This window comes from Echiichthys vipera (assembly GCF_963691815.1).
Source record: "Echiichthys vipera genome assembly, chromosome: 2".
NCBI classification, from domain to species: domain Eukaryota; kingdom Metazoa; phylum Chordata; class Actinopteri; order Perciformes; family Trachinidae; genus Echiichthys; species Echiichthys vipera.
The window spans coordinates 8,078,465-8,150,338 of record NC_139827.1 but is presented as its reverse complement, the minus strand read 5'-3'; the positions used below and the strand labels follow the sequence as shown (position 1 = coordinate 8,150,338).

The 71,874-nt window shown below is 41.8% G+C and overlaps 4 protein-coding genes across 5 annotated transcripts in view; 3 read left to right on the top strand and 1 right to left on the bottom strand.

The window, feature by feature from the left end:
- Positions 1-2,296, top strand: part of eif3ba (eukaryotic translation initiation factor 3, subunit Ba) — an 8,503-nt gene extending 6,207 nt beyond the window's left edge. Inside the window, exons 17-19 of the mRNA XM_083933366.1 lie at positions 68-176; positions 1,074-1,186; positions 1,723-2,296. Of these exons, the coding sequence (XP_083789492.1) occupies positions 68-176; positions 1,074-1,174 (210 nt within the window). The 3' untranslated portion in view covers positions 1,175-1,186; positions 1,723-2,296. The remainder of the gene's footprint in view (positions 1-67; positions 177-1,073; positions 1,187-1,722) is intronic.
- A 6,838-nt stretch (positions 2,297-9,134) lies between these two features.
- LOC310956914 (carbohydrate sulfotransferase 12-like) lies at positions 9,135-19,598 on the top strand. Its single transcript, XM_083927292.1, has 6 exons — positions 9,135-9,175; positions 14,278-14,933; positions 15,062-15,204; positions 17,231-17,359; positions 17,454-17,646; positions 18,982-19,598. The coding sequence occupies exons 2-6, from the start codon at positions 14,391-14,393 to the stop codon at positions 19,252-19,254; spliced, it is 1,281 nt and encodes a 426-aa protein (XP_083783418.1). The 5' UTR covers positions 9,135-9,175; positions 14,278-14,390; the 3' UTR covers positions 19,255-19,598.
- Positions 19,599-22,937: 3,339 nt separating this feature from the next.
- Positions 22,938-34,856, top strand: ern2 (endoplasmic reticulum to nucleus signaling 2). Of its 2 annotated transcripts, none has more exons than XM_083937165.1 (24): positions 22,938-23,252; positions 23,792-23,909; positions 24,061-24,094; positions 24,435-24,507; positions 24,607-24,679; positions 24,937-25,059; positions 25,163-25,264; positions 25,535-25,594; positions 25,700-25,916; positions 27,213-27,291; positions 27,865-28,015; positions 28,761-28,885; positions 29,137-29,325; positions 29,730-29,907; positions 30,098-30,202; positions 30,301-30,388; positions 30,996-31,185; positions 31,303-31,399; positions 31,509-31,708; positions 32,482-32,629; positions 32,903-33,030; positions 33,230-33,353; positions 33,466-33,533; positions 34,584-34,856. In XM_083937165.1, exons 1-24 carry the CDS (start codon positions 23,163-23,165, stop codon positions 34,764-34,766), a joined length of 2,943 nt encoding a protein of 980 aa, XP_083793291.1. In that variant the 5' UTR covers positions 22,938-23,162; the 3' UTR covers positions 34,767-34,856. The 2 variants fall into 2 exon arrangements, with proteins under 2 accessions (XP_083793291.1, XP_083793290.1); XM_083937164.1 differs by having other exon boundaries at positions 30,298-30,388.
- Positions 34,857-42,605: 7,749 nt separating this feature from the next.
- Positions 42,606-71,061, bottom strand: gna12a (guanine nucleotide binding protein (G protein) alpha 12a). Its single transcript, XM_083933799.1, has 6 exons — positions 70,351-71,061; positions 62,765-62,983; positions 48,461-48,511; positions 48,168-48,368; positions 47,680-47,886; positions 42,606-46,770 (listed from the first exon to the last, which is right to left on the bottom strand). The coding sequence occupies exons 1-6, from the start codon at positions 70,666-70,668 to the stop codon at positions 46,609-46,611; spliced, it is 1,158 nt and encodes a 385-aa protein (XP_083789925.1). The 5' UTR covers positions 70,669-71,061; the 3' UTR covers positions 42,606-46,608.
- Positions 71,062-71,874: the final 813 nt, after the last annotated feature.

Genomic DNA, 71,874 nt, shown 5'->3' with positions numbered 1-71,874 from the left:
CATGTTTACAATTTACGACATTATTCTGTTTGATGAATCTGACTGTTGTGTCTTTGTCTGTGAGTAGGAGCTGGTGGACAAGCGCAGGTCCATGATGGATGACTACCGTCGCTACAGAGAGACAGCGCAGCAGACCTACCAGGAGCAGAAGAGCATTCGCCTCGAGCTCAGAGGAGGTAGGGCCGCTCATGTTTTGTTCCTCTGAACTTTAGCCTTGTTTCCAACGAGCCGGCCGGTTCAGTTCAGTGTGTTACACATTAGAACAGTTATTTTATGCGTTTCCATCGTCAAAAGTTGAGGATTGTACCAATAGAACCGCTCTGTTCCATCCTGTTTTATTCGCTCCCCTGCTGTTGAGGCGCCGAGCACACTGATACTAAGGGAAGGGCTTAGAAACACTTTGTTGTTTGGTGCAGATATTCCTCTGCATCGTCACTGAAGAGGAAATGCAGCGAGAACTGGATGGAGCAGTGAGGAATGAAAAAGGTTTTCAGCTTGTTTCTCAGTTCATGGTTATTAATAACTCCGCCCATATTTAGGGGAACACTTACACTTGGCCCAGATGCGTGAGGCGTGATTGTCTCCCCTCCCTATTCCCTGCGGCCCAGGCCCGCTTGCACTCAAATTACTTGAAATGATCCGAGCCTCTGCATCAGACCACCGCAAAATGTTTGGCGGCATCTTTTTAAATGTCCATCACGGGGAATAGTCGTATCAAAATACGCATCAGGATCACCTTGCAGTTGTGCTCGCGCATGTAGGCGCTGTTTATGTGCAGCCGTGCTTTACAAAAGTCCACCTCTCTCAACCGGGCCGCAGCAGCCTGTGCCTGGGAACAGTTTTACTCACACTGGTTTAACGAAGTAGAATTTAGCCGTGACGGGTGCTTGGTACCATCTTGAGTACCATCTGCGCTGAAACCGCAACACTAATATAGTGTTTAGGTACATGACCATATGGGCTAGGTAGGTACTAAAGGTACTATACAGAAGCTTTTTTACTTTCCTCCCTCTACGGTCTTTCGATCTTTAATTATTAAGAATATCACTGATGTTTCTTTGTTTGTCTTCCAGGAGTGGACAGCGACGAGCTGGACAGCAATGTGGAAGACTGGGAGGAGGAGACCATTGAGTTTTTTATCAACGAAGAAATCATTCCCCTTGGCGATCTGTAGTCCCCTACGCAGGTAACACTCGCACACAGACCGTTTGACATTTCCGATACATAATTAAGGTTTATTGAATAAAACTTAGTGTCTTTGTAGAGAGCTTCAGTTATATTTGCTCTTGAGATGAAAAACCTTTCCAGTACAATGAAGGTGAATGTTCTTTGCTGCTCAAAGCACTGAGCAACTTTACCTTTCAGTGAAAATGTCTGTTTATTCACTGGAAAACAGCTGCATTCACTAACGCTGTGTACAAACTCATTTATTCTTTGTACAGCTGCTGGATTTGATGAATGGAAGTATTTCTTGTTCTGTGTACTCAAACAAAAACGCAATTATTCAAAAACATCGGGGGGGAAGTTAGTCAGATTCCAGCATCTGCCTTCCATAATGAGCCTTTATGATTAACAGCCACTGTCGGTGTATTCCCTCTTCCCATGTTTATGTAAATGACCTGAAATGGAAATACACACTGATTTACTCTCGATCTGTGTTTACCTTGTTCTCTCTCTCTCTCTCTCTCTCTCTCGCTCTCTCTCTCTCTCTCTCTCTCTCAGTCCATCCGTTTTTGTGTGGAAGGAGGAGAGAGGAACTGCGTCATTGATTGGAGAAGGACGACGACCACGCAGTGAATTTTGGGGTTCACGATCACCAGCCTCAACATTCAACTTTAGTGACATCATCAAAGCACGCCTTGCGGATCAGCGGCCACATCGGGTGACAAGAGCGGATACTTTGTATTTAATATTTTCTCTTTGTCTCTCACCATCATCCGCCCCGTTTTTTTTTTCTCTGTGGGACTTGATATTCAGTAATCTGACTCCTTTTTTCTATTCATAAATCGGAGTCACTCACTCTCTAATCTGAGCCCCGCGGCTTACCGGACCTTCTTTTTCCAGGGGTTGTTTTATGAACTAGCCTCACCATGCTAGTGTGTTATCACGCGGCAGCACAGAGTGCCATACCAGTGGGGGGTGACGGTTTTGTGACTAAACAAGTAGCCTTCTGTATAAATGTGCTGATGTGGCGCTATAGTGGCCTGTATCCTCCTCCATTCAGACTAGGCTTTCACACAGGGAGGGGGTGCGCAGTGGGAATAACTTTAAATAAACATTCAAACACAACACCGCCTGACTGTCTCAGTGTTTGCTTCTTTATTGTCGAGGGAATCATCTGTTCACTCGTCCTGTTCAGACATCACACTGAAATCCGACATCACACTGTTTGGCGATACATTTTCTAATTGTTCATCAAAAAAAGTCTCATGCTGTTTTCACACTCCCCGCGCAGCAACCGCCTTTTCAACAACGGCTCCTGTCGCCATGTGCCCGAAGCGCAGCACAGTGAACTCTGGGTAGGGTGTGTTCACGTGGACAGTAACTGCTTCATATCCCTGACGCTGTGTTCAACAGTTGCAGAGTTGCAGCGCGGCGGTGTGGAAGCAGCTTGACAGTGTTTCTAGCATCTCAAATTTAAGGACTTTTACCATTTTTCTCACTTTTTATGAACTATCTTTGGACTGTTCTTTAAAAAAAATACAAGCGTTTTAAAGACGTCACCTGCAGCTCTAAAACTGATGGGTATTTTATAGACTCGATTATTTTCATGTTAGATAAATTAGAGACTAATTTGCAGCAAAAATATTTGTTAGTTGCAGCCCTACAGATCTGAACACACCCATGACCAGTGCTCCCCTTCTGCTATCTATTTATTACACCGATGCCTCATCCAGGGCTTAGCACCAGCCAAGACGGTTGTGATTGATTTGAAGAAAAACACAATAAACAAACACATCATTTTTTTTCCTGATACCAGAATTCGATCGCTGACACAGCCCTGTGGAGATGGTAAACATTCAATAACTGCTGCATTGACTGATTAGATAAACATGTCTTGGATAAATGATTACATTTGTTTCATACATAAGCGGCAAAATTCTCCGGGTTCTCGGGTTTCCTCCCACAGTCCAAAGACGTGCAGGTGTTAGGTTAATTGATGACTCTAAAATTGCCCGTAGGTGTGGATGGTTGTGTGTCCCTGTTTGTCTCTGTGTCCTGTGATAGACTGATGTCCTGTCCAGGGTGTACCCCGCCTCACGCCCAACATCAGCTGGGATTGGCTCCAGCGACCCTCTTAAACAAAGGCATCAATCAAGGCTTTCTCTATTTATATAGCAAAAAAAAGTCCATCTAACCGCTTGATGAAAATTAGCTTTAACATCTAGAGCAGTGGTTCTCAAACTCACCAACTCAGAGCAACAGGCTGTCTCAAGTACCAGCACTAAGACCAATGTTAAAATACAGTATTTTGTTTTTCAAACCACTCATTTTCTCTCGGCTTACTCTCTCCATCACAGTTTAACTCGTAACTCATGCACTTGACTACGCAGCAGGCTGATTTTTAAACAAAAATAAGACAGGAAATACTGAACTTATTTTAAATGACATTTCATGGATCTTAAAACTTTGACTATTTTCTAAGTATTATATTAATTTGTTTGTTTTTGGGGTTTTTTTTGTATTTTGGAGATTCCTTCTCGTACCACCAGAGAGAGCTCCAGTACCACGGTTTGAGAACCAGTAATGTAGAGAAAACAAGTTTGGTGGGTAGAAGTCAAGCTCGATGTTTGCACATTTTCTGTTGAAGGAGCATGTTCACGCTGCTCACTGCAGACTAGTTCATTATTATCAGTCAGCATGTTTAGAAACTGAAGCTTTTGTTCTGTCTTTCGCTCATCAGCACAGGGTTTTTACTGGTGCTGGAAAAACCTAATCTTTACTGTGGAGTTTTCAAGGTTTGAGAAATGCTTTGACTCTATACAGGCTCTATAGGATGCCACGTCTACTGTCACATGCTGTCACAACACAAAATATTGTTGGTTTACAACACAAAAACATCTGACTTAATGTAATGAAAATGACTTTATATGAATATGTAATCCCCCACAGGTGTGGGGTACTGGAAAAGCATGAAGATGCACCTTGAAATGCTTGAAAAGAGCTTGAATTTGACTTTGGAAGAGGTGTAGGAATTCTGTCTGCAGTTGATAATTTAAGATAAGTGTAAATCTTTAAGAGCTCAGCTGCCACTAGAAGTCTCTGTATCTGAGGCTGGAAACGTTTAACTGAGATCTTTTCATGCTTGTAAATGTACTTTCTGCTCAGATGATTTTAATACTCCTCTCTTTTACCACCGATGAAAATATTTGCGCGTCAAAGCTTCTCACTGCTTCATAACTGTGGTGTATTTCGTGGCGGCTCAGATCACAGGGTTCTCTTTATTCTCCTGGATCGCTGACCTGTCATTGAGGTGAAAGTCTTCCTCATCAAAGCATCACAACTGTGACTCACAAGTCATTCAATCTGCCTGTGGAAAGTAAAATACAGTATCATTTCTGAAATGAAATGTTCTGAAGACGTCTGTTAGGACGTTTTCTAGCAGGTTAGTTTGACGTAATGTAGAAGAAGAAGCAGAATTCCTTTATTCGTCCCACAACGGGGAAATTCAATTTTTTCACTCTATTATTGTTATACGTGTTACACACACACACAGGCCTGAAATACACACACATGCACAGACAGGACCTATATACATGCAATTAATAGAGAGATGTTAGAGCAGTCGGGGGTTAGGCGCCTTGCACCCCAGCAGTGCCCAGGAGATGAACTGGCACCTCTCCAGCCACCAGTCCACGCTGGACTGAGCTACAGTACAGATGTGCGTTCTATATCCACTATATTGCATCACTGTTGTCGTGACAAAGCAAATCTGCAGCACACAGGACAGTTAGTTCAGGATGTGGCAGCAGCTTTTAGGTTCATTAGTTACTCCCTCATGGAAAATGCATCGTTCCACTCCAGGTATTGACTCTATACGCTGCAGGGATCTTTTACCTCATTAACCTGATGGACTGATGTATGTACAGAGTTCCTCCGTGATGTTCGTCACCTAACATCATTCATAGAAGACGTTACCTAACAGGTGTAAAGGTTTTGTCCCCTAACGTTCCTTCATAGTTACCATCTGGACCGTGACTTTGGTGAGACATTATAACATTTAATCAAAACCACATTCATTTGAGATATCCAAAAACATAATTCTGACTATTATAAACTGCATTTTAAGATGTCAACTTTATTTCCCCTATTACACTCAATTCAAAATATATCAAATTTATAATAAATACCTTTAAATCCTTCAAAAGTGGCTATGTTTATTGCATCTATTCGCATTTCAATTCTTCCTTCAAAGGGAACATTTCAGATATCTGCAGTGACAGTCATCCTGGGACATATGACGTCACTTTTACCATTCATTTGATCTGTGCTTTCTAGATATAGTACATTTTTGATATCCAGAATGAACGTTACATTTTGGATATCAATAGTAGTAACAATAATAGTAACAATTGAATTGCAGATATCCTTAATGTTTATTCCTGATGTCAAAAATGTACTGCATCTCATCTTCATCCACTTATCCGGGGTCGGGTCGTGGGGGCAGCAGCTTTAGCAGGGGACCCCAAACTTCCCTTTCCCGGGCCACATTAACCAGCTCTAACTGGGGGATCCTGAGGCGTTCCCATGCCAGTGTGGAGATATAATCTCTCCACCTAGTCCTGGGTCTTCCCAAGGCCTCCTCCCAGCTGGACGTGCCTGGAACACCTCCCTAGGGAGGCGCCCAGGGGGCATCCTTACCAGATGCCCGAACCACCTCAACTGGCTCCTTTTAACGCAAAGGAGCAGCGGCTCTACTCCGAGTTCCTCACGGATGCTGAACTTCTCACCCTCTCTCTAAGGGAGACTCCAGCCACCCTCCTACTTGGTTGTCTGAAATGGTAATGAATGCTAAATATATATCTGAGATGTTATTTTTCTCTAGGAAGAACTGAACTACGTCCATCTGCAATAAATATCCCGTCTTGTTATTAAATGTTACAAAGAGAATTTTAGATGCTGCAACATTTCGACTCCACCTCAAATCTAGAACGGGCTTTTTATTTGGATTAAAGAGAAGTTATAAATCTGTGTGGGATGTCACCAGTGGTGGAAGAAGTACACTGAGGTCCTTTTACTTAGTGAAGTCTAAAAACACATCATTACAAGTAAAAGTCCTGAATTTAAAATGTTACTTGAGTAAAAGCACTCATCTTGCAGAATCATTTCAGAGCAATACATTAACGCAGAATATTCTTTTTTTTAACAAATACATGTTACAAATATTCTCGTGTTGTAGCCTGACAGTTTTAGAGTAGTACTTATTGTACTGCATCAGACAGTATGTGCAAGTGTTGTGGAGTAAAAGTGTAACATTTCCCTCTGAAATGTTTTTTTTAATCTGTATTGAACATGTTAAAAACAAACTAATACAAACTAAATAAAGAGAATGAGCAGTGAAAAGGAAAGCAGCTAAGAAGAAGACAAGCAAATGGGATCCTCTGAATCCTCAGTGATAGATCCATGACTCAAATAATATAGTTCATGTTCAACAGGTATTAGAAGAAGTTAAAAACCTTTCTGGTCCTCCCCCCTCTTATTGATATTCATTCATCTTCAACCGCTTGTCAGGGACATAGAGACGGGCAATCATTCACACCTACGGGCAACTTAGAGTCATCAATTAACCAAACACGTGCATGTCTTTGGGAGGAAACCGGAGAACCCGGAGAAAACCCACGCAGACATAAGGAGAACATGCAAACGCCACACAGAAGGGCCCCAGCCGGGATTCAAACCAGGAACCCTCTCACTGTGAGGCGACAGTGCTGACCACCACACCACTTTATGTATATATTTAAAATGATTAATCATAAACAAAGTAAAAATTCAGTTTGAATCAGTCGTCATCTGATATTTGACTTGTGGGTTAAAACAAATCACAGCAAAACAACGACAAAGAGAGAAACAAGAGATAGAGAAGAAAACCGTCACTAACAACAACAACAACAACAACAACAGCAAACAAAGCAAACAAACAGAAGTTCAGGGCTCCAGCTCATAAGTGTAGTAGAAGAATGGAAACACTCAAGTAAAGTACATGTATGTTAAAATTGTCAGTAATAATTAACCAGTAACCAGTAACCAATAGTAATCCCAGTTTACCCGTGCAGTATGGACTTGTACTTGCCTTTCCAGTCTTCTGACTACTCAAGGTGCTTTCAGTGTTTGTCACATTCACCCATTCACACAGACATTCACACTGATGGCAGTGAACATCTACAGACCATCTAATCTAACCATTCACACCACATTTACACACCCATGCGCAGCACGGGGAGCAATTTGGGGTTCAGTGTCTTGCCCCAGGACACTTCGACATGTAGACTGGGGGAGGTGGGGATCGAACTGCCAATCTCCCGAATGGAGGACAACCCACTCTCCACTGAGCCAGTATGTCATCGTTAAACATAAACATAAACATAAACATAAACAGCTTAATAAAGAGGAGCTGGCAGTGACTCATCCAAATATCGATCCACCTGGTCCTCCGTCAGTCAAACTGTAAATGTGATGCACTTGTTGGGTCAGATTTTCTCCTTTCTGGTGCGAAACGCCTTCACTGAGATGTCTTTCTCTCTTTTATTTTAGTAACAGGATGTGTGTGGTCTCGACTCTGTGCGCTGCAGCTGAGCCGCCGGGTCCTTTTGATGTGGAGACAGCAGGCAAACCTGTCATTTCCCCATCAGCTCGCAGATGTTATAAATACTCATTAAGGGACAGCTCTTCATTCATTTAGGCTTCCACAGCTGACAGAGTAAGTTCAGGAAAGAGGAGAGCGTGCATATATACAGAGGAATACAGAAACACCTGTACAGTTTAATGCAATACACATCTCCTTACTCCCTCATACCACTTCAGTTGACTCAGCTTTAGTCGTGCTGCACTTTATGGTGTTGTGTATATTGAAAAGGGTTATTATTAGTTTGTACGCTTCATCCTATGGAGGAGCTGAGGAGCAAAATAGTAGAAACACCTTAAAATGACATTGTAACATCACAAAAACGACAAATAAGTTCAATCAACTAATCATCTAACTCCCTGACATTTTCCTACATGGTAGCTGTTGTACAGTAGAATATAAACAGTATATTTTCTATGTTTTATGTGCTGTTTGTATGTTCATAACGTATAAGTTATACTCACATTACTTTAGATGTTACTTTTGTGGTTGCTTGCATCTCTGGAAGTGTCTCTCTCTCTCGCTCTGTCCATCTGTCTGTCTTTTCTCTTTCTCCTTTCCCTCCACAGCGCTGGGTCTGTTGTTCCTGTTGTTAAAGGGAAGATTGTCGTTGCCACTGTGTGCTCAAGGGGGAATTGTTGGGTCTATTTAAATCATAAATAAGTCACAGTGTGTGGCTTTTAACCTACTCCATATGTAAAGTGTCCTTAGATAACTTTTGCTGTGAATTGGAACAGTAAATAAAATTAAATCATATTGAAATGGACCTTTCTGCATAATGAGTATTTTTACTTTTTGAACTCTAAGTACATTTTGATGCTGATACTTTTGCACTTTTACTAATTCACATTTTGAATGCAGGACTTTTAATCAGTATTTCAGTATTTCTACAGTGTGTTATTATTACTTCTACTGAAGCAAATGGTCTGAGTACTTCCTTTACCATTGCAAGTAGCCTAATTAGTCATCTACCTACTCTAACTTTGACCTACCATGAGTATTTTTATTTGTGATATGGATAACTTTCCATCCTCTGAGGCCGCCTGTGTGTCCCAGGACCTTACTTTAGGAGCCGGTGTGGGTTCAAACCCTAATTCCGTGCAGCATGTGTGTTGTGTAGTGTGTCAAACGGGAGTGTGTGTGAAAGAGGAGACCGCTGCATGGATAATTCCTTCAAAAAAAAATATCGCGAGACTTTGCTTCGCTCTGTGGACAGACCTCCACACAGTCCCGTCGTGCCCACCCGGTCTCATCCCCGGGCTGACGGACCAGACAGACGGCGAGCAGGCGACGAAGGGCTGACCCACCGCCACCATGGAGCCCCTTCACCGGGTAAGATGAAAACACAACATCCAGGTCATTTCCCGGTGTTTTTTCCCGCACAGACAGATTCATGTTCACACGGGTTTAATTGTTACCGTGATGCTCCTGCTGTGAAGGGCATAAAGGGAACACACCCGGGCTTTTCTGGCACCTCAAAGGGGAGCGCGATGAGGGGGTGCATGCGGGAGAAAAGGCACGGGAAAACGGGTTACAGTGTTTCGGTCGTCGGCTGCTGCAAAGCGGAGTCACAGAGAAGTCAAAGGGAAGTGTCCGCCTGCATGAGAGAGAGACAGTGTCCGGTGAGGCCGGTGAAAGGCGGCATTGTAACCTGTGTACTGTATAAATTAAGGTTGTTTTCCGCCCGGGGGTTGGGAGGAGGTGATGGTGTCCTCTGTGCAAAAAGACAAATATGAACTGAAGCATGAACAGTGTGAGGCTCCCTTCATTCACAGCCGGGAAGAAATAACCAAGGAGTCTTAAAAAGTCCCACGTTTAAAGTTCACATATTATTATTTAATGTTTTCCTTTTGCGCGTTTGTGCGCACGCAAGTGTGTGTGTGTATAGGCTCAGCGCGTGCCAAGACGCACGCGAGTGTGTGGATGTTGAATGCTCAAAATAGGCCCCTCCAGGCAACGTGGAGTTTAGATTTAAAACCAAGTGGAAAGAAAACAGCAGAGAAAAACCATAATCTTGTGAGGATAAGAGCCCCGGGACGCTTCCGCTCGACTCTTCTCCTGTCTGGAGGTTTTTCTGTCTTTCACCAGGACTCTCATTTTTTCCACTATTTTCCACAGCAGCTGTTTTTATGGGTCAGACAATAAGGGGTGTAAACCCTCCAGCAGGCTCTGGACTGAGGCGCTTCCACCCCCACAGACACGTTTGTTCACATCTCTGTGACAGCTGAGCGCCCCGGGCGGAGCCTGAGGTTCCCACGGCCCCTGGGCAGAGCACCGGTCAGAAACATTTATAGCACATACTCTAAGAATGTGTCTGGACAAGATTATGGCTTAAGTCCATCACCAGTTGAGTCAATAACTTATTTATTTGCCCACATTCTTTTGAGATACTAATCAGTAATACCACTCCAGTCCAAGTGGAAGTACTGTATAATATTAAATATAGTTAGTGTAAAAAATAGGTATTTTAACGCCAACGTGGACTATTTACACGTATATTCCTGCAGTGAATGTCTTGTGTTTTATGTTTTTACTTTGTTTTTTTTAAAGGAAAACTACTGGAGCTTTCACATCCTATGGAAAATATGTTAAATACCAAAAACCGACATGAAAATTGCACATGAATACCCCCTGGTGTGGTCATTTCCACTGGGGAGCTCCAGGATATTGATAGATGAGTGGCAGAGATAAGATAACCTTTGACCTTTTCAACATGGCGGAGCACAAAGCAAGAGTCGACTTTATTATAACAACACTGATGTTGAGCCTGTTGGGAAGATTGTGTGCTTCAGATTAGTGTAGACCGAGCTTATGCAGCTAAAACAGAGATATTAGCTTTCTCTTTTGTCCTACGCTTCATTATCTATTGAAAATACAGTTTATTGTTTAATGTTTGTGTTTTGGTGAATCCTCTTCTCGCTGTAGCTGATGAATAAGCCGGTTTAAATGGTTTTCCCCAAGTAACAGGTCAGGATCTGTGGGTCCGCCATGTTTCATTTTACTATGACAACGAAAGCACTTGAACACAATGCGCTGGTAATTTTTCCAGTTCACAAGTGGAACTTTTCCACAGTACGTGAAGGCAGCATACCTCTTTAATATATTTTTATATTGACTTTTAGGAGCTCATTTCATATGTAATTATTTATTTCACCTGCTTTGCACCTGCAAATGACTGCATTCAGTTTTGTTGTACATGTACATGACAATATGTTGCATTAAAACGCTCTACTCCCCCATTGGCCTGTGGGTGGTAAAAAGCGATTCGGATGTGCCTGACACCCCTGCTGGCAAGAAAGTCAGAGAGGTCCACAGATGTCATCTGTGGGCCATTATCTGTCGTTATGGCCCGAGGCACACCCCAGCGGGCAAAGAGGCCATCGCCAAATGTTGATGATGACTGACACGCACAGACGTTTTGCTTCAGAACATCAACTGCCTTTTAACTTCAGCCTAATGTCTACATACATGACTTCCTTGTTTACCGTTTTCACGTGCCTCTCGCGTCACGTAACATCCCATAATACTCAGTCTCTTAAAGGTCCCTTAACCCCTATTTAACAACATATTATTCTATACTATTCTATTCTATTTAGATAGTCTTAATTGTTGTAATTGTATAAAGTAACAATGCTTGTAATCAGTGGTAGAGGTTTTTAAGATACCCTCCCCTCGATTAGTTGTCCATTGTGCTTTAAATGTGTAAAACAAAAGCTTTTTTATGAATGAATGAGAAGAATTATGGAACAATAACTTAATAAGATCATGTCATCATGATGAAATACTGCAGAAAAGCCTATATGGCATTAAATATTGAATAATTGCCCAGCCCTACATGGGTTTTTCTACAGTACGCTGAACTCAAAGCCTGCGGATGAAGTGTGTTAATGTTAATGTGAGGCAGTAACAGTAACACACTTTACCACTGTGTCAGCGTGTGTAAACACCGACCCCTCACTAATTCATTTTGTGTTTACAGAGCACCTGTCACATAAACGGTAGCCGCTGTGCCTTAAGACATTAAATAGCAGCCAGCTTATATTGTTTGTCATGTTTGTTTGTCGCTGGTGTGTAAACATGTCACTATGGGCTGCTGCATACTCCCGTCGGCGTTCTGCACCGCCCGTTATTAAATCACAAGATGAGGCGATGCCTGAATGGTTGTTTTGTCAAATTCACCTGAGGAAACGTGATTTAATGTCGGTATTTTATTCCATTTTCTAGCTTATTTTTATTGGTTTAACGTAAATCATCAGATTTAAGACAATTACTGCCACTGCACGCTGTTGCCGTGGTAACCAGGCAGCTCATGGACTCTTACACTACATCACAAAAAACATGGAGGCTATTTTTATAGTTTATTTTATAGTTTATTTATTGTTATAGAATATAATCCTGAATTAAAATAACTGTTGGTTGTTTAAAAAGGATTTATACTTGTACATTTTTATATCCAACTTTATTTCTTATGCACTTTAAAACAACCAATGTTGACAAAAGTGCTGCACAGGAGAATAAATAAGTCATAAATAAAAGACAAAATAGCTCACATGAGGCACAAACATTACATATAAAATGCGACATAAATGAAAAGATATAAGACATAAGTAAAATATGCATTTATACATGAGTATTTGCTCATTAAATCACATTTATAATTCATGCATTTCTGCATTATTACCAAATAGAAAGCGTAAATTCCAGCCAAAGGGATTTTTTTTGTTAACCCAGAACTTGTTCTTATTAATGGTCTCTAACTGATTAATAAAGCACTGGTAAATAATTCAATAACCATTAATAAAGTTCATAGTGACTAATTATACATCTTTTTTTAAGGGTGCCTTATTAGAAAGTGCTACCTAATAGCAGGAAAAACACTTTTTTAATACCTATTAATCACTTTCTAGAATCATTATTGTTCTAAATAAATGAACCTGCTTCTATCAGAATACTTGATTTTGAGCAAATATTGGAAACATCAGCGTTAGAGGAAGTTTTAAAAACTTAGCACTAAAAAGACTCCATTAAGTAAAAGTCCTGTGTTCATGATTTGACTTGTGTTTAAAGTAAAAGCATCAAAAATGAAAAGTTCTAATTAGGAAACAAAACGGCCGTTAAGTGTTATATGAACAAGTTATTGTTTCTGAGGTGTTTTAATGAGTCTAATGTAACTTTAACTGAACAATGGCCACAACTGGAATTAACAGGATTTTATTAGTAAATGCTAAAATTAAATGAAAACCTTCACTTTGTTTGTAAACAGACTCAGGGACGTCATCTACAGTTAAACATCAGCCACTGTGAGTGTGTTTTGACTTATCATGAATTTAACTTTTAATCTGTAAGAGTAACACTGTGTTATTTCTTCTCTCAGAAGTTAAATAGACTTAATTAAAAAAACATTTTGATGTTGAATTTGGTCAAAATAGAATTATTTTTTTAATTTATTATTAAAAATGGGCGGAAGTAGCTCAGTCCATCTGTGACTTGGCTGGGAACTGGAGGGTCGCTGGTTTGAGTCCCTGTATGGACCATGAATGGAGCATGGACTGGTGGCTGGAGAGGTGCCAGTTCACCTCCTGGGCACTGCCGAGGTGCTGTTGAGCAAGGCACCGAACCCCCAACTGCTCGGGGCGCCGGTCACTGGCAGCCCCCTCGCTCTAACATCTCTCCATAATTGCATGTATAGGTCCTGTTTGTGCATGTGTGTGTATTTCGGGCCTGTGTGTGTGTGTGTAACATGAATAACAATAACAGAGTGAAAAAAATAAAGTTTCCCCGTTGTGGGACTAATTAAGGGACTTTAATCTTTAACAATTTATCATTTATCTTAATCTTTACTTTATTGTCTACAATATGGGAATTTGTCTTTGGCTCCACCACATAAAAAAACACATAAAATCAGACAATAACAGACATTTAATAGATAACATGCTGTCAATACACAAAGTAAGAAAGCGTAAAAAGGTGACGTACATAGCTTTAAAATGTCCTGTAATGTGTTAATGAATTTAATACTTTAATTGCCTTCTGTATGAATGTTTTGGCAGCTCTATAGCGCCAGCCTGAGGGGAGTTTTTAAATTCATTGGCCAGGGGGTGACTGGGATCAGCAATATCCTAAAAGAAGGGTAATGTAGATTATTTTATGCCAAATCTTAATCTAGGAATATTCTCTCTGAAATGTAGCAGAAGTACAAAGTAGCGTCTTATACAAAAGCATTACTCAAGTTACTGTACTCGGTTATATTTGACCTGTACGTGTTTTGTGAGGTTGATCTCGTGTGTTAGAATAAATCTGGTATCTCACTGCTTTTGTCTACAACTTCCACTTCTTGTATTTTATCATCAGTTTGAAGTTGCGTCATAATTTTTGCTTCGTTTAGTCTGTAAAGGAAGAAGAGGGGTCTCAGCTACACTTCCTGTTTCTTTCAGTTGCAGCAGGCGAGCAGGAAGTGTGTCCTTCCGCAATAGATGGCCACCATGGAGCTGAGATAACCTCTTCCTCTTGTGTTCACCGATAACGGCTCTGGAGTGAGTATATAACCATGGGAATATGGCGAGGTCTACGAGTGGCGTTCATCCTGGGCTCTTTGTTTATGATCCTGCTGATCATCGTCTACTGGGATGACGTCGGGGGCTTCAACCTCTACCCGCTGCAGGAGCCCAAACAAGAGTCACTCCACCCGCGGACGACTTCTGGGCCCTCGCTCTCTACATACACCACCAGAGCCCAGACCCGTTCTCCCTCCACCGCCCCCACTACTGCTCCCACAACAACACGGGTGACTGAGAAGATGGGAGGAGTAGTTGAGGTACGCACGGAGGAGGAGGAAGAGGAGGTGGGGAAGGAAAAACAAGAGCAGAGAGGGGAGGAAACAAGGGAGGAAGAGGAGAAGGAGAGGAGTCGTGCTGCTGCGGACAATAGGGAACAGGAGGCGAGGAAGCAGCGGGTCATGGATGTGTGTTCAGGAAAGGACGCCATCGAATTTCCCGGAAGGACTCGGGCGTTTGAGCAGATCCCAAACAGGGAACTGGATCACCTGATAGTGGACGACACTCACCAGATTATCTACTGCTACGTTCCCAAGGTACAGCTGCCGTGTGTCTGTATCTGTGTGAGCATGTGGGTGGTGAGTGACACACACACGTGTATTCGTAGTCCCTCTTGTCTTTCTGAACACCTTGTCTTTCCTTTCTCCTTCCCTCCGTCGTTCAGGTGGCGTGCACCAACTGGAAGAGAGTGATGGTGGTCCTGTCTCAGTCGCTGATCTCGCCCTCCTCAGGAAAACCTTACACTGACCCAGAGGCCGTACCTCCCGACCTCGTACACAACTCCTCTCTCCACCTCACTTTTGCCAAGTACGAAACACACGCACACTAAGATATGCACCGAAGTAAGAGTTTGACTAGCCACCTAAAAAAACACAAGTTATTTTAGGTGGCTTTTGAATGTTTTTGTGATTGTTTTGCATCTATTTCTAGACAGCTTGCATTGTTTTGTGGTGATTTTGCATCTATTTATAGGCATTTTACTTCTGTTTTTAATTGTTTTGAATGTTTCTGTGATTGTTTTGCATCTATTTATAGTTTTGTTTCTCTCTATCGTCATTTTACATCTATTTTGCATCTATTCCTAGACATTTTGCATCTTTTTGTGGTGGTTTTGCATCTATTTTTAGTCATTTTCCGTGTCTGTGGTCAATTTGTGTCTTGTGTTTTGTGTATTTTCATTCATTTAGCATCTCTTCGTGTTCATTTTGCGTCCCTATAGTCATTTTTGTCTCTTTGTGGTCATTTTTTGGGGGGTTTTTCAGCAACATTTTCAGGTCCCCTGACTTTATGGGTAGGCCCTTTCAGTAAACCACCTTTGCTTCACACTTCACAAACATATTCACTTACTTTTATTGATATTTTCTTCAGACTCAGCCGTGTAATTGCAGACTGACCTTGGTACCAGTTTTTCCTTCTTTGAAATTGAGTTTCTTATTAGTTGTACTCATCGCTTTTACGTTATAGTGATATCACCTTAAATGCTTCCTCCAGGCAAGCATCAACTAATGAAGACAAAATAGGAAACATATCACAAATGTTTCTGTTTATCTGGGTGCTACTACTTAAAAACGCAGGTGATGGCCTATGGTAATCAAACAAGTGACAAATCTCTCTTATGTACCATAAATCTATTATACTGTATGTGGTTGTCTAATGAAGAAGAGCACTTCATGTTGTATTTAGTATGTTAGAGCGAAAATATCTGCCTATGCCATGAAAGGATTATGTATACTATTGGTAAATGGACTAAGACTAAATACTTATATAGCGCCTTTCTAGTCTTCTGACTACTAAAGGCACTTTCACAGTGTTTGTCACATTCACACAGACATTCACATTGATGGCAGTGGACATCTACAGACCATCTAATCTAACCATTCACATCACATTTACACACCCATGCGCAGCACGGGGAGTAATTCAGGGCTCAGTGTCTTGCCCAAGGACACTTCGACATGTGGACCGGGGAAGGTGGGGATCGAACCGCCAATCTCCCGAATGGAGGACAACCCACTCTGTCACTGAGCCACAGTCACCCTATTACTGCATAAAAGAAGAAAACATCCACAGAAACCAAATTTCTACGCAGACAAAACCGAGCCACCTCTATAATTTCTTTAACAAGTCAGTAAAAAATGTCTCCAACACGTTAACACTGAAAACAAGGAGACTGAAATGTGCGCCTGAACAAAACTGGAGTGCCAAACGAACCACACACCTCTAAGCCACAATGACAACAACGGAAAATCAACCGAAATATCCAAGTGTCAAAAACCAGAACTGGAAAAACTTAAGGAAACTGTGTTTGTAGGGTTGCTCTCTTTAGCTGTTCTTTCCACACCTTCTGAATATGCTGTTAATGAATGAAAAGACACACGGTGTTCCCTTTTTAGACAGTGAACACTTACAGATATTCAGTTTTCATAGTGAAACTGTGTTTGAGAAACTCTCCGTGAGCTCAGGGACTCATTTATTGCGTTGACACTTGGAAGAGGAGAGTGGAAACGACAGGCGGGGAGTTGGCTCTGCGGCACAGACAGACCTTTCTCTCTCTCTCTCTCTCTCTCTCTCTCTCTCTCTCTCTCTCTCTCTCAGGAGTCTCTCTGTGTTTGGATATGATTATCCGAACATGTGTTTTTCTATCTGCACTGATGTACCAGACACATCTTTTCCACCTTAAGGACTGATCTGGATTTGTTTTCAAGTCGTCTTTCAACATACCTGTACCAAATGTTTTCGGCATTGTGTGAGACTGCAGCTATAAATCAAAAGCATGACTTTAAGAAGGACGACACTAAAGATCTGCTCTTGTGCTGTTTGTGTCATTTAACAGGTTTTGGCGCCATTATGGTTCTCTGTCCCGCCACCTGATGGCACTCAAGTTGCAGCACTACACCAAGTTCCTGTTTGTACGAGACCCCTTTGTTCGCCTTATCTCCGCTTTCAGGAACAAGTTTGGAAGGTGTGTGATGGTTAGACAGAGAGCGGGTGTGTGAGCGTGTAAGTGTTTGAGCTGAGGCTTCACAAAGTGTGTGCATTTGTGTGTGTTTACTAAGGCCCAACGAGGACTTCTACAAGCAGTTTGGCTCTGTCATGCTGCGTCGTTATGGTAACGTGTCGAGCAGTTTGCCAGAGACGGCGGCTGAGGCGTTTGCAGCTGGAATCAAACCGACTTTTCAGCAGTTTGTCAAATACCTGCTGGATCCAGAGACCGAGAGCGAGAGCATCTTCAACGAACACTGGCGGCAGGTAATTGTCTCACACAGCCCTGTAAGGCAACACGTGATACAGTTTGTTATTATTTATGAGATGACTGGATTTTATGAGATCACCATATGAGTAATCTCCCATATGACACTTCCACGTCTGTTTTTAAAAGGCATGGACTTCTTGCCATTACCCAAGATCATCCCTGTCACCTGTGCGTGTTCTGGTTTTATACAATTTACTACAGTGATTCTATGTTGTTTATATGGTGTGCTAATGTTGACGTTGCACTGTTTTGGCAGAAGTTAATGCTCATTTTTTGCAAATGAGAAATGATATAATCGCAACTGCAGGGTTCCCATGTGTCCTGGAAAACACATGGAAAATGAGAGAAAATGTAAAATTACCTGGAAAATCTTGTGTTGTCCTGTAAAAATGATTTCAACATTCTCATCTTTTCCTTTAGCCGAATGAACTAACGATCCGAGCTCCTCAAAACAGATCACATTGTCATCTGAAAGGGTCACAAAGTCACGCTCAGGGTCATGTTAACGGGACATTGTTGTTAATGATATGAATGATGAGTGAATAGGCTGTTATGTTGTGGAAACCTGCTGTGTAGGCTGCTGTCATAGAGCAGATTAGGGGAAAACAGCAGCTCTTGAGTGACAGCTGCTGCTGGCCCTCACTTCTCCTCAGAGGTAAACGTCAGCCAGATGGACGTATCTCCTTCCCCCCCAACTTCACATCAATGCCTTTTTTTGTTAGGAGGAAATGAGGGGGAATCAACGTCTGACATGATGGCGAACTCCCGTAGGCGAGTGCGATTGGGTCAAATTGAGAGAGCGGACCCGACGGAGAGGCTACGTCCATTTTTTTATACCGTCTTTGGTGGAAATGAGTGGGAACCCTGATGACTGCATCTTTGGAGCATGCCAATTCCAAATATTTCACAAATTACAATAAAATTATATCTCTACCGATCTATTTCTTTATTTGTTTTATCAGCTGTTGTAGTTTTTTTCTCTGCAGCAACTGCGTTTGAGTCTGCATGTTGGTATGTGGGCCGCACAATTGTCTCAGCTCAGCTCTTTATTTATTTATTTTATTTTAACATAGTCATGTTTTATTCTCTCTTGTGCTCTTAAGTTTCCACCTCTGCTGTTTATATGATCATTGCAGAGGGCAGTGCATCATTTGTGTCACAGAACAGGACTAAAGTTGTGTGACCTGTTTTTCATGTACGATAATAAAAGTTTTTACACACACAGTAGAAACAGCAATGGGTCAAAAACAGAAATTACAAACAAAGTCACAAACAGATGCACAAACTGATACAGTTTTTAACCTGTAGCCTGATTTCTGTGTATTTTCCAGGTGTACCGCCTGTGTCATCCATGTCAGGTGAAGTACGACTTCATTGGACGACTGGAAACCCTGGAAACGGACGCGGAGCACCTGCTGAAGCTTATGGAGGTGGATCATCTGCTGCGCTTCCCTTCGGGGGCTCGAAACCGAACCGCAGCCAGCTGGGAAAGGGACTGGTTTGCACAGATTCCCGTAACAATCAGGAGAGAACTGTACAAGCTGTACGAACCAGACTTTGAGCTGTTTGGCTATCCCAAACCTGACAGCACACTCCACCGGTAGACCCCACCGAGCCAAAGGCCCACTCCTCAACTACCTGCGCACAGCCAGAAAATGCCTTCAAAGACCAGTCTACGATGCTGTTTGTTCCATTTGTTTTGTGCATACCTCAAATGACAGAAGTGCCTGCCAGTATTATTTTTTAATTTTGCTATCATTTCATATCTGAAGCACACCTGCTTACAAACAACGTTATCCCAGTCAGTTTTCCCCATGTAAAGGCACTTTGAAGAGTAATTTGTGAATAGTATTTTGGTAAGTCATAGGGAAAGAGCTGGGGTTAACTGTGTGCCCGCATCTCTGAAGGGAAATATGTTGCAGAGAAATAAAGCGTTTTTGTAAATGTTTGACTTTCTTTTTATAATTTTACTGTGTATGTGAAAGAATGATGCAGGCATTCAGACACACAGCCATACCACAGTTTAAAACTAATCCACTGGAGGTAAAAGTTCTCCATTTAAATGTGTGTTATTAAAGGGCTACTCCACAGATTTTAGATTTTTCCTTTGAAAACTGTGGATTCGACTTAACTAGAATATTCCTAAAAAGCCTTCCTACTTAATCTGAAGTAAAGGTTAAACAAACTGAGGGCATACAGTTTGAAAGATGTGTGTTTACCAGACAAAAAGGGCCCAGCAAAAAGATGCTACTGCTACATTGTGGGAAATGTAGAATCCAGCATTTTTGGACCCATATTAGAGGCTTAAAGTCAGGATATCTTCTCCTCTACTGCTTTGATTTTGACCTTTCCTCCTTGAATCTATCTCATGTAAAGTCCTAATCCTTTAAGATGTATTAGTAGAGTACATGTTAAAGTAAGTTCATGTACGCATCTGACCAGGCTGTGCAGGGCCGGAGTGGTACTCATTTTCAGCCCTGGAGTTTCATACCTCAGACCGGCCCACTTTAGATCACGACCTATTATATTAAAATAATGTAATTATAACTTTACATGTTAAGCAAACAATAGCGCACTGTTCTCTAAAGCCTTGTAATTCCTACTGTAATTCTTACTATTACTAATGATCAAAAGTATAACGGGCCACTACTATCAGTGGGGCAAAGAAAGTGGTTTTATTGGAACTGATGCTTGCTTGTTCACACACTAGCTCACCTGTTTCTTCCTCACCACTGGCTCCTGGCTCTGCCTCTGACTCTAAATCATAAAAATGTTCATAAATCTCGTCACAAATCTCCCCTTTTTCAAGTCAAAAATTCAAGTCAGTTTCATTATTGTAGTGCTGAATCCTCTATCATCATCAATTGCAATCTGGGTCCAATCAGCTCTCGTTTACATCTTCATGCAGTGTTTGTTTACAGCCTGCGCGCAACGTATCCTGGATCAGGTCTCAGGGGCAGCAGCTTTAGCAGGGGACCCCAAACTTCCCTTTCCCGGGCCACATAAACCAGCTCTAACTGGGGGATCCTGAGGTGTTCCCAGGCCAGTGTGGAGATCTAATCTCTCCACCTGGTCCTGGGTCTTCCCAGAGGCCTCCTCCCAGCTGGACGTGCCTGGAACACCTCCCTAGGGAGGCGCCCAGGGTTCATCCTTACCAGATGATCCTGAACCACCTCAATATTCACTTAATGAGCAATCCTACCTGCACACTCTGGACCTGTGGGCTGATGGCTGGTGCTTGGTGATGCATCTTGTATCTGAAGGGCTACAAATCCCCTAAAGTTTGTGGCCAGTTATGTGGCGTTGCATCATAATATTATTTAAATTATGTAACGTTAGGTTAGACAGGCTATAAGAAATTATTATGCCAATTATTAGTAACATTCAGGGTTGCCGCGGTATGCGGTATTACCAGTGGTTGAGGCCAACACCGAGTTATTTTGTATTATTTTTTTCCAGTAATAAAAAAAAATCCGGTCTTGTGTGGAACGCGGAAGACCGGTTCCACACAGCAACGCCGGTAAACAAACCCCGGGAAGCCCAATCCCTACGAGAGCTCCTCGTGCTACGGCCTCCGGAGGCGCACAGAGCTTTTGGCCGTGATATTATATATAAAATTATATTATACTATTATATGATCGTTATAAGACGCTGTCACCGAGAATTTGCGCGCTGCCAGGCGCTGTCACCGAGTGTGAGAGGAGAGTTGCCGATTTTTGCACATTTGGCTGCATCTGTCTCCAGGGCTTTTCTCTTTTTAATCCTCGCTTTTTCTGCGCCACCCTTGCTCTTTTTATTTTCCATTTTGGTTTATTATTTTCCTTGTACATCTGTGGTTGGAGCTAGGCAAACACCACTGAAGTGTGCGGACTAGTGCACGACACGTACGTTACATCAGGCTGCGTCTGCGTCTGTGTCTTGTTGGTGGGCGTGCCCTTAACCTGCGTCCGCGTCCCAGTTTCATTGGCATGATCTAACAGACCGCCAGCTCCCTGATATGACCAGCGACAGCGGTAACAGCATACACGTGATCCCCACTCCACTCAGTGCCATGACTGAACACCGGCACAAAATAAATAAAAATAATAATTGAACACCGGCCCTCGCGGCCCAAAAGTCAGACCGGCCCACCGGGAATTGTCCCGGTCCTCCCGATTAGCCACTCCGGGCCTGAGGCTGTGACTGGTCAGAGCGTACATGAACTGATGAAGCCTCTCGGGTGAGAGGTAAAACGTTTACCTAAAAAATAACCAGTCCAGTTGCTTTTGACTGAAATTGCTTTGGGGATAACGATGACCTGGATAAATGAGAACATTCACAGGCTTATGGAGAATGAGCAGAACACCGCCATCTAGTGTCTCAAGATCGTAGTCACAACAACAAAATATAATAAAAAGCAGTTGGGTTGCCAGGTTGGTCAGTCTACAGGAGACCGGAGTCTATTTGAGCCTGTTTGAACCCATCCCCTCCAGCAAATCGCTCCATAAAAACAAGTATTGCAGAGGAGTTTGACTGACAGTTACCGTTAGCGGTTACAGCTAAGTAAACATGTAAGCTAGCTTACTGATCAAGGAGAAACGTAGCCATTTGGGCATGTGTTTTAATGCCATTGAACTCCTTTATCTCAGCCCATCGAGTGAATGCTTGGCCTATACTGTTTTTGCCCGTCTCCAGTCACTCAGCTGCTTTCGCTGAGGCTCCGAAGCAGTTGCAGGATTGGCAAACTACATTGCCCAGTGTTAGCCCACAGTAGCTGCACCAAACAACAGACAAACCTGGCAACCTGCCCAACACTATTGGCTGGTACAATGTAAACAGAACATGACAGAAAGTCATTGTCAAACCCGTCAAAAAAAAAAGTAAAATATTAATTCAGACTAAATATATATAATTTTTATGGAAAAGCAAAACTTTCATTCTGTACCCCTCAAAACGCCCCGTGGGTGTATTATCATTTTTAAATGTAGCTTTTAATAAAGCTTCTACATATTCCACCTTTAAGTGCAGTACTTGAGTAGATGTGGGTAGGTGAGTTGTAGAAATCGAGTGAACAAACACACAATGACGCCCTCCACCACTTTCTATTGCACACAAAGTCTCTCTGTTGCCTCACAGCTGTCCTGCTGTCTGTTTCCACGTGTTCCAGCCGTTTCTACAGCCCCGCCCCCCTCTGCTCCAAACCTCTCCGCCCATTGGCTGGAGCCGCCTGTCACTCAGCGTAGACCCCGCCCCCTCTCCGTTTGACAGTCCGCTCCTGACGTCACCGGTTCCGTCCCAACACGGAAATATGGAAAAGTGACTGATCGGCTCCGTCGCTGTTATTATGGATCTAAAGCGGTGCTGCTGGCTGAGCTTCCCCCGTGTTTGTTGACTCCCCGCGGGGCTTTTTTTTAGCGACGTTCACCCTCCCGGTGCTCACTCTCTGACACATGGACGCTCACGCTGGAAGTGGAGAGAGAGTTCGACCTCTGTTGTTAGTTCAAAAGCTTTAGTCCTGCGTTTGTTCACAGCCATGAAACAAAGTGTGCTGGGGGTCATGGGGGCTCTGGGGCGCCTGCTGCTGTCTCTCCTGCTGCTGTCCTGGGACGGGAAGCTATTTCAGGTATAAAGTCTGTAACATTAATCTGTGTATAGTGTTGTTGTTGTTGTTGTTGTTGTTAAGAGTTGGGTCTTTGCTATTTATGCGCAACTGCAACTGGCATCCCACTGCGCCTCTGTGTCTATTTCAGGCTCCAGTAAAGTTGCCAGGATACGATGATAGGACGTTTAAGTGCAAATTGCCTGAAGGAAGTTAATACCTTGACTCAGTGTTTTAAATGGTGTGATCATAGATATGTATTATATCCACTGTGTGCACTGGGTGTGTGCTTGCACCGCACAAAAATATAGTGGGTAAATATGGGAGTGGTGAACACACACACACACACACACACACTCTCTCTGAAAGACGGGGTGAAGTGTTGGGAGGAGGAGGAGGGATAAGGATATCCTGTTAAGTTATTAGAGCAGAAACTTTTTGCAGGGCTGGACCTGACACACCCACTGACACACATTCACACACACACACACACACACACACGCGCGCGCTTTGACAACTGGCCATAAAGTTTCTTCCTCTTTCTCTTCGTTGCGACCCGACAGGTAGGAGGGGTCAGATCAGTCACCCTCCCAGAATCCCTCCTGTTTGTCTCCACACTGGATGGTAGTCTGCATGCTGTCTCCAAACAGTCAGGGGACATCAAGTGGACCCTGAGAGAAGGTTCACACACACACACACACACACACACACACACACACACACACACACACACACACACACACACACACACACACATAGACGTCAATGCTGTTAACCAAGTCTCTGTTGTCATTTTTAAATATGTCTCATTCAATCTTTTGATTTCTTTCAGACCCCATTATTCAAGTACCTGTCTACCTCACAGAGTGAGTGAGTCACACACACACAGACACACACTCACGCACACAGGCACACACACACACACACACACACACACACACTCACACACACACACACACACACACACACACACACACACACACACACCTATGACTGAGAGTTTTTAATAAATGTGTTCATAGCAGTGTATCCAAAAAAGTTTTAAAAGTTGTCAGATTTGTCGTCTTGTGCACTTACTGTTGGATTAGATAGCTCATTATTTAAATCAGAACATAGTCAGCTTCTTTTAGAAAAAAAATCCATATTGATTTAATCAAAGCTGTCCCTGCTGAAAATAATTAAATCATATGAATGTTGATTTTGTAGGCCGGGATTTCTCCCAGACCCCAACGATGGCAGTTTGTACGTCTTGGGTGGCAAACACAAGGAAGGCCTGATGGTAAACAGTGTGTGTGTGTGCGTGTGTGTGTGTGTGTGTGTATCTGTGCGTGTGTGTGTTTTTTTACTTTTTGACGCTTTTGTCTGGATGTATCTGCAGAAACTGCCCTTCACCATCCCAGAGCTGGTTCAATCTGCTCCCTGCAGGAGCTCTGATGGTATACTCTATACAGGTGAGACTGTGTGTGTGTGTGTGTGTGTGTGTCTGTGTCTGTGTCTGTGTCTGTCTGTAGGTGTTCTATATACAGTACATGTATGCCCTAATATAATAAACAAAGGCTGACAGATGAGACATAAAGATATTTGACATGCTTCACTGCTGTATGTTAATTAATATCTGTCTCTCTGCCTGTCCTATGTGTGTGTTTGTGTGTGTTTGTGTGCGTGTGCGTGTGCGTGTGTGTGTGTGTGTGTTTGTGTGCACATGAAGGTAAAAAGCAGGATGTGTGGTTCGTGGTGGATCCTGAGACAGGCGAGAAACAAACCAGTTTAACCACCTCTTCCTCTGAATCCATCTGCCCCAACACTCCTCTGCTCTACATTGGACGCACAGGTATGTCGTACACACAAACACACACACACACACACACACACGCACAGGTGGCTGAGGTTCCTGAGGTTCCTGGATTACTGTTCATATATTTCTTTTTTTCCAGAATACATGGTTACGATGTTTGACACCAAGACACAGGAGCTGCGATGGAACGCTACATACAATGATTACTCCGCTCCACCGTACGATGACAAACAAGACTACAGTACGTCTCTCTCTCACACACGCACACACACACACACACACACACACACACACACACACATTCAGTTACACAGACTGACAGGTTTATTAGCTGGGTCAATGCCAGTATGAACTGATGACACCCTTGGAGAACCGGCTTTGTCATACGTTAGAGCTTTGAAGAGGAGAGAGAGAGAGAGTGTGTGTGTGCATATGTGCGTGTGTGTGTAAAAACTCAAACATGTTAAACTCCATCTTATCCAGAACTGACCTGTCAGACTTGTATTTCCAGAGATGGCCCATCTCGTGTCGAGTGGTGATGGTCTCGTTGTGACAGTTGACAGAGAGACAGGTAGGGAGAGGTGTGTGGTTTTTACTATGTGATTATTTTAATTCCCTTTATTTTCACCTTTGCGCCCTCCTTGAAGCTGTAAGTAAGTGTGTTTTTGTCTCCCAGGTGACGTCTTGTGGAGTCAGAACTATGGGTCGCCCGTCGTAGGGGTCTATCTGTACACTGGTGACTCGCTTAGACACGCCCCCCACCTGTCCCTCGCCATGGAAACGCTGCGCTTCCTCACTTTCTCCTCCGCCAGTGACCAGGTGGACGTACACTCTACGTTGAAGTGGAGCTATCAGTTTGTGAAGGAGCAAGCCAGTGCACAAACGCAACTTGTGTAAGAGAAATTGTATAATCACACAGTCTTATACATGCCTAATGTGGCACCAGCAGACTTTATATTACACAGTTGTTTGTTTTTTTGTCAGATCGTTGTTATAGTCTCGACATTCTCAACCGCACTTGAAGGCAGCTTCATTTCATCGAGAAAGAGAGAAAGAAAAGAGATGGAGGGACTGAGTTTTAATGCAAGCGCTTGTTGCAAGAAACAATCAGCTGTGACACAAACTCCCAGGCAATAAAGTTCTTGTATTTAGTTTTATTTACCCTTCAAAACGTTTTTGTGGCAGTGATAGGGACAGGATGTTTACTATTGACTGTGCAGGACTCTCACACCGCTCCAAAAACAGACTGTGACAAGTCTGATCGCAGGCTACATGATTGGCCAACGGGGTGGGACGTCTAATTGCGTTTCTCCAAAAGTTAAATCAATCTCACCTCCCTGTGGCTTCCACCGCAGCACTCTAAACGCAGAACCCCTTTAAAAATGAATAGGAGGACTTTTGCCTGATCTGGTCTAAACGCTGTGATATTCAGTCCAGCTGTGATGCATCTGTCTGATTACATCATTTATATGTTCTTTAAGTGGAAACTAGAAATCTCAAAGACTGCACAACAGTTTTCCAATTTGCTCGTATAACCACAGACATCGTTCTCGTCGCTTTAAGTAAGTGATGATCGACTAAAAGGTGTCCGACATACACGTTTAATGGACAAAGCAGAACAAGAGCTGCTGAGTCTGTTGGTTCCTCTATCAGGTAGCCTCAGCTTATATTAAATTCACATCCACTTACTTCAGGCAACAAGAGAAACTGTTAAAACCCAATTTTTCTCAAAGCCTTCCTGTCTCACCACTGAGAGTTAGCCGGTAATGCAGCATGAAGAACGAGGACTGCCTGCCGCGCTGATTTACAGCAGCTGTCAAACTGTTGGTTGGAGCTATGTTGGAGGTGTCTGGTTATATGTTTTAAGGGACACCTGCCAGCCAATCAGAAACACGTTGTCTGTGGCAATGGTATAATAAAAAACTAGCCTGTATCTTCATTTGTAGCATGTGGATGAGCGGTAGAGCGGGTTGACCACTAATCCTGTGTGTGTGTGTGTGTGTGTGTGTGCGTGTGTGTGTGTGTGCCATCGGTGTATGAATGGCATGTAGTGTAAAAGCACTACATGAATGCGTTTTCTTTTTTTTTATTATTACAGTCTGCATTCCCTTTGATTAAAATATATATATTTGTGTCATAGTAAATAAAAAACAGGCTGAGGAACTAACCTGACTCTGTTTCTCTTAAAGACCCACTCTCTATGTTGGAAAATTAGACTCGCACCTCTACGCCTCCTCTTCCCTCGTCCACCACGGAGTCTCGTTAGTGGTGAGTTTAAACGTTTCATCTGTTTTTATGTAACTGCATTCACACATCCACTTTCCGTATTCATCTAAGTCATGCATCTGTGATGATTCTCCAGAACACTAGGCTACGTTCGACAATAACATGGAGTCTGATCTTTTCAGTTCAGATTTTGGCCTCTGTCAAATGTGGTTCTTCCGCGTGACCCCAATCTGAACAGTTATATCGAAATTCATGGGACTTTGACGTCGCCCACTCACCCTGTTGCCAGCCCATACGCACAACTACAAAGCCATAATTCAACGAATATGCTGGCTTCCACTGCACATCAACTCATAAATGAAATAGTAAACACGGATTTCATCGGCTTCCATGTTTACTTCAGTGCGACAGCGTGCTGCGTGTGAACTGCCAAACCAAAAAAAGCAATAAATATGAACTGAACACTACAGCTTGCAGTGTGAACTTGCCTGAGTCACTAAAGTGCATCAGATCAGGTGTATCTGACAGTGAGGAACCGATAAAGATCAAGGGACTAACGAGATAGCTGTTATGTGACCCGTTTGTGCTTACATTTGCTTCTTGTTGCCATGGCAGCCTCGGGGACTGACCTTGGCTCGAATCGAGGGCCCAGTGACGGCGGAAGTGACAGTCAGTGAGCGAGGGGAGTGCGAGATCACACCGATCACAGATGTGCGCTACCCACCAGGGAGCACAAACAGCCCAAAAAACCACTGGCTGCTCATAGGTACAAACACACACACACACACACACACACACACTGACCGACACCATACAGCAAGTGTTTTTAGTTTTCTGTGTTGTACAGCTTACTGCATTTTATGTGTTTATGTCTTGTATGTATTTTAACCTGTCTTATTTAGTCTGTGAGCCTCATCAAAGACAAATTCCCACTGCTTTGCAATGAACAATTAAGTTTTCTGATTCTGATGCATTAATAAACAATTGTACATGTGCCGACAGCCGTAACAAACTAATGTGAATATGTGTTTTTGTGTAAATAGTTTTTATTCAAACCAATTCATTATTACGGTTCTTTATTTTCTTGTTAAACATATTATTGGAGAAAAATGCTAACTTTAAAATGAGCACGAGGGACTTCATACCTATTGTTGCAGAAGCTGCATTTTGTCTTCCTTTGGTCAGAGAAGTGACTCAGTTACGTGGGAAAGTATTTAGATGAGATAAAATAATCCTTTATTAGTCCCACAGCGGGGACATTCGCGGTGTTACAGCACCACAGGGGATAGTTTATGAACAAGAAGCATCAGTAAAATAAAGGACAATAAATAAGTAAACAGTAAAATGCAAGTAGAGAGCAATCAAACAAGCAAATATCGCAATAATTTAAGCTTTGAAAGTCAAACTTTATGTTCAGCATGAAAGCAAGAACTCTGGTTTATTTATTGACCAGACAAGAAAGTGACCCAGACACTGAAACAGCTCTTAATGTGTTTCTGCGTGTGTTTAAGGTCATCACGAGCTCCCTCCAGTGGCTCACACCACCATGCTGAGGGATTTCCCAGTCGGCCTGCAGCGTTCTGGCGAGGCAGTCATCCCCCCTCGACCTTCTGCCTCCCCTCACCATCACCGCTACGTGAGTCCAAACTACCTCTGCTGCGGTCTGAGAGTCAGTAAATCACAGCAATTATATCAGACAACTCTGCCAGGGTTTTAACGTCTGTTATAGCACTAACTTTAAGATGAACATAGACAGGATAAACTACTAAATGCTCTGTTAACGTCCACTTACAGTGTAAACTGCTTCACACAGAACAATAATGACAGATAAAAACAAGTAAATGCTCGTTATCTCTCCATTGTTTCTTATCTTACCGTGTCCTTCAGTTCCAGACGGTGGCTGGTCGTCATAGCGACACTAATGCTAATAGAGGAGGGGTTGATGGGAGGACAACAGCCCAGGCCCAGAGGCCGGCCGCCGTGCTGCCTGTCTATATGACTCAGGACCATCTTACCCTGGCTGTTCTGACGCTGCTGCTGGGAGGATGGCTGGCCTTCGCACTCACGTACCCCATTGTGAGTTTGTGCGGCTGTTGTTAAGATCCAGTTTTGCAGGTTTCATTCTCAAAGATATAGGGCTGTGTTTTGGCTAAAATCTGGCAAAATGATACGTATCATAATACAGGGGTAACCAGTGTATTGCAGTATTGTGATGCTGTAAGGAAGACAATGTATCGAAAATATATACATTACATACAGGTATTACTGTACATTTATAGAAAGTGTGTCATTGTCTCACGACATCTGGGCTGAATGGTAGTTGTTGTGTTTTTATTGAGAGTGTTGCCAAGGAGAGATTTATCTTCTCGTAATCTCCCTCAAAGGACAGCTCAAGTTTTTCGTTCTCTTCGATCCCGATTTCTCAAACTCCATCTTCTCACAGTGTTTAACGTGATCCGTGTCTTTGTGTGTTCCTCCAGCGTGCAGCTCATCAGCTGAAAGCTCAAAGGCAGCTGGAGGAGGCGTTTGAGTCTCGTCTCCAGCGCATGCAGACAAACATGCAGACAAATATGCAGACAAACATGCAGACAAACATGCAGACGGGGGCCTTGGCTTCCTCAGACACAACCCTTTCTACCGACACAAACCGCTCCAGTGGTAAGTAACTGAACAGTATTAGTATTGAGTTCTCTGTTATGTTCTCACCCCTCTATTTAATTACCTCAGTGATTCAATGATTAAACATTTTCCTTTGCATTGCACTTGAGAAATGAAGGATTGTTAAAATGCAGGAAGTGGTGTAAGTAAAACACATGAATGCTGTGTATCTTTGCTTTTCTGTATCCAGACTCTCAGCCTGCCTCTGCCGACCCTCCGCCCAGTCCTCACACTCACAGCAGCAGCACCTCAGATGTGGATATAAATGACACCTCTGCTCACAAACTGACAGCAGGTAACGCGCCGCACTGTGTGATATTTATGCATATCACACAACTATATCCAAGATTAACTTCGTGCCGCTTCCTTCTTCCTTCCTACGTCTCTCAGAAGGAAACAGCGAGGAGGTGCATGTGGGCAAAATCTCCTTCACTCCATCGGAGGCGCTCGGACACGGCACAGCGGGAACTTTTGTCTTCAGGTACAGTTTCTGGATTTTAAGCCGCACTCTTCCAACAGTTAATGGTGCTTGATGGCCTTGAAATCAACACGCGTTTACATTCCTATTAAGCATTTCTAAGCAAGGTAGACTTTTGTTTCTTACCACCTTTACTTGTTTATTTGTTGTATTGTTTACTGGACTGGTTATAGGAATGGCCTTAATGTTTAATCTTCATACTACTTCAGTATTTGATGTGAAGCGCCATCTCCGTCTGTTCAATTTCTGTGGTTTAGTGTCACTAGAGTTGATGGAAAATCATGTTGTCTCTTCTTATCAGTAGTGATGTATTATAGCTTAAAAAAACCTAACATTTAAATTAATTTTAGTTCTTTTAAGCTGGCGTTTAAGTTTCCAATTTAATTCAGTTCAGATATTTCTCTTTCTTATCGGTTGGTTTTCATACTGTTGTGAAAATCAATCTAGATGTTTATGGTTTGCTTTGGAAAAAGGTCAACACAAACAAAAAGTGAACACAGCTCTGAGTTAATGGGCTTAACTACTCAATCAACAACCCTCTGAATGTCTGAGACAAACCATTAACACTTCTCAATATATCACGGCGCTCTGTTTTTTCTTTGGACTTTAGGGGTCATTTTGATGGGCGCCAGGTAGCCGTGAAGCGAATACTGCCGGAGTGTTTTGAGGTAGCAGAGCGTGAAGTGCAGCTCCTGCGAGAGTCTGACACTCACCCGAACGTCATCCGATATTTCTGCACAGAGAGAGACCGCCTCTTCACTTACATCGCCATCGAGCTGTGCGCCGCCACCCTGCAACAGGTCAGCACAGTTGACTTTTTATTATCATTATTTAGCAGTTAGGCATTGTGTCCTTGAATGTCATTTAAGACGACATCCCCTAACAACGAAACGTTTTGTGTGTCTGTGTCTCTGCAGTATGTGGAGGATCCGTCTTGCTTTCCTGAGCTGAATCCTATAACTCTGCTGGGACAGACCATGTGTGGCCTCTCACACCTCCACTCACTCAACATAGGTCTGATATACACACACACATATAAGTGCACACAAAAAATAATGTTTCTAGATTCTTCCCCTCAGCCTAACTCGACTTCTTCTTCACCCTCCATCATCTCTCCCTTTAGTCCATCGAGACCTGAAGCCCAGAAACATCCTCCTCTCTGGTCCCAGTGCGCTGGGTCGAGTCCGAGCTCTCATCTCTGACTTTGGACTCTGTAAGAAGATCCCAGACGGTCGCTGCAGCTTCTCTTTGCGGTCGGGAATACCAGGAACTGAAGGGTGGATAGCTCCTGAAGTACTACGGGACACTCCTGGCAACAAACCGGTAGGATGAGCACACATTCCTCGACCCAACTCGTTCACTTAAATAGCCACAGTTAAAAGACATGAATGGATGATAAAAACAGCTTCATATGTAGTTTGAGGTTCTGTGATGCTGTTTTTACGTTTCAACATGTTCAAGGTGTCAGGCAAATTTGAATGGGACAAACTTTGGTATGTTGTTTTCAAGGGAATGGACTAAATGTCGCATAAAATAATGATTCAACGCCTTATATGTATATATATATATATTGTATTTTATAAAGAATATACATTTTTCTGTCATAGGTAAAGATGAAGACTATTTTGTCTGTATTTTTAGATACATAGATAGATACGTAGATAGATAGATAGATGGATAGATAGATAGATAGATAGATAGATAAGTAGATAGATAGATAGATAGATAGATAGATAGATAGATAGATAGATAAATAGATAGATACGTAGATAGATAGATAGATAGATAGATAGATACGTAGATAGATGGATAGATAGATAGATACGTAGATAGGTAGGTAGATACATACATAGATAGATAGATAGGTAGATACATACATAGATAGATACATAGACAGATAGATAGATAGATAGATACATAGATACATAGGTAGATAGATAGATAGATAGATAGATATTATTATTATTCAAGTGTTATGATATGTTCCAGATGTGCAAAGAGCAGAGCTGTCAAGTCTGATAGCACCCAGCAGGAATGATCTCCTGTATCGCTCCCTTACGTCCTCTGATTCACTCTTTCTCCTCTTCTGTGTGCAGACAGCAGCGGTGGACGTGTTCTCAGCAGGCTGCGTGTTCTACTACGTGGTCAGCAGAGGGCAGCACCCCTTTGGTGATTCATTAAGACGACAAGTCAACATCCTGTCAGGAGAATATTCTCTCTCGCATTTTATGGAGGATATTCACGGTGAGAGAGGTCTTTGTGCGCGTCTCTCCTGGCTTGGTTCATGCCTCGTCATCATTTTTTCTCCTCCAGAATTAAAGCTAGTTAATTCTCACATAGAAAGATTTCAATTTGCCCCACCACCTCCCTGTCCTGCACTAAAAGATCCAGACTTGAACCACCATAGGCCCAGGTCAAATCACACCTCAACAATCCTTGCTATGAGTCACTTAAAGAATCACAATTTCTGAGTGAAATTATACATGAAAAGCTGAAAACTCTCTCTCCCTCGATCAGACGACGTCATAGCACAGGACCTGATCGAGCGAATGATCAGTGCAGAGGCCGAGTCCCGGCCCTCGACCGCCTGTGTGCTCAAACATCCGTTCTTCTGGAGCCCAGAGAAGCAGCTGCTCTTTTTCCAGGTGTGTGAGAAGATTTGCTCAACAGATTCCACATTTGTATGCAGATTTCTGTTTACAGAGATTATACATCAAACAGTCTCTGTGGAGAAAGCAAAGCCTCTGATAATCAGCGCTGAGCAGGAAATATGCAACAGGGGTTTAAGTTTATACCTGTAGTTTTTCATGTCTACATAATCTGTTTGCGTGTGTGCGTACGTAGGACGTCAGTGACCGCATAGAGAAGGAACCAGCAGACAGTCCGATTGTGGTCAAACTGGAGACCGCGGGAAGAGCAGTGGTGCGAACCAACTGGAGGATGCATATCTCTGTGCCTCTACAGACAGGTACACACACACACACACACACAGACACACAGTATCGCATAACTGCACCGTTTACACCTGTGCAGGAGGACAAAGACATCGACGGTCTGTAATCTTCCTGTGTGCTTTCCAGACTTGAGGCGGTTCAGGACGTATAAAGGAAACTCAGTCAGAGATCTGCTGAGAGCCATGAGGAATAAGGTCAGTATGCTTGCTTATACGCTTTTTAATTTTTACATACAAAATAATTATTTTCCAAAAGTATTGATTGAAGAAGACTTGTGTTAAGGGTGAGGTTTAGTTTAGTGGCAAAAGGTGATGTTTGTATGTATGTTAGTTAGTTATTTAGTTTATTTTTTTTCCAAAAATATTTAAAAAATCAAATGTATAATAAATATGACATGTCTTGTCTAGTCCTACGCCTTCTTCATAATTTAAAGTTGTAGACGGCAACATCTTTTTGACCATATTCACTGAAACCGACAATATGCTCCGATAGAGCAACATAAATCATCCTTTTTTAGAAAAAAACACTACGTGCACCTAGAGCTTGTTGTTTGTTTTGGACGCTGATTGCCGGCCACAGTTTGAGCACACGCTACAAATCCCCCCTCTCGCATGTTACAGTATCACCGGTACATGCCTCAAGCTAGGCATATGCAAAATGACTTTAGCAGTTAAATTAGCTTTTCCTACCTCTGTGTAGCGTGTTTCTCAATGAGAGTGCACGTTCAGACGAGCACTCGATGGAGTTAGAGGGGGAGGGGCGTGAGAGTTGGTAACATTTGATCGAGTCCACTCGATCTGCCAGACTTGCTGACTGCAGCTTTAAACCATTAAATCATGTTTATTAACTATACAACTCAAACTTTCCCAGTGTTCTTATGAACAGCCCGAATAGCCGCCTCATGTAAATCAACATAAAATAAACAATTACCTCTCAAAACTTAATTTTTTGTAAATCTTCCTGAACAGATTTGTATTTGGACTTTGATGCCTGTCTGTCACATACGTATGTTTGTGTATGTGTAACTGTGTATCGATGTATATTTAAAAACTAAATACGAAGTTCGATTAGTTTATGAACAGCAGAAAAATTGCCAGAATTGATCATTTAGTCATATGATTTTCTCATTATTTGTTTTGTTGTTCTTTTCCTTTTGTTGTTGATCGCTGAGAAGTTAGAGATAAAATATAAAGACGGTAAAACACACTTCAAACGCATGTGTGTGTTGTTTCTGCACGTTACAGAAGCATCACTACCACGAGTTGCCGCCGGAGGTGCAGGAGACTCTCGGCGAGCTTCCCGAAGGCTTCATCAGCTACTTCACCTCACGGTTTCCACGGTTACTGATGCACACACACGCTGCGCTGCACCTCTGCCATCAGGAGAGGCTGTTTCACCCCTACTATCTGTCCCCCAACGCTCCATAGCAATAACATGATACACATACACTGGTGTACTTTCTTGTATAGCAACAGAAATCGCGGACAGCGCCCCTTTATTGCTTTTGTAAAGCCCATACTGGATTTTTTTTTTTTTTTTGGGGGGGGGGGGGGGGTACAGTGCTGTGAAAAAGTTTTTATATGAGCTTGAGCTTTTATGGATTTAATGACATTTTTCCGCAGCTGTTGATCAAGAAACAGTTTTATGATTAAATTAAAAAGCACTCACTTGGTGCATACCTCCACAAAATCTGCACACACTTAAAATATTAATAATATAATGTTTTTAAACCACATCTTAATGTGTAACTCCATCAGACTCTTTGTACTCGTTCAGCAACGTGTTTCCTCTGAACAAATTCAGGAAAAAGGCTTTTCTGTGAGTTTAACAAAAGGCATCGGCATGTTCAAGGCATGGGGTGGTTCTTTCTTTCACTGGGGCGTGATTCTGTGTTCAGGGAAACCGACTCATTGGCGAGTTTATTTTTAATTAGGTGCGGCACAAAAAGATATCACCGTGTAACGTTACGGCACCGTCTTGAGCTCTGAGTTGGCTGATGTGTGAGATATCTTCATCCTCATTCTGCATTGCAGTCCTTTTTCCCCCCATTTTTATATTTATTTATTTATTCAGGCAGAGCAACCAGCTACCCATCAGTTCAGGAGAAGGGTTTTCTCTCAAATGCAATAGTTTATTGGAAGAAAGCAGGAAAAAAAAACGCATAACTGGACCTTTTGCACCAAATTTCACTGCAATATGTGAACAGTTCATCCAGAGATATCCAGACAGGCCGAAAACATAACCTCTTTGACAGAAGGAATTATTTTAAAGGTATTTGTTTAGATTTTTATTTGAGCATTGTTTAGTTTTTTACTGGTTATAATTATATTTTGTATGAAGACAGAGTGAAGGGAAGAGAGAGAGGGTATGACATGCAACACAGGCCTCCAGCACGAAGCCTCTGAAACTTAAACATTGTTATATGATATTAAGTTAAAATAATTGAGGATTTGACTTATTTCATTATATATACCCTATTTCCATTTGTTATTTACCTCAACTACAGAAGGCACCAGGCTAATTCCCTTTGTTAGATAAGTATAATTAGTCATATTTTTTTCTATGAAGCCTCCTTTGGATCTGCTCCAATTTGGCCTTTTAAAGTTTTGAATTAAAAACACGTTAGAACAACAAAGCGTTGAAAATAGCAGGATTAAATTGTTCAATTAAAACGATGCTAACATACGTTATGCTGCGGTGGCATGTATGGAGTTTACTCACCCTTCACCTTACCCCCGGCCATTATATGAGACCTCGCTTTTCTTTAACTCACAGCCTTTATTTGAGGAAACTTTAAGTAAATGAATTAAAAATAACAGATCTTAATGGAACCATGTTGTGTTTTAACTCTGTTTAACCTGCAGTTCTGATTAAATATCCCCCTCATCCGTGTGTGAGGTGCACAAACTTTATCACAGCACTGGAGTGAACAGACAACAGGTCTTTCTCCACTCAACCAGTCAGTTCAACAGTGTGCCAAAGACTCCACAATATTTGCTTTGCTGTTTGTTTTGATGTATTTGATACGCGTGTCTGAATTTAGCTACACTGACTGAAGAATGTACTGAGTCTTGTTTTTCACTTAAAGCAGTACATGAAGCGTAATAGTCAGATATCACTGGCGCTGTTAAACGTGGGCGTTGTGCACATGCTGGGAAAATCTGATTTATCCCCAGTGCGTGCAGGTAGTAATGCAACAACTACATTTGCCCATTTCATTTTACGTTTACCCATTTCCAACAGAAATGCATTCAATACATACGTATATATATATATACATATCAGCACTCCTGAATGTGAGCCTCTCCGGCCTCATTAAATGCCACTAGATGCTCTCAGAGATATGTGAAAGCTCCCCCTGTAACTACTGAATGATGTTTTTTCACTGGTCTGCAGTAGAGTGAATGATGAAGAATTAAACTTTTGTACTTTTCTTTGAATGAGTGAATTAAACTGACGCTTTGGGTGTTTATTAATGAACAGAGTGTTGTCGTCATTTTGTAAACACAGACAAGGCACATGTTGATTGAAAAAAAGATTTTATTGACTATTGTTGGACAAAAGTAGAGTGTGAGTCAATAGGAAGGTGTTCCAGGCACGTCCAGCTGGGAGGAGGCCTCGGGGAAGACCCAGGACCAGGTGGAGAGATTATATCTCCACACTGGCCTGGGAACGCCTCAGGATCCCCCAGTTAGAGCTGGTTAATGTGGCCCGGGAAATGGAAGTTTGGGGTCCCCTGCTAAAGCTGCTGCCCGACCCCGGATAAGAGGTTGAAGATGAGATGAGATGAGATGAGGCCTTGAAAACACAATTTCTCACTCGGCTTCTTATTATGAGCGACAGGTTTCTACAGAAAACTATTTTTTAATGATTTCACGAGAGATTTCTACATTTCTACATGTTTTTGTCCGAGCTCTTCGTACCGTTTGGAAAGAGGGCCGGGCTCGGATGGAAAAACATGCATGTTTAATGCCACGATCAGGATTCAACGAACTCTGAATCAAACATGACGACAGCTGTGTCGCCACAACCACAACCTCACAGCGCTGATGAAGAAGATTAGCTGATTATAACTAATGATGTTTTTCCCCCAAACTTCCACTTGGTTACTTATTTAGTCATGAATTTTTAATATTAAAGAGAAATAGTTCATATTTTTTAGGGGCTTTTAAACTAAAAAATAAAAAACTGCCTTGCTGGAAAGAAACAAAAAAACAAAAACAAAATAGAGGAATACAGAATAATCTGAATATTCGACCCTCAACGAAACCTTTAAAATGTGCAATATTAAAGTAAATATTCATGACATAAAATGACCTAAAAGGCATCCTGAAATAATATAAAGAAGACAGTGCAACATCTGTAGGTTTTGCATTTTTCCATTAAACTTTTTCTCTCCTTAGATAAAACGTCTCCACTTACTGGAGGTTTTATTTTGACACGGTTGGTCCTCGATGGAAATCATCTCTGTACTCAGTTTGCTTCAGCTCTTATTCACAACGAAAGACGCATAAAATACTGCACCTGTTACAGTAACTCCAGATGTTTTGGGCCGTGTTACAGTAGAGCTGCTACAGGATTGACTAGATTTGGAAAAAATTAGATGAATTAAAAAATAAAGTCTTAATTGCAGAGATATGTGTTATAATTATCTCACCTAATTGCAGCTGGTTATTTCCATTCTTGAACCAAGTGGAGAGGAAAACCTGGTGTTGGTCGTGTTGACAGACAGAAGAAAAATGGTGTTTGCGTGTAATTTAAAGAGCAAATGATGCATTAGTAATGATGCACTCTGAGACATTCATTACGCTACATGAAACCTGACATTTGAAACTGATTGTTTTTTTCACACCATGAAATAAAAGCTTTAATTTGACTTTCCCTCCTGACAATAAAGTCTGGAAATGTAAGAATAAACATCCAACCAGAAGTCAAAGGCTGTAACAGCAGGTGTTGTATACGCATCTGCTCAAAACCCACTCATTCCTGTTGAACAATGACCTGGATCAGGATGTTCAGTGTGATTATAATAGTCTGACTTACTCGTGATGCCTGGTTACACCTGCTCTGATGGGAAGAGGGAGGAAAGTGTGTTAAATTTAGGTTTGAATGTGTCAAACACATGTGAGTGTGAGTGCAGCCGCGCTGTACGATTGGCTCACACAAAATCTAGAGAGTGTTCAATCTCCATGGGTGGATTTTTTTTCCCAGAACTACACAAACTACTTTTGCTTTATACCAGAAATCCCTAGTTTTGTTATTCAGGGCTGTACACCTGTTGCCCGGTCAAATTCAAGCACTTTCAAAGTCCATTTTCAAGCTTTTCCAGCACCTCACAGCTGTGGTAAAATAACATATTATATAACACACTCATACTGTTATTATTGTTACTATTATTTCACGTTTTTCATTTCAGGCGCTGACTTGTTGTATTTCGGCTCGAGAGCTATTTGTAGTGAAATAATTGAAAATACAACTTCAAGCACTTTTCAAGCCTTTAAAATGCAACATTAAAATTCAAGCATTTCAATTCAATTCAATTAAATTCAAAAAACTTTATTTGTCCCCGGGGGGCAATTCAGGGCACACAGAGCAGCAAATAACGACAGTGCAACTATACAAAACATTTTTAACCTATCAACAAGAATAAAGTGTAAAAGAAGTGTCAGGATGTTAGTGTGTTAGTACAGGTTAGAGTCCAGTCACCGAGTTGGATACGAGTCACAGAGTTAGATACTTTTCAAGGATTTCAAGCACCCGTACGAACCCTGGTTATTTTATTTCACTTTCTTTACATTGTGCACTCTCTTACCTTTGCTATTTAACTCCTCCGGGAAGAACATACCTTTCCTATATTCGGTTTTTCAACTGTAAACTATACATTTGAATTCACGAGTTGTTTTTATTTTTTCTCAGGAATACTAATTATTTTATATTAATAAAACAACTGAGTTACAAGAAAAAAGAGCACAGTCTAAAGTTACAGGCAGTGCAGCACCACAGTAGAGAAAACTTATTTTATACCAGCAGAGGGCGACATCTGCCTTTCTTATAAAGCATGGACGTATGGAAGGGGAGATGGCCGTACAAAGGCTATAACTGTTTATCAAATTGTTTGCATGAATTCAATTTATGATATTACATGAAATGATACAACTTTATTGCCAGATTAGACTGAAATTAATTTTGCATCCTCAGGAAGATCCGTCCGAGAAACACACAGACGTACAAAACACATGCAAACAATCATAATAAGTATTCATATAACATCCAAGTAATCAGCACGCTGTGTAAAAGATTTCTCCAGCCTGTTGCGTTTAACTGGAGGCGCTCTAAATCACTTATTGGAGGGCAGGAGTTGGCCTTCTCCTCAACTGTTGTAAGGCCTGAAGTTAGGTTATGTAATATGCATGTGTAGTTTGGTTTAATATCATTTATCTGGTGCGCTCATCTCCTCTGATTCTCAGACAATCTGCCCTCAAAGCTCTGCACCGACAGAAAAAAACACGCCCTGCAGAGCAGATAAGATGCCAGGCCTCGTAAAGTTAATTCCACTGTCAGTGTGAACTAAAACAGAAGTCTTTTAATGACGCGACAGCCTGGGGTCCAGTGATGTGTCACGTCCAAATCATCAGCTAATGAACCACTTGTTGTTTATATTTCACTGTATGATTCAGTGGTTTGGTTTGTTTCGTGTGTGTGTGTGTGTGTGTGTGTGTGTGTGTGTGTGTGTGTGTGTGTGTGTGTGTGTGTGTGTGCCAGAAGAAACCGAGGGAGTACTTGGCTCATTATTAAATATCAGAGTTCAGCTGTAGGTCCAATCAAAACAGCCTTAGGGAAACATCAGCTTAACCAGAGTCATGAGACCAAATTCACTTGCACACATGCAGCCGTACACACTCAAAACCTCATTCACACAACACACACACACACACACACACACACACACACACACACACACACACACACACACACACACACACACACACACACACACACACACACACACACACACACACACACACACACACCACACACAGCTATACAGATAAGGTAGCCTATAATGTGGTGGCACTCGGGTCTGTGTAGGCTATATTAGACAAGTGGTTCCCAACCTCGGTCTGAAGTGGCCTACCCCCCACAGCCCTGTCGGATGAACGCAATGTATGTTCCAAACACTAGTCGTTATATAAAAGTGGATATAGATAAAAAATAATTGAAGTGACAATATTTTGGTTGGTTTGGTCAGAAATCTCACTACGACTATCTTACAACGACTAGACCTACTACTGGAGAGAAGCTGAATGTTATTGATTGGCTAAATAACCGTTTATCCATTTTTTAGCTGATTATTTGAGATGTCTCATCAGTAGATCTACCTTTAGCTAACTATTTCAACTGTTTATCCATTAATTTGACCTTTAGCTTACTATTTCAACTGTTTATCCATTATTTTGACTGTTAGCTAACTATTTTAACTGTTTATACATTAATTTCACTTTAAGCTAACCATATCAAATGTAAGTAGCTCTGCTGATTATTTCCTGTTTGGTCAGTAGGCCTACGTTTAGCTAACTTTTATCCATTAGACCACTGTTATTTGAGCTCACTATATAAACTTTTACATCAGCTAAGCTATTATTGACTCGGTACAGCATATTTCAAAATCCATTAATGCTACTTTTAGCTACCTATTTCAACTGTTTAAATCTAGAAATGCTACTTTTAGCTAACTATATAAAGCATAAGCTTACGCACTTTTACTGATTCTTTGAACTGTTCACACAGTTCATTTCTACAGTAATAAATACATGTATGTGGATTACACACACTTTACAGGGCATTACTTTTCATTGTTATATGTTCAAACATTAAAAGAGAACTGCCTGCACAGAAACATTTGTACAATTGAAGTAATAATTATTATTTTGGATTAAAAAAGTATTTGGGTTACATGTATACGTTACAATAACCTCTAAAAATGACATTAATCTCTTTTTGTTTCTAAATGACCATACAGTTCAACTCTATTTAACACACTCATGTAGGCCACACAACAAATAACACACACACGGTGCAACTTGAGGACAAAATGTCCTGCGTCTCTCTGCTTCTATAAACGAAGCCTTCCTTATGTTTCAGAGACCACTGGGGATATATTTTTCTGCTCCCTGCTTTTTCCTCTCATCTCCTTTGTAGGATACCGCGGGAGGCTGGTTTGGGTTTCTCTGATGTGTGTGTGTGTGTGTGTATGTGTATGTGTGTGTGTGAAGGGGGGACGGGGGTGAAACAGGCAGAGGGATGTCGTTCTTACAGTCTCTCCATTTTGGGATCAGGGCAGGAAGTGGGCTCAACAGAGGAAACATGACCTTTCTCCCTCCTCCCTCCCTCTATCCTCTTACTTTTCCTTGTATTCTCTCTTCCTCCCTTTGTCTGTCCCTCCCCCCAGTCTGTGCCTTCCCCACTCACAGGGTCATTTCTGGCTTTTTTTGGTTGCAGAGAACCAGTTTACTCTGTCGCATGTGTTTACACGGTGTGTATATGTGTGCTACTCACTTCCTGTGTAAATAAATCTACGTTCACCAGAGATTTCTCTAAAACAACGCCAAAACTCTTGTTTCTTGGTTCCCTCCCTCTCTCTTGAGACCTGCAGCCTGTTATGTATCAGAGCTCCTCTGATTAAAAGCCAAAGCAAAGGTCAGGCTCTGCTGGGTAACGGAGATATCGCCCGACTCTAATGCCCAGCGGTCTGATAGCTCCGGCTGATGAGCTTCATATTACATTATGTGGAATGAAAGCCTACGGTTAGCCTCCGGGCTATACATCAGTGTGACATATCAACTCTCCCCTTTCTGACTTTGCAAGAGGGCTTCTCATGTTCATAAAACTGCCCCAGGACATTAGAAAAACATTTGAATTGATTTTCTCTCCTTTCATGAACTCAAAACATTTTTTTTTTTTTGCCATCTCCCTCTATTCCCCCCTCGCTGCTAATCTTTCCACCACTTTTCACTTTCCAACACAGAAGGTCCTTTTTTTGCCATCTCCCTCTATTCCCCCCTCGCTGCTAATCTTTCCACCACTTTTCACTTTCCAACACAGAAGGTCCTGACCTCTTGCTTTGTCATATACACACTCAAACACACACACAGGCGCCCTCACTGAGAAAATAAAGAAACAGCATGTCAGCAAACGGCAGTGTATTTCACCACAGAGCACAGAGCCAAGGCACTGGGAAACAAAAAAACAAAAGCAGAAGACCTCCCTCTTCTCATCCTGCTCGCCTTTTAAAAGTCTGCCGTCCGTGTATTTGTTTCATTTTCCCAGACGTTTTTTTTCTCTCGGACGCATCCAGTGCAATGACGACGCGTACAAAAAAACAACAACTTGTGTGAGTGGAAAAGGTAGGTTAGTTAACGTCAAATGTTACAGCAACGTTACAGTTACAGTGATACTGTTAAACAGAGTGGTGTTTGTATTGTTAGGTTACCACATTACACACAGTGTCAGTCAAATACTTACAGTATTCTATGTACAAGATGTATGAACATGCACAATAAGGGCCATAAGTCAGTATGCAAACACACACAAATACATACAAATTACACAGTTGGATACAGTATTATAATAAGGCATGTGGAAGTGCTCATGATTCGCCTCATACCCCTCGATGTCATTAGGACTTCATACTCGGGGGTGGGAGGAGCAGCCCAGCTGTGTCCTACTGCTGCGTACCAAACCATCCACATTTTCATCTCATAGATTCTCCATTTGGAAACGGAGAGAAAGCGATTTGAAGGAATCCAAAGAAGGATATGGGTTGAAAGGATTTTGAAGATACATGTGTGTGGCTGGCAGGTATCCAGTAAAACCACATAATCAGACAGAGTTCTGGTCAACAGATTAACCACCATCATAAATCAGTGCGTATATGAGACTGTAGGAAAGAACAGCAACAGCAACAGTACTTTTTCTTTATGCTACATTACCGTCACTGATGAAATAGGGCTGCAATTAGTGATTATTTCCATTGGTGATTAATCTCTTGTGGCCCTTTCTCATTAAACGAAAGATTTTCCCATACAAGACTCAGCATTCTCAATAACGTTTCGAGGGAAGTGTATTTGGCATTTTCATCTCATCTTATCTCATCTTCACTCTCTTATCCGGGGTCGGGTCTCGGGGGCAGCAGCTTTAGCAGGGAACCCCAAACTTCCCTTTCCCGGGCCACATTAACCAGCTCTAACTGGGGGATCCCGAGGCGTTCCCAGGCCAGTGTGGAGATATAATCTCTCCACCTGGTCCTGGGTCTTCCCCGAGGCCCCCTCCCAGCTGGACGTGCCTGGAACACCTCCCTAGGGAGGCGCCCAGGGGGCATCCTTACTAGATGATCCTGAACCACCTCAACTGGCTCCTATCAACGCAAAGGAGCAGCGGCTCTACTCCGAGTTCCTCACGGATGGCTGAACTTCTCACCCTATTTTGCATTTTGTTTGTTAAAATATGACAAAAACATCTCTAATCAAAGTCAGGACTTTCAGACCGCTGTCCTGTGTGATACCAAAAGTCAATGTTGACTTATTTATATTACGTACTTAACGTATGTAACGTACTTAAAGCAGCTGGACTCAACACTCAGAGCATAACGAAATATGTTTTTTAGTTTGTTTTGTCCGGCTGTGCATGCGCGTTAGTGCTTGTGAGTTCCTCGTGCGTTGATATCGGACGCTGAGGCTGTGACAAAGTCTGTGAGAGCTGTGAGGAGCACAGACTGTATATAAAGATGGAAGGCTTGGCGGCTCCTCCAAAGGGAAGCCAAAGTATCTCGATTGCCCCCTGGTGGCTGGCTGCAGTATAGGTCACAAGTCCCGCCCCCTCCATGTTAAAAGTTCTCCTCACCTCAGACATGGTTTCTGTCAGTGAGGGAAGTCTTTATCACGCTGATGTTTGTTCAAGTGTTTATTTTTCTTGTACACTTTGTTTTATTGAGTTATTTGATGCTATAAAAACAGGATGAAGCGTCATGATTGACACCTGTGATCGACTTGGAAGGAAGGAGGGTGGAGCTGTCTCATCCGTCTTTATATACAGTCAGTATTTCGAGTAGAGCCTCTTTAACCTACATGACTTAAATCATGTAACAAACACACTTATTTGAACCCAAACCATCATCTTTTTCTAAATTTGTTTCGGGCCACAATGTTTAAAACTGCAATCGTTCCACAAATACCCTTTCCCTTGAAACTTAATTTATAACACAATGTTGTTGTATGGGAATGTAATTTTTCATGGGAGACAGCGTTGTCACTTAGTGTTTGTTTTTTGGTCTCGTATTATGCTGTTAACACAACACTAATACACACGCTCAGTGGCCACTTTATTAGGTACACCTCTCTGGGTAGGACCCAGTCAGAACCAGAGTACTTCAGGGCGTGGATTCAACAAGGTGCTGGAAAGATTCCTTAACAAGTGTAACTAATAAAGTTGCGAGAGTGTATTATCACCCTAAAAAGTTGATATGACGGGCATATTAGAAAACAGGTTCTTAATAATATACGTCAGACACAGAGCAACATTCATTTGGAGACGTGTTTCTGTCACCGTAAGAATGAAAAACCAAAACAATGAGCTGAAAGATGCTAAAAGGTTCTGTATAGCTGTGATTAGCCTTTCACATAATCTTTTCTTTCCATCACTGATGTGAAAACATTCACTAGTGCAGTTTTAAAATGTCAGAAAATAGTGAACACAATTCCCTCGAGTCAAAGGAGACGTCTTTAAATTACTTGCTTTGCCCGACAAACGTCCAAACTTCAAACACAGTCAATTCACAAAGATATAACACAAGAAGAAGCTGCAAACTGTCACATTTGAGAAGCTGGAACCGGCACGTTTGCTTAAGAAATGACAGTTAATCGACTATTCATCGATTCAATCAACTAACTGTTGCAGCGCTATACTTAACTGATGGTGTAACTGACTATAAAACACACTTTATAAATACGGATGACGATGTGTTTCTATGGTATTAACTTGGTGTGATAATGGACTCAGAGGTGTCCAGATATAGAAAACCAGAAAAAACAGAAACTCTTTGTGCCTTTTTGTCTCACTTGCTTTGAGCCAATCTTCTCTGCAGACTTCCCACCCCGACTGCTACAGAAATCCAAAATGGCCACTGAAAACATGGGAATAAGGTAATTTACAGTTCAACCCTTGTCATCCTCCACCGTTCTCTTTGCATTTACAGGACAAACAAGTAGGTTAACCTCATACCAAAGCCTTCCTGTGATGGGGACACTTATTATATTTAAGTCTGGGCTACGTCTCCTGGGATGTTGGTGGGAACTAGAAGAAAAGGAATTGAGAGAGAGATGACCCATAATTCATGCAAGACCAGGAACCGAGAGTCTCTAATTTGACCGTCTACTTTTTCTCCTGCCGGAGAGGGTGGAGGCGAACAATCTGCCCATTGTGTCAGAGAGCAGAGGAGAGTTATAGGATAAGACTCTTTATCTGCAGCTGTGCTTCTCTTGTATGACGGCGAAGGAGTAATAAACACGAGCAGGGGGAGGAGAGGTAAAGAATGACGGCACAGGAGAGAACAGGGAGCATGAGAGACTCATCTCTTCCCTCCGTTAAAGTTCATTGACAGGAACACTTGTGCAACCTTATCACATAACACAGCATATGACCAGTATGAGCCCAAACCCTCACCCCTCTCCCTAATGTCACGTGGACATTAGGACAAGGCATTCTTCAACTCGCTCTAAACTTCCCTTAATCTCTCTGTCTTTACTCTCTCTTCCCCTCCTGCTTCTTGCTCGCGCAGCTTGATCCAGCTACATTTCAGCCAGCAGCAGTCTGACTTTAATGTTTAGTGACAGGGTTGTCATTAATCATATATATATATATAAACTGTACATCTGAGAAAAAAACACTTTCAGTGCTCATGTCATGTAGTTGGTGTTTTTCTCTCTTCTTTAAAAAAACAAACATTTTCTAACCTGTGTATGAAGGCGAGAACACTTGAGCGCTACAAGAAGGTGACTGTCTTTCCAGCATACACACATTTATACAGGTTAAATACAGGGTCTTGTCCTCTGCGACCCTCACAGTTTCCACAGGCCAACGGGTCAGGAGTCACTTCAGGGCTCCACACGTTCAGAGTTAATATGCACTCATGGGCTTTGGTGTCCTCCAGGCCTGGATTCGTGGCTGGTTTCACAGTTTACAGTCAGAGAAGTCGTCGTCTGCGGCCCGTGAAGGTCACTGCAGCATGATATCTTTGAGGTTTTCCTGCAGGATGGTGTCCTTGACGGCGTGAAAGACAAAACGGATATTTTCCGTGTCTATCGCAGTGGTGAAGTGGTGGAAGAGCGGCTTTCCTCGGTTTCTCCTCTTACGGCTGAAAGACTGCACCAGGAACGCCTGGGAGGAGCAGAGCAGAGACACTTCAGTTACTGGGTTACAGCTAGATTTCTTCTGGAGGAAGTTGATCTCTTGGCCGGATAAGCAAGATTTGAATCCCTCTCTCTCTCCTTTAGTCTTCACTGTCAGCTTTTTTCTTTTCTTTTTTAAGTAAAGAAGCGACCTATTGTATCACTACTTAATTTAAAATCAGTAAGAAGTGGATATCTTCAGTGACAGGTAACCCCGTTGCATGTTAACAGGTTGTCAGATTTCTTGCGTAACCTGGTAAAAAAGTATAAAAAGGTGACACGCCATCATAACAAATCAAAGCCTAATGCATAGAGCTTCACATTTAATTAAAGCATCTCTGCTCACACTTGGTAGCCGTAGATCCAGGAGTGTAACTGTTCAGATAGCAACGAGGAGCACGTAAAGGGACAGAAAACAGAGATAATATACTCTCACAAAGTACATAAAGACAAGAACAGAACCACTATATGATGCATCAAGATTCAAATATCTTCATAAGAAAAAAAAACAAAGATGCAAAGTGAGGGATTTATTGCCTCGATGTTTTGCTACTTTTCTCTACTTTTGAACTGATTTGTATTTTTCAGGTTGAGCACCCAGCTTGAACACACACTCGCTGTCTTTGTTTGGATTAATGTGACTTCTTGTGTGCACGTAAACCCACCGAATGAGAGCCTGCGTGTGTCTAAAGTGTGCATGCTCATTCCCATGATACATATGCGTGGGTGCATGAAAGCATACTGGGTTCATAGGCAGTAGGAGGAAAATAAGGAACTAACTACAAAACAGCTTTCAGCAGAAATTCATTCGGTGCATTATTATGCTGACAACATTTAAAAGCAGTGTTTTCAGCATATGTGTGTGTGTGTGTGTGTGTGTGTGTGTGTGTGTGTGTACCTGTACGTCCTCTAGCCTGCGTGAATCTCCTCTGAACTCAGGAAAGTTTTTGCGGATGTCCACCGTGTGAATCTTTTCCACCAGCAGGTCGGTTTTGTTGAGGAAGAGGATGATGGACACGTTGAGGAAGAGCTTGTTGTTGACGATGGTCTCAAAGATATTCATGCTCTCTACCAGACGGTTTGTCCTTCGATCCTCCATCAAGACCTGGAATCACACACACACACACACACCCTTTGTTTGTTTTGAGGCTTTATCTGAGCACCAATTAAGGATTCAGTCGTCATCATATGACTGTTGATCTGAACCGGGGCCATGACTGAAGGAACAATCAAGTTTCCTCAGCCAACCACAAAGAGAGCTTTGTGTGAATCTCAAATGTTTTGTCTCTCTGATGTTTTTCCTCCATTTGGCAAAAGTCAAGAGAATAATGATCCGACTGTCTGACTAACAGCGTCGCATGATCAGAGATGTTGCTCGAACATTACCTGGTCGTACTCTGACGACGAAACCATGAAGAGTATCGATGTGATCCCGTCGAAACACTGAAACCACTTCTGCCTCTGGGACCTCTGCCCTCCGACGTCCACCATCTTGAAAGGAATCTTCTTGATGACAAAGTCGTGCTCCACGATGCCTTTCGTCGCCTTCCTCGCAAACAAAATGTCCTGCTTGCTTGGGATGAAGTTCTGGGGAAAAAAAGGGGGATGAAGTGTTTTCTAACAAGTCGAAACAAGAAATCGGAAGTGCACTTGAGATTTAACGAGTCACTGTGACTCACCAGTTGACCAATACGATCCAAGTTATCCAGGAAGTATTTGACTGACTCGCTCTGCAGACAGGAAGAGAAAAGAACCCATTACAGATGCGACCCTTTTTGGGTTACAGCTAAGTTAAGTTTTTTATTTTAAAGTTCAGTTTCAGTTGGTGTTTGTGTGCGTTCACGACCCCGAGCAACTACTGTATTTGTTTTGTAAATATATTAATCACTGTTGGTGATTTATAAAGTAATGTCTTAGTTTACCAGTTGTTTATGTAGCAAATTACCAGCAAGTTGGTTTCAAGTGGCAACCTTGCGTCTTGTAGTCTATGTGAAGCTTATACAGTAACATTCCTGTTGTATTTTATAGTCTTTGTACGAATTTAGCACTTTTTATTTCCTGTAATCGTGGAGGATTGTTAGTTCCAAAGATTTCAATGTCTTTTTTGGTTATAAATCAGGTCAAACTGTTAAATAAAGACTGTTAAAGTATCAAAACCCACGATCCACATGGAAATGCACAAAGCCTGTACTCAGAAACTGTGTCTTGGAACGAGACGTCAGGACTTCTGTGGGGTTGTGTTTTCACAACTATTCTATACATACGATAGGTAGAAAGTGTCTCTACAGTGCTCTTACAGTCATTCCCCAGCTGCAAAGACAGTGCAGAGACCCCGAGAGCGTAGATGTGGAAAACCTGGAAACACTGACCAATCAGAGCAACTGGGCTTTTATAGGAGGGGGTCTTAAAGAGACAGGCGCTAAAACAGAGCGTGCTAGACAGAGGGTGAATACTGGTATATTCAGACAGACAGCATGAGAAAAATAATGTGTTTTTATAACATTAAGCATGTAAACATGATCTAGTGGAAATACAAAACACAAGTATGAACCTTAAAATGAGCACAATATGTCCCCTTTAACGCTGATGTTTTTGTTCTCCTCTTCTTTAAAGCCACACTTCCACACAGAAGTGTTTGAGGAATAGTGCCTGTGCATTTGTATTTATGTGTAAGTTAACACTAAACTCTTCAAAATGGTATCCCTGCCTCCTGACTCAACACACCAGGCGGCTGACTAGATTCCCTAACGGCCAAGAGCCCCATTACAGACTCATCAATCCAACAGAAAAGACCCAAATGATCAAATGAAAGATCTGATTTTTAGAACAGTTTCATTTCATTGTATTTCTTCTTTATTGGATTTCATGGAAGCTGTTGTACTGTGGTTATTGATCTAATAACACATCAGTCGACGGCTTCTCTCTCATCAGCTTCAAAGGACAGCAACCATGTGACCAACCATAATCATATCAATCCATTATAATTTTTGAAGCATGCTCTGCTGATTGCAAAGCTGCTTTTATAGACAGGCTTGATGCACAGTATTGTGACCTAAAGTGACTCGAGTGGAATAACTGGATCATTGTGTTTATATGACCCATGGATTTATGGCTGTTTTGTCTCATAATCACATTTGCTGTACTTATTCACAAAACCACACACAACCTGACTTTGAGAACTCCTGTAAACTCATATTAAAGCTGCACTAATCGATTTTTTACATTAATATGGGATCAAATGTCTATGAGTCATTTGAAAGGGGCCTCCTATTATTACCAACCTACATCTAACTCAAGCAACTGTCTTTAAGTGCATTATTTTTGTGTTTCTGACCCACAAACTGCTTTCATCAAGCTTGTTTGCAGCAGCAGCAACTGTTTTTATGAACCCGCAGAACTCTGCCTGTCCAGTACTTGCGGAGACCAAATATTAATACTTTTCTATAATCTACGAATTAATGATCCATTTTCATGCTCTGCTTGAAGTATAATCTCTCCATTTTGTATTGTATATGTTTTAATTGTATTTTTTGTATGTAGATAAAACAAAACGTCGATTATAGAGATTCGATTTTTTGATTTACGATCTGATCGCCAATCGGCACGAGCCTCCTTTCTATCCCCTCTTTGCTGCTGCTGAGCGAAAATGTGGTTTAACTTCAGCCTGGTCTTTACTGAAATGGATTACACAGATCAAGAAGGTTTTAAGAGGTTGCTAATTGATTTTCATACTGTTTTGGAAATGAAAGGAAACCTGTGGGCGCCTGAAACAAACAGCCGAGGTAGAGTCGGGTTTCTAAAGCACAGCAGCACCATTTGCTAAATGGTTCCCTGCGGTGTTAAGTACGTGTGATTTGTAGTGAATAGGCTAAAACTGATTAGTTTTACAGTTATGATTTCTTTCAATAGTTTAAAATTGAATCTCTCTCTTCCTCCCTCTCTCTCTCTCTCTCTTTTAAACACACACACATTCAACAGGAAACAGCTGTGTGTGAAAACAGCAGGGAGAGACGGGAGGGAGGGATTAGCGAGTCAGACTGAACCCAGTTACAAAGTCTTTTTGGCACATCCCACAAACCACACACACACACACACACACACACACGCACACACACACACACACAAACACACGCACACACACACACACACACACACAAACACACACACACACACACACACACACACACACACTTGGGCCCAACTACAGTATAATATAATTCCTTTTATAAATCCCAGACTGTGCAGATTTTAACTTTCTGTCACACTGATCGAACAGAATCACTGAAAACTCTTCATGTGGCTGTTAAATTAAATCTCAGTCAGGGCCTGACATGTCCCGTAACAACCAGGAAACGAGTCCCCCGTGCGGGTGAGATGTGACCCCGTGACCCCCGCCGCTGACCTACAGTGTCACAGCAAAAGGAAACACAAAGCCAGGGGGCTGTGATTGGTTCAACTGGACGTGAACAGGAGGAGGGGCTAGTCGGAGGGAAAAGCAGGGAGAGGGGAATTCCCAGAGATGAAGGGATACGCAAACACACACACACACACACACACACACACACAAGCTAACACACAGATCATTTCCACAGACATTAACTACCATCAGCAGAAATGAAACAACCTGATTTAGTTGCAGCATCAAACTATACATCAAAACCAATATATTTTATCACCATGAGATTTAATCCTGATCTATAACTAGTACAACTAAAACACAGCTCCCTGTCTGTGTGTGTGTGTGTGTGTGTGTGTGTGTGTGTGTGTGTGTGTGTGTGTCTGGATTTGGTAGTGTGTGTGATTGAGTAAGACTGGAGGAATGTCTCCATTCATGGCGTGTATGGGCAGATTAGGGGCTTTATTACAGCAAAGACCTGAATAAGCTCACATTCTGCTGTGTGTGTGTGTGTGTGTGTGTGTGTGTGTGTGTGTGTGTGTGTGTGTGTGTGTGTGTGTGTGTGTGTGTGTGTGTGTGTGTGTGTGTGTGTGTGTGGCCACAGGTAGATGTATGCCACTTATGTGTGTGACTGGGTGTGCCAGGAATGTTTGACAACTGCAGTCCTTTCACTACAAACTAGGATGGATTGGGTCAGGGCAATATTTCGATCATTTATTATTTATCATTTATCAATATCGTGATATGAGGCTAGATATCGGAATATAACACAAGTTTTGTCTTTACCTGGTTTTAAAGGCTGCATTAAAGTAAAGTGACTTAAACCTCCCTGTCTGTAGCTGTTCTATAATTTGCCTTTACTCACTTAGTCATTATATCCACTTAACCGACAATTATTCAATCAAGCAACCCCTACACTACTGATATTGAGCTTTCTGGTTAAAAAATACTGTGTATATAATAATACTTGATTTTTCTGTATCGTCAAGTCCTGCTACAATGTATTATATGAACCCACTAAATATAGAGAGTAAACATCATTAGCTGACCCAGTTGATGATAAAAAATAGTGAAAAGTGCCCTTCAGCAAGTCCCAGAGTCCAAGGTGATGTCTTCAAACTGCTTGTTTTGTCCACCATTGAGATATATTACATTTGTCAGCCAATTATTACGTTTTTGTTTGGTAAATTATTAGACGTGCTGTGAATATGTTCAGGTTGTGATAGTGAAGTTATGACTCAACGTGTCTGTTGTAAACATCCATCAGTTTATTGACCCACTTCCTGCTCGTACACGCTCACGGTTTCCAGACTGGCTGAGATCATCTGGCAATCCTTTGCACTTTTCCCCTTTGCTGCTGTCACACCGTAAATGTCACCGCTGTGGGGCTAATAAAGAGGATTATCTTATCTTATCTTATCTTAAAACGCTTCTTGACCAGATGGACTTTGTTGAGCTGATGATGTTTTCACGAGAGCAATGACAGTAAGATTTAATAAGACCAGAATTATCCTTTAAACATGCGCTTGAGCTCATTACTCTTCACTTTTGACACTACTGTGTGTATATAATTATAACTACTCTTTATGCATAAACTACATACCTGTTTACGTTCTGTTTACTTTCAGTTTATTCCACATAAATGTATATATTATATTACTTTATGTATGTTTTATTATGTTAATATTTAGCTGTACTATTACGTCTTAGGTTCTCATTTTTCTTGTGCGATTTTCTTTTTTAAAGACGCCCTATTGTGCTTGTTTTCAGCGTCATATTTGTATTTATGCTTTGATCTTTAAAACACACATTATATTTCTCTCATTGTCCATTTCTGCATCACCTCTGTGTGGCCGGCTCTGTCCTAGTTAACGGTAGCTTTAACAAGTCAACTTCCAAAATAAAAGTGGCCAAATACTGGAAATGCTAAGAAATCTCTAATAGCTGCCGACATCCTAGCGTTCAGAGCTGAGCACAACCAACCCAGACGGTCGGCAGGGCTCACGTCTAAATGCAAGTACTTCATTATTTGATGCATCGGTATTATTCTACATGACTATAAAACATTATCTATAACTACATTTATAGGCCAGAAAAGACAGAAAAGCATGATAGGTCCTCTCTAATATCTATTTTATGAGCATTGTTCCCTTAAACATCTGCTTCCTGTAATTGTGCACACGGAAATTAATCACCTTACACTTGTTTTAAATTTGAGAAACCCGAGTTTATATTGTGATATTTATGTTATGTTATTATATGTTTTGGATTTTTCTGTGATGATGATTGTTTTGGGTCAAATCTCTCCAGTTCTTGGACATGTGTCAGAGTGTTCGCACAACACCTGCCCTTATATGGTGTTTAAGGGGCGTTACCATTTGCAAATAAACAATTAAGATCAAATGGGATACATTATTTAGTACACCTGGGTTGAGCTCTTTTCACACCGCCACGCCGTAACTTCCCCCCTCATTGCAATGCCTCCAGTCATTGCAATGAGGGGCTGGTGGCTGAGGGGGTGAAGTGGCTTTGACCAAGGCGGCAGGGTCATGAAGCAGTTGCTGCCCATGTGAACGTGCACAGATTTCACTCTGCTGCCCAGAGTTCACCATGCTGAACTACATGTGGTAACCGCCTGGCAGGAAGCACTTTTAACAATGCTTTGCTTTGAAGAGATAAACCGATGTTCTGCCCGGTGAACTCTGGTGGGCTGAGCCAAATCTGTGCGCAGTCACAAGGGCGGCAAATGCTATATATCCCTGCCGTCTTGGTCAAAACCACTTCCCCTCTGCTGCCTGCACCTGATTGAAATGAGTGAAGGCGACGAGTTAACGGTGTTACGTGGCGGTGTAAAAACAGCTTAAGAGCAGATTTGGGTGGTAAGATCGTTTGGTGCATCTGGAGTCGACTTCAAGAGATATTTAAGAGAAATTTAAGAGAATGTTGCTGCATGAGGTCGAACATTCAGCCCATAGGGCACATGAACACGCACACACACACACACACACACACACACACACACACACACACACACACGTACACATGTACACACACACACACACACACACACAAACACACACACACGCAGAAAGATACACACAATATCCAAATCTAGAGAAAAATATTATAAGACACTATAAAACTGTACATACAGTAGAGGCAACATTAACTCAAAAAGCAGCAGCAGAGACTTCCAGGTTGAAATCTCATTTGGTCGACCATATGTGTGTGTGTGTGTGTGTGTGTGTGTGTGTGTGTGTGTGTGTGTGTGTGTGTGTGTGTTTCTCAGCATTTATAGCCTCTTTACATCTTAGCGGGGCTTCAAAGTCCCCTATACAGTTTTAACTCATACCTCCTTTAGTCAGGATGTGTGTGCTGCTGAAGACAACCGCACCAGTTTACCGTCGCAGCGTGATACACAGCCTTGTTTTTGCAGAAGAGGTTTTGGTGTTTATGTCCTGGATCAAACTGCATGTTATCTGGGTGTGGTGGGACACAGAACAAGTAAACAAAATCCTTGCATGTGCTCCCTTTCAGTTTGTTTTTCTCTCACTATCTCCACTTCTCCTTCACTGCTCCTCACTACTTTCCAATCCCTCTCTTTCCTCCTCTCTCTCTTTCCTCCCTCTCCCTGGCAGCCTGTGGCGCAGCTCCAGCCGTTCCTGGGAAAAGCTGACTGTGGTATCCCCGGAAAACCTCTCAGAGAGTGGAGAGAGAAGGGGGGAGGTGGATAGCGTCTAACTCAGCACATTTACTCCACAGTAGACATTTTGGTTTTTGTGTCTTTGAAAAAGACAAGGTTGCTGTTATTCTATATTTCTCTTATTGTCAACAAAACCCATTAAAAGACCAAAACCAACAATGCGTTAGCCAATGTCTCAAAGTTTCCAGTTTCCCTGTCTGGGACACTCAACCCTCCAGCACATTTGTTGCTTTTGAAGTTATAAATCTTTAAAAAAGATCAGAAAAAAGAAGCCCCTAAAAGAGCTGGATGCTAGTTTTCAGCAAAAGGGAGAAAATAGTCCACTTTGGGGGTCTATTTTCAGCCACAGAGCCACAAAAGAATTCCTGTTTTTTAATATGGGCCTTATTCTCATTATTATGGTAATTCTGACTATGGGTCATGCTTTGCACTCCAACTTCTGTTGTAGAGGTTTGGGAAACGTGACTCCAACTAAACAATGTGTATCAAGGCAAACAGCGTGAGCTTCCAAACGTTTCCAAATGAAGCCAACTTTTACATGAATCGCACACAGAGAGCCGTCGTGGGTCAGTCAGGACAGAGGGTGGCAGCAGGGAGTGGAGCTACCCGGCAGCAAAGAGGGCAGAGAAGAAGTCGTGGCAGCACCTGAATCCAACCTGGTTAAGCCTTGTACTTAAAGTTTTTGTTGCTCGGTGCTTGCTTTTGATTTCTCTTGCTTTGCTTACTCTACAGCCTTTTGAGTTTGAGTGCCGTACATCTGTTTATTTTGCTCCAGAGACTCTAAGTCCGCATTCAGGCATGCTTTAATAAATGCAAAAACTGCTATGATGGAGATTTTTGTTTGACAACTTAGAGAAGGGGCTGGAAGCACATCTACTCTTTCTTTCTCATTGAGACATTCTGGACTCTCCGATGACTTCTACCTGAGGTTTAAAGAGAAGCGCGCAAACCACCAATCAAGAAGTAGGTAAGGAAATAAGTAAGTGTAGTTAGCATCTTTTATTTGTTTCTCTTGTTAGCTTGTATCTGTCAGTAGCTGACAGATGGCAGTGTGTGTTCTCTCTGTAATGACAGTCCGCTCTGAGCTGCAGGTTTCAGGTTTCTTTGCCGGTGTTGTGTCAAAGTTGTTTCCCTGACATTGGACAGCGATTGGTTTATGTATTAGTGACGTACCAACTGTAGCTTGCCTGGGATATGTTTGAATCTCAAAGTGCACAGTGACATCTCCTCCTTCAGGAGAGGGATGTGAAAACACCTCTCTAGTGACAAACTTATCTCAGATACAAGTCACTATGTTCAGTGTCAGACATTTTAGAGGACAGAAACAGAAGTAAAACACTTTTTGGAGCGGAGGGGGACTTTAACTTGTGTGACTGACTCCAACTCTTTTGAAGTAAAGACCTTTGGATTTTCACTGCCATCTCCGGCTTCTTCTTTTGTGGGAAACGAAAGTAACAAAAAAAGTCCCTGGTTTAGACATCATGCCACGTATCTGCGTAACAATGTACTTCCGAGGCAGCTTTCCAGTTTATTTAACAGCTGCCTCTTAATCTGCACATACTGCTGTGTCTATATGTTGTTAATTTAGCATGTGTGCATGCTAGAGAACTAGTAGTTTATGATGAGTTTGTTTTCTTAATTGTCTTCTGAAGAGAACTAATAAAACTAACTAGTTTATAAGACACTTGAACTTATAAATCATTGTAACATCTATAATGATTTATGACTGTTGCAAAAAGCATTAGAAAGCCTAATGTGTGTTTATGTCTGTAGTCATGAATCACTGTTTACAAAATTAAAAGCCCTCATAATGCATTATAGATGTAGCTAGAAACACTTAGGGTCTATCAAGGAGCAATAGACCTTTCCAACTCAAGGTCTGTTGCGCACCAATGCATGCATTTCAAAATACCGCTGCACGCAAGTGGACGAGCATGAACAAGGTGACGTATCTAGCCGACTTGGACGGCACAGCACTGTCGTCATCGGTTACGCCCACCCCTAGCAGGTAGTACGATTTGATTGGTGAGTTGGGAATTTCTGACATAGTTAATGAGCTCAAACATTGAGTCCAGATTTGTCCAGACCAGACAGAGGCAGAGCAAATTGTAATTGTGGCGGTGCGTCTGGATTTCCAGGGTACTATAGGTGTGGTGTTCATAGAAAGTGCTTCCAAACATTTTTCTTTAATACGGTAGGATTTTGTGTGTGTGTGTGTGTGTGTGTGTGTGTGTGTGTGTGTGTGTGTGTGTGTGTGTGTGTGTGTGTGTGTGTGTGTGTGTGTGTGTGTGTGTGTGTGTGTGTGTGTGTGTGTGTGTGTGTGTGTGTGTGTGTGTGTGTGTGTGTGTGTGTGTGTGTGTGTGTGTGTGTGTGTGTGTGTGTGTGTGTGTGTGTGCGTGCGCGTGTGCGTGTGTGTGTCTCACTCATGTGTTTTCAATAGTTTTTGTACAAAAGTGGAATCCTACGGCACACAGGAATACGTTAAATCAGGCTTTTAAAACGCAGGCTTTTTGTTCTTCTTGTTATTTTCATTTCCATGGAATTTGTGACAATAAGACCAAAATATACAGAATATCACCAGCTTTATCCTTTAAGCCAGCATGATGTCTGCGAGACCTTGCAGACGTACAGCCCCGGCTTTATCATGCAGCGACTCCAGATAAGACGAGGCAGTCTGACCAAAAGCAGTGCACTGACATCTCACACACACTTACAGTTTGTTAAGTGAGAGGGAGACGGAAGTGGCTTCTGTCTGACTCCAGATAGTTGTGTCACTGATAAATGTGTAACAAGGTAAAAGGTCAACAGACAAGCAGAAAGTCGAGCTGTTGTGTCACTTCCAATGAAAGTAAACTAGCTGCTGTCGCTAACGCCAAGACAACAGGACAGCAGGACCAGCTGGTGATGCTGCGAGACATTCCCTTTGTTGACAATATGCTTAATGATCATCCATGAACATTCTGTTGAAACATTAAGTGTCATTACCAGTCTGCCTGGCCCTCGGCGGGATATTTGTAGACACTTACAGAGTAACTTGTAAAACCAAGTGGTTCTCCAGCTGTTCTGTACTTCACAAATTGATCTTTAAACTACAGTAAGTGGCTGCTTTAAACAAGTCAAACAAGAAAGAGAAGGTCTAAAGACACCAGCAAAAGAGCTGCCATGGATCCTACATTGCTCTTTATACTTTTATATATAATAATTAAGCAATTTAATATTTCTTTAAAGCAGCATTGATTGGTTTTTGGCCACTTAGCGGCGTTGCAACAAGCTGTAAGCTCAACCTTGACATATAATCCTGTGGAGGTTTTCAAGGCTTTATGTTCAGAAGGAAGCCAAAACAGTAAAAATGAGGAGCTGTTAAACCAAAACAATGAGCTGAAAGATGCTATGAAGCTTTTTAGAGCTTAGTGCAACATAGAGTTGGTTATGATTCTCATTATTTGTTACAAGTAACCACTTTTCCCCAGATCTGCTGCAACTCTTAGTTCTTTTAAATCAATTTTTATTTGCCACTGCTTTTCAGTGAACTACACTGTTACTTCTGTGACTGTAACCATCTTTTATGTTTTACAAATGTTTTAAATCTTTTATATGTTTTAAATTACCTTTAATCTGTATTAAATGTATATGTTTTATGTGTTATTTCTCCCGATGCTTTAATGTTTTATGGGAAGCACTTTGAATTGCCTTCTTGTTGAATTGTGCTATACAAATAAACTTGCCTTGCCTTTTCATGTACACAGTCATTTTAATCATTTCTTAATACAAAATTCTGATTAGAGCAGCTTTAAAGGGGACATATTAAGCTCATTTTCATGTTCATACTTGTATTTTAGGTATTTACTAGAACATGTCTACATGCTTTAGGGGTACGTCCACACGATCAAAAGCAACCTTTTTTTTCTCCATTGTTTTTAAAAAGTTTTCCGTCCACACGACCTCAACTCAAGAAATATCCTCGTCCACACGAAACCAGTGAAACCGACTCAAACCTCTGTAGTACACATGCCAGGCCTGGATGTAACTGCCACAGAAAACAATGGAGAGGAAGAGACGGAGAGACGCCGTGTAGAAGACAAACACCGGAGAGTTTCTCACCAAATCTGGAGACTTCCCAAATCCTCCTCCATCCTAGAGAGAAATAAGTCGACTGTTTTTGGAGTTATTGGAGACTTTTGTGGTGTTTTGGGCTCTGACGCATGAATCATTCTGCAGTTAGTGTCCTCAACGAGCAAAGGGTGCTGCTGTGAGCCCCTTCCCTGTCCCAAAGCACCCACAGATGCCATTTTCTCACTAGATTTAGAGACTTTTCACACATTTTTAGCAACTTTATTTATAAAAAGCCACTAGCGACCAATTTACCACTTATTCAGACCATCAGGGAAAAGGGAGAAATATATGGTCGGCCTAATTCATTCCCATGCAGCCGCTCAGAGTCCAGTTCAGTAAACAGTCTATGGCTCATGCAGCAGCACTGTTGTTGTTGTTGTTGTAGTTGTTGTTGTTGTTAAGTGACGCTGAGGGGTTTAAGGCCGAAGGTGAGGGGATGACGGCATCGTTCAACAAAGTATGCGGTTTTGCCATCCAGACGACAACACCATGGGGGGCGTTTTCAAATCTTCCCTCTCTGGGACCCAGTTCCAAAAGATCCAGCTTTCAGGCTCCGATAACGGCGGCTCTGTGTGGACGGTCGGCCAAAACGATACTAAAGTTGTGCGGTTACAGGAAAACGCGTCTCCGTGTGGACGGACCCTTAATGTTCTAAAAACACATTACTTTCCAATTTTGTCCGCCTGAATATACCTCTATTCACCCTCTGTTTGAAAGGCTCCGTTTTAGTGCCTGTCCTTTTAAGACCGCCTCCCGAAAAGCCCAGTCTGATCTGATTGGTCCGCATTTCTGAGTCTCCTGCATCTGTGCTCTTGGCGTCTATGTACCATCATAGTTGTGACATCACAAGCTCTCATCCACCAAACAGACATGATATAGATTTGTCCTATTTGAGCCTTTTCTTAGATAGGACAGACAGGAAATGGGATCTGAGAGAGAGAGGGGGAGACATGCATCACAGGGCCACAGGTCGGAGTCGAACCCTCGGCCTCTGCCTCAAGGACCTTCAGCCTCTTTACATGGACAATTTGGGGCGGCTGGTGGCTGAACGGTTAGAGCAGCCGCCCCAAATTGTCCCACACTTTGTTCATTATATTAAATTAAATTCACATCACCTTATGATGTCTTTCCAGTCATCAGAACTCAAAATGTGCTGCACCCCACTGTGATAATTGGGTGAGTAAAGGTGCCATTTTATCAAACCTTGCTTTAAAGTTAGTCTGTGGCATTTTGAATAAAACATGGTGCCTCATTTTCCAGCTATTAAATATGACTATGCAGTAAAAATAGGGTTGGTAATGTGTGCATCCCACTGTTTTTACTCAGTATATGTTCAATATATTGAGGTTAAAAGGGAAAAAGAATTGCACTGCAATCTACGAGCTGTTTCAGATTGGGTTTGGAGCGGTGCAGCGTGGCAGATGAAACTCCACAGGGCTCCACTTCACCGGCTACATTTTCAATCAAGAGAAAAATAATTACACCTTTTTGGAAAGTCTCCAAACACAAAAACATGAGAGAGGTAAGTTACGCAGAAAAACAATAAATACTTCCACAGGTTTCATTCGTTGCAGTGCTCCTTCACTGTGACTTGAGAGGTGGAAAACATTTCTGAGATCATCCAGTTACTTCCTCTAAAAGTTTTGAGCACGTCAGTTGTTATTAGCTTTGTGCCTCCTGGCTGTGGTAAATCAGTTACTGAGCAGATATCTGTGACTCTAGACTCTGACGTCACTCAAGTGATGTGGAAATATTTATGGAACTGGGGGTAGGACCTGGTAAACACAGACAGTGCATGTTTTTTTTTTTGTTAAAGGTTATTTTTTTGGCATTATTCCTCAGTTTGACAGCTCATAGTCGAGTGAGACAGAAAAAATAGGGAGGAATGATGGGTAACAAAAGTCCTGAGCTGTACTATGTGCTTTAAAGAAAAGAGTTTTACTTTTTTACTTAATACTTTTCCTCCGCACTGACACAGAAAAGGCGATATTCGATTTTCACACTGATTAATAAGTGGAGTCCTGATTAGTCATCGGATACTCATTGGCTACTGCGGCACGTTAAATGTGAAGCATCAGGTCAGCAGTGAGTAATCTATGACTGATCATGACTCCGCGTCAGTTTGATTTTTAATGCAGGCCGTCATGGGAGGATTTAGAGTAAGAGATTATTTATGAAACATTTCACCATGAGTTCATGAGTTTTGGACGGGCTGTGTAGAGGGATTGGATACCGCAGACTGCTGCATGAGTAGTTCAAGACGTTTTTACATTTTTTAAGAATGATTAAATATTGTTAAAATGTTTCTTGTTAAAACAGGTAGTTGATTGACAACCTTGTGGTATCAGAAGAGACCTGAACTTTTCGAATGAGTCAATGTCATTTATCATACCAGGATGTGAGACTGAATTATACAAAATTGAGATGAAAACAATGTATGAACTAATATAAAAGTAAACCCTCTCAATCAGCACTTATGACCCACAGAAGTGTATGGTGGTGTCTGTACCTGCAGAGACCCGTCCCCCTGGTTTAGAGAGGGGCAGGGATGTTTCTGGGTGTAGGTTTGGTCCACATGAGGATTTAACCCCCAGCCAATAACGGCACGCAATGTGAGCAGCCCTCTGATTCCAAACTGTCGCTTTTTGACGCCCATCCCCTTAAGCGTCAGATACATCATGCTCAGTGGCGGATTAAGGTGGTCATGGGCCCCTAGGCTACTGTGTGTTGCCCCCCCCCCCCCCCCCCACATTATTAATCATGCTTCGTCAGAAAACCCCCTCTACTAGAACAAAAGAAGAGTCCGCAACCATAAGAAAATCCTGTCAATATCCGAATTTTAGATCTTGGTCCCATTGTTCTTTCAGTTGTTGTGCTTTTCTCTTTCATGCTCTGCTTTCACATTTCCTTTCTAGCATTTTGCCGCTATACTGACTAGTGAGTGACGTATCATTTAACAACAAAACTGACTTTATGAACCTGGCCGCATGACGGCAGCTGATTGGGTAAATGTTTCCCATATCTATCCAATCAGCCCCAATAGGAGGCAAGTTTTTTTCCCCAGTGTAGTAAAATTCAAGCCTAGGCCAGCCGGTGCATTAATCTGCCTCTGATCATGCTTATTGTCAGGTTGATTCTTCTATTTTCGGTTTCTATTAGAACATGTTTACATGCTTTAATGTTCTAAAACACATTATTTTCCTCAAACTATCTGTCTGAATAAATCTAGTATTCACCCTTTGACTGAAACAAAGCGCCTGTCTCTTTAAGCCCAGTCTGCTCTGATTGGTTAGTGTTTCCAGGTCTTCCACATCCGTGCTTTTTGCGTCTCGGCACCGTCATCGCAGCTGTAGCAGCACTTTCTACATACACAGTATAGTTGTTACAACCATACAGAAGTCCTGACAGCACAGGACAGTTTAAGGCACAGTGTCTGAATATGGGCTGTGTGCATTTTGATACTTTCCCTGTATTTTCATAGCACCTCTGCTCACTTTATAATTTTAAAAGGCCACGGAAAACTCCCTTTTTATAACAAGGGGAAACTCTTTTAGTGCCACCCTCTTTTTCCCCCATAATTTTCCACAAATACCAAATATGTCAATCTGAATTCTGGGGAAATGTGTAAAATTGACGCACAAATATTTCCATTTGATGGCATGGTGCACACACCATAAAGCCTAAACAAAGACTTGGAACAAACTGACAACTTGAAGCTACTTCAGGGGAACTAAAAGGGGGAAACTGTAAGTTACAGGGTAATGGACTCACCAGTTGGAACTCAGAGCGTCGCGAGTAGGCGGCCTGTATGCCTGCATCCGCCCAGAGTGCGCTCAGTGCCATCACGTACAGTTGAAACTCACTTGGCTCGACCCCCGAGCCGCCCACGCGTCCCTCCCACGACATCACCAGCATGCCCTGCTTCTCGTTTTCGCAGCTCTGCCAGCTGATGCCCAGCTTGTCCCGGGCGTCCACCAGCACTCGCATGCCCTGCAGAAACACACAGTCAGTGCATATACATGAGCCTGAATGGGGTGAAGTGGTGTAACAGCTGCTTTTTTCTAATGTCAGCATTATAGTACAAATATTTCCTGACCACAAGGAGGGAAAAAGACTCGTAGTGCATGTGCTGCTTCCTGGGAAAAACGTCAACACGGTCTAGTGTTACTGGTAAACATGGAGTAACTTTAACAGTGAGGCACATGTGTCCAACACACACACACTCCAACATTATGCATGTGTGGCTGCTGGTGGTTTTCTGAAGAGAGCCATGTGGACTGATCTGTGTGGGAGGTCTCCTGCTGAGTGATCAAACCGACCAACACACACAGAGACAGATATTCAATGTTTTGGATCTGTGTCTGCTTTACTCTCTGTTTATTTTTATTACACTTCTTTGAGGCCACGCTTTTTAATTGTTCCATTTCAGCATCTTATGATGTGTTTAGAAGCACGTTTGGTTTATTTAAGTCAGGTTTGGGCGAAGATTTCATACGATCGTTTATCGTCTTTGAATGTCGTTTCGATTTAATCATATATGGAGATTTGATTGATACACAATTATGTTGTCTAAATTGATAACGAGCACATGCTAGCTCGAAACTTTCAGAAAATCTGATGTGATTTTGAGTCTATATTTTGCACTTAAGTATAAGAAAATAGTTATTTAATACTTGTTTTTCCATTTGTTGAGTTTTTAATTTACACAGGAATATCGAAAAATAGGCTTTATCATGTGTTTTTTCATATAGATTATTTATTGAATTGCGCGATATCATGCTATATTGTGATATTTATGTTATTGGGATGAAGATTTTTTAATGACAGTTTTTATTTGTGATTTACTACTTCTAGAATTGTATTATAATTTTTTTTAGTCCATTTTTGCTCGTTTATACGTCACATCTTTTTCCTTGCTAATATTTCACAACCTCTTAAAGTAAAGAATCGACTCTATTATTGAAGTTTGCTGGATTTATTGATTGACAGAGAACTTAGCAGAAAACCGTATCAGTTAACCAGGAAGCGTTTCAAAGGTCACAGTGGTGTGTGTGTGTGTGTGTGTGAGAGAGAGAGAGAGAGAGAGAGAGAGAGAGTGTGTGTGTGAGAGTCATGACCAACTAACTCTTGTGCAATAGTCAAGTCTGGTCAAGTTTATTTGAATTTGGCTTAAAATTGCATTCAAGGAGGTTTAACAGGCCTACAATGAGCAGCTGCCAACCCAGCTCAACTTCCCCGTCTCTACAAAGACGAGGAAAATCCTCTAAAAAAAAAAAGAAACTGGAAAAAAATCTGGAAGAAATCTCAAGACGAGGAAGTTCAAAATGACCCCCCTCCTAACGTACAGGAGGCGTGGGTGTGAAAAAGGTGTGTGTGTGTTTGCGTGCGTGTGTGCGTGCGCGCGTGTGCGTGTGTGTGGTTTGTGAGCTTGTGTGTGTGTGTGTGTGCTTGTGGTTTGTGAGCTTGTGTGTGTGTGTGTGTGCTTGTGGTTTGCGAGCTTGTGTGTGTGTGCAGTCTGACTGATGCTCCTTTGTGACTAACTGGTGTGTTTTCAAGTTTGGTCAATCATTTTAAAAACGTTTCTTTTCGGAATTGATGTTTTTGTTTTCACAGCAGGAATGAGTAAGACTGACACACAAACACGCGTGTGACCGTAATCTGACACGATCGAACAGCCGCTCGTTGGCAGAAGTCACTGTGTAATGAGTGAGATCTGAGTCACGTCCACGTTTACTGTCAGCGAGCCAACGTGAACCTTACTAATTTACTAATCTGTGATTGTAACATAATCCTCCACAGTCTCCTGTCTGTCTCTCTTCCTGTTGCCCACATGTCTGTCTGTTTTCCTGCTTGTTTGTGAGACAGTCAGTAAATGTGTCTCACTTCAGCATGTCTGCATTTCTAAACCAAGTCAAAACAACAGTACAAACAGTACAAGTTAAATCTGTTTGGTCCAGAACACTTGTACTGTTTAAATGAAAAGACACATTTCCTCCAACCTTTAAGTTATGGATTAAAGACCTTTACATCATTTGACACTGGAGAAAACTGGCTATTGTACAAGAGGCTTTGCTTGGAAATCTTATGCTATATGGTGACCATATTATAAACTTTAACGTTTACTCAAACCTTCACCAAAGAGGTTACGTTTTGTCTGTTTTCTCTGTCTGGAGGATTACAAAAATCTTCTGATGCGGTTTTCATGAAAGTGTGAATCCACTGAATTTTGGAGCGAATTGGATTGCAAATAAATCTTCACTTTATAGCAAGATAGGGGCGTTGGTGCTGCATTCCTGTGGTGTCAGAATAATTGGAAATATAAATTGCCAACTGGGAAAATTTACACTGCGTTAACATTGTGAGAGCGAGCATGCCCGGGCAGAGGTCTGTGCTCTCAGTGCCCTTCTAATTCAATTCAATTCAATTTTATTTATAGTGCCAAATCATAACAAAAGTTCTCTCAGGACACTTTACAGAGTAGGTAAAGACCACACTCTATGACTTATTTATGATTTACATAGACCCAACAATTCCTCTGTAGAGTACGGTGGCAACGAAAACCTTCCCTATAACAGACAGGAACGTCAGACAGACCCAGCTCTGTGGAGGACGGACATCTGTCTGTACCCGGTGGGGAGGAGGAAAAGGAGAGAGAGAGAGAGAAAAGACACACAGATGGACAGAGAGAGACAAAGACAGACACAAAGACAGAGACAGACACACTTCCAGTAACTATAATAATATCTATAGTAATGGGAATATGACTTATGTGTTATGGCGGTTAATACCTGTTTGTTTTTTTTTTTTGTAAATTCACATTTTTTGTATGTTTTTCTTACTATTCATTCATCTTTTTTTCATGTCTCTTATTCATTTTGTCATATTTTAAATTAAATGAACATGTAAGTGTTTATGGATTTATTACTAAACTGTGCAGTTCAGTTGATCCCAGTCCACATATATAGTTTGGAAATATCCCATGCCCATGTCATGTCTTGTTTGCAACCAGGTTGTCATCTGTCATCATAAAGATGCCTTAACCGTTTATTCTGGTGGACTATAATCCAATTTCACAACTCCTCTTGTAAAGTCGAGGATAATTAACCGTAATCCTACTTTAGCACTGGTGGTATTCAAACCTTGTCTGTTTCAGAAGGACTTACAGGTGATCACCACCACTTTATTCAGTTGTACAGTTGTACTGTCACTTACTTCAGTAAGAAATGCTGCTATACTACACTGTCTCTTTATATCACCACTACATCACTTTATTTATTTATTTAATGGTACTGTAACTATCTGCTGATACACTTACTGTGCTTTAGGACATGCTGCTACATTTCACTGTGGTTCACTGTAACTTACTGTAACTGTAACTGACTTCAGTATGAAATGCTGCTACAGTCCACTGTGCCATCCTGTCACTTAGTTCTGTAGGAAATGCTGCTACATTTTTAACATTTTTAACACTTATAACTTATCGCTCCTTCTCACTTATTTAGTTTGTACTTATTTCATTTCAATCTGCTGCTAAACTGCACAGTGCGTATTGTTGTATATTGTTTAAACCTACGCTTAACCACAATGTCTGTTGCACTCTGTCACACTTAGTTCATGCTTGATTTATCTGATGTTAGCTTTATATTGATTTGATTTATGTTTTCATGCTTATTGTTACTCTGACCCTTTCCCACCTTTGTATTGAAACTCTTGCAAAATAATTTCCCTTGGGGTAAATAAAGCTTCTTGAATCTTGAATCTTGAATATACATGGAAAAGTTTGACTTCATGAGCCACACAAATGCTTCATTAGTTTGAATTTCTGTGAGGCTGTAGGTTTTCTCCTAAGGACAGACCTATGACTATGACCTTTGAAAGATGTAAAGGGCCTGTTGAACTAAAAAAGAAGCGGTTGCTACGACATGTTGTGTGACGATGACGTTTTTAAAATCAAAAGTGATTGATAAAGATTTCATACCTTATCCAAACAGCCACACAATGAAAATGGGTGGAGTCATTCATAATGTTGATGAAAAGTGACAGAAATAGTTGGACAATAGAGACAAAAGACCAGTTCTTGGTATTTGTCTTAAGTGTCTATTATCTCACCACACGGGGCTAGAAAAACATAAAGCTCTCATGTCTGAAATGAAGACTTGTGTCCTCGCCGTCATGACGTGGTCAGAGGTATTATTAGCAGCTAAATGGGACAAAAAAAAAAAGCTCTGTGTCATTAATCACTATTGTGTAAGTACAAAGTAGCTCCCTTCCTGCACTCAAGTTGTCCACCCCATCAGCTGCACTGCCCTCGTCCTCAAACATGGTGCCACAATCCGTCCCCCGCTGTATAAACACACCTTTTTTTTTCCTTTTCCCACTGCTCTGTAACAAACACGCATTAAGTAGTAATTAACCTCTTCAACCTATGAGATTTAATGAGTCCAAACACCGCTGAAACCCACAGAAGTTTGTTTTAAATTCTAGTCCTGACCCCAAAGTTTACAAAGGGGGTTTAATTAGCCGTAGGCGAAACTGATAGTGTGGAATAAGATGAGATTTCTCCTAACTTGAAGCTACTTAATCATCAAAGAAATGTCATCTGGGGTTATCTCCCTTGATTGATTAGTGTTTCAAAAGTCTTGGTTAAGCAGTGATGATGATCAGAGGAACCTTTGTGTGCTCAATATATAAAGTGGATGAAAACTAACCATTATTTATGTTTCTTTTCCAACCAAGAGCTGCAGCTTGTAAATTAGTGCGTACTCAAGTTGTTCAGCAGAACCTACACTTGATGTACGAGGCGTGACAGAGTTATTAAGACCAGCCATTTTTTTAGTTTCACTTTAATTTGTGAGAAATAACTAAATCCACGTTGATAAGGATTAGTCCAGAGATTTATCAGGTGTAATTACTGAGATTGAAGGAGCGAGACCGCACCTGAACACCTTTATTAATAAGTCTAACTGTGCTACAGACCTGTGTGTTCTCTGTCAGCTTTATCCCTCCTTAACTTTGCGCTTTGTTCTCTTTCTCTATCATTAGGTTCCCATGAAGGGAGGAGGTCCTCTGCACCTGGCAGGTGAGGCTGATTCACACACTGCTGTTCAGGTAAAATCACACTTACTCCACCAACGGCCCTCAGCTTTACTCAGGGAATCATGTCCGGTACACAGTGTCATGAAAGACGGGGATTATGCACTGATGGTAGATGTATTTCTTAGCCATTTAGCTAACCATCATAATTTACTGTCTATGTGCAGTGGAGATGTGCTGTTTACTACTTCTGATTATCATCTATCTTCTCATGCAGTACTTTGATGGGCACTTTTCAGATCATTTCAGTCCAAACAAATATCAATTGGTCAAGGGAATAATCAACCAGTTCATCAGAAATGGAAATAAACATCTGACTGTTGTTTGTTGCTTTTCTCTCCCTCCCTCTTTTATTTGAATGTAAATTGAATGTTTTTGGAGTTTGGACTCTTCGGCAGGACACAACAAGTAATTAGAAGACGTCACTTCGGACATCTGCCAGTATTTTCTGACATTTTATAGATTGAATAAGATAAGAAACTTGACCTTTATACCTGCTGAGCAAGACAATAAAATGAAATTGTGATAGCACTCCCTGATACTCAAAACAATATAAAGTATTAAAAGCAATATAAAAAAGATCAAATTAAGAGCAGGTAGGCTACTCAATGTGCACAAAAATGATAAACAGGAAATGATGAATGAATAAATGGTTATTGGATTAATTGAGAAATGACACTATTATTATTACTATTCCGCGACTGTATGTGAGTGTATAGCAACGCGTTTTTCGTATGAAGGCTTCTAAACCACAAATGACTTAATCAAACATTTTCCAGCAGGAGTCAGATCTGAAATTGGGGAGAAATTAAAAATATTGCAAACCAAGATGTAGCTCTCCCTGACATTAGCATGTAGCTACGGTAGCAGTGGAATGATTCGAGTGACTTTATACAAAATATATAATAAAGGCTTGAAAAACTAAATCTAACTCCCCCCAAAAAAGTGACAGCCAGGGGTTGTTACAGCGACCATTACCACGTAAATAGATGAAGACAGCTGGTATGGTGTAGCAGCCCTCCTATCTATGAGGCTGATAACCACTGATTACAGCCATGTAATGGAGAGATAACGTCTGAGCAGATCCTAAAACGCCAATATGGACAAGTTCCGACTTGCGACCCTAATAGTAACAGTGTGTCTTCTTTATCTCTTACGTTGCTGAATGAGGCATTACAGGTTTTTCACATCGTGCTAGATTAGAGAACACGTCCTTTATTCTCCAACACATTTCCAATCATGTGATTTCTTGCAATTTTTGCATCCTACACGACGTGCATTGTGTGTTTTTCAGGAGGTTAAGTGGTAGAGAAATGTGTGTGTGTGTTTGGTGGTGGTGGTGGTGGTGTGTGTGTGTGTGTGTGTGTGTGTGTGTGTGTGTGTGGGGGGGGGGGGGGGTTCTGTTCATGGCGTGGCCCGAGACAGCACCGCCACTGTATGCTGGTATTTAGGGGAGGATATTGTATGCTGGCTTCTGTGTAGAAGTGCAAGCTCTTATCATCCTTGTCTGGGCAGTGTGGCACTCAGGGCGGATGTGCTCATCCCTCAGGAATAGTCTGGTATTGTTAGCTGGTGAAGGAGGCCCAGCCATGACAGCAAACAAAGGGACAGCACAAGCACACTTCAGGATAAAAATATGTACTGTGTCAACAAACCTCTCTGTGTGTCTGAGTGAGTGTCTGCAGTGCCTGCCTCGACCGTGGGATGAAAATGGCAATATAAGGGCCATTATTTCTACTACTGCTGATTATTTTCTTCATTACTCAACAATCATTTGGTCTATAAAATGGGCATGGAGATTTCCCAGAACCTAAATTTGACATCAGCTTGAGTCCAAAGCTCAGTTATATTTAGTTTCCCATCATAAAAGCAAAGAAAAGCATGAAAGCTTCATATTTGAGAGGATGGAACTAGTGATTGTTTGGCAATGTTTGCTTGAAAACTGACTCAAACAATGAATTATTAAATTAAGTGACTAATCGTTTCAGTTCCAGTCAATGTACTAATTGATTAATGGAGTAATCGTTCAAGCTCTGGTCTCCTAAATGTCAGTTTCTCACACATCCTTGAGTTTAACTTGACTTATTTTACAATATTTGACAGGTTTGGACTGATATACATCTCTTAACAAACTCAAATATGCATTTAAAATAAAAAACAACTAAAAACACTTGGAGTTGACAACAAGGAATAAAGTTTGGACTCAGTTTTCCTGGAGGCCCCTCATACCAAAGTGTTTATTTCCCTTGAAGCCTTGTTCTTACCTTCAGTATGTTCTCATAGATAGTGTCCCGGAAATCCAGAAGTGCCTTTTTATCAAACTCTTGCCCGTTAATGATGCGCATCTGTTTGAGGAATGTGGACTTTCCGCTCTCTCCGGCCCCGAGCAGGAGGATCTTCACCAGGCGGCGGACGGCTCTCCTCTCCCGGGCGAGCATCGCGTCTATCTCCCGGCTCCTACGCCGCGCCTCCCGCTCCTGAGCCGCGTCCCTCTCCCGGCTCCCCTCCTTGCTGCTGCCAGGGTCCCGGCTGGCCTCGGCCGGGAGCAGGCAGCGGCTCAGGGTGCGGACCACTCCCGACATGTCGAGTCGTGGGAAAAGTTCACCGAAACTTCAGTGGGTAAATGTTCATTATAGGATGTGATCTCTGGGGGTGAAAATGACCCAGTCCGGTTACATCCACCTGATGAACAACACGTTTTCAGCGGATAATGAAATAAAGTCTACATTTAGAATTAGAGGGGGGAGCTGTTATCTAGTCTCCAACCGGCAGACAACCCGTGTCCATCTTGGTTAGACCGCGCCATCAACACAAACCAACCCGGACAGAGCGCAAACAAAGCCGGCAAATGCTCCAAAAAATGTTGCTGTTGAAACGTCTGAGTCCAACCTGACCTGAGGAAAGAGCTAAAGTTCATCAGGAGTCGCTCTGTCCGTCCAAAGCAAAACAATATAGGAAGACACAACACAGGGGCAGTCTATCCACTGTGCGCACAGCCAGAGGGTTGTGAACTTGGACAGCGCAGAGAGAGAGCAGCTCCTCCGGGCGGCGGTGGGACGGTCAGACGGAGGAGGCGCCGGTGCTCTGCCGGGGATCACCGTCAGGGGACGCAGTGGAGAGGGAGACACCGCTGCACCTGAACTGGGGTTAGCAGCAAAGTGAGATGAGTGGAGGTGATAGGTCAATATATATTAATATGTATGTTATATGTCTGAGCTGCTACCATCTGACAGACGGTTCAGGACAATCAGAACCAAAACAACCAGACTGAGGAGCAGCTTCTACCCCAGAGCTGCTGCCTCCAGCACCACACTTCCACCATCACAGAGACTGTTGTAATAATAATAATAATAATCATAATAACTATATTTTCATAGCACCTTTTACAAACAGAAGTTAACAAAGTGCTTTGACATAGCAAAAATCAAAATACACACACAAATACAGTATAAACAGAACACACAATAATCATAATAATAATAATAATAATAAAAATAGTAATAATAATAACAATAATAATAATAATAATAATAATAATAATAGTAAAATCCAATGAGGTAGAACATAACCATAAATTATTCAATTCAATTCAATTTTAGTTATAGTGCCAAATCATAACAAAAGTCATCTCAGGACACTTTATGCATCATTGTGTAAATGTGTACAGAGTACAAAGGAAATTATTATTAGCTTGTTAGTTAATTAATTAAAAGTGCTTCAAAGAAAGGAGAAAAATGAGATAAAAGGATAAAAAGATAAATAGACTGCATCACAGGAAGGCAAGTCTA

Bases quoted from the DNA above. Each gene is read 5' to 3' on its own strand.
- ern2 (XM_083937164.1), top strand. From the start codon at position 23,163: ATGAAACAAAGTGTGCTGGGGGTCATGGGGGCTCTGGGGCGCCTGCTG. The intron at 28,886-29,136 runs GTGAGTCCAAAC...CGTGTCCTTCAG, and splicing joins CCCCTCACCATCACCGCTAC to TTCCAGACGGTGGCTGGTCG. The intron at 29,908-30,097 runs GTAAGTAACTGA...TTCTGTATCCAG, and splicing joins CGACACAAACCGCTCCAGTG to ACTCTCAGCCTGCCTCTGCC.
- LOC310956914 (XM_083927292.1), top strand. From the start codon at position 14,391: ATGGGAATATGGCGAGGTCTACGAGTGGCGTTCATCCTGGGCTCTTTG. The intron at 14,934-15,061 runs GTACAGCTGCCG...TCCGTCGTTCAG, and splicing joins TCTACTGCTACGTTCCCAAG to GTGGCGTGCACCAACTGGAA. The intron at 17,360-17,453 runs GTGTGTGATGGT...GTGTTTACTAAG, and splicing joins TTCAGGAACAAGTTTGGAAG to GCCCAACGAGGACTTCTACA.
- gna12a (XM_083933799.1), bottom strand. From the start codon at position 70,668: ATGTCGGGAGTGGTCCGCACCCTGAGCCGCTGCCTGCTCCCGGCCGAG. The intron at 62,984-70,350 runs GTAAGAACAAGG...GTGTTTCTGCAG, and splicing joins TCTATGAGAACATACTGAAG to GGCATGCGAGTGCTGGTGGA. The intron at 47,887-48,167 runs GTAATGTTCGAG...GTGTGATTCCAG, and splicing joins CGTCGTCAGAGTACGACCAG to GTCTTGATGGAGGATCGAAG.